Below are 72,089 nucleotides of genomic sequence, written 5' to 3'. Positions count from 1 at the left end.
CTTCAAATGGGGTGTTTTCTACAATAAATTTAGGATCTTTCGGCGTCTTCAGGGTTAACTAGATTTTTGGATTGTTTATTGGGATCTCTAGGCGTCTTTAGTAGAATCCATGAAAAAATTTGGCTTTTTTACACAAATACCACCTTAACATAAATTAATTACTTGTTAAGCACTGTTTAAGAATATTTTACGGATCTAGCAAATTTTTAAATACTTTCTATAAATTTAATCATATTTTGTTAGTATTTTTTTAATTATTTTTTTATTTTTTTATTTTATTTAATTATTTTATTTTTTTGCAGTTATAAAATGGAAAGTGGTCCTTGAATAATTATATTCGTATTTCTCGGCTTTTCAATTTTTCTCTCGGCTTTAAATACGCTCTCAACATGTAAACATTCACATCAATCTTCTAAACTAGAAGAATGTCGTCGCTTCAATATAGATATCCACGTGTAACTGCAAAAAAATAAAATAATTAAATAAAATAATAAAAAAATTAAATAATACAATAATTAAATAAAATACTAATAAAATATGATTAATTTTATAGAAAGTATTTAAAAATTTGCTTGATCTGTAAAATATTCTTAAACAGTGCCTAACAAGTAATTAATTTATGTTAAGGTGACATTTGTGTAAAAAGGCTAAATTTTTTCATAGATTTCAACTAAAGACGCCTAGAGATCCAAGCAAGAGTAAAAAAAATCTGGTTCACCCTAAAGACGCCGAGAGATCCCAAATCTATCGTAGAAAACACAAACAATCCAACACCCTGAAGACGCCAGGATATCCCACTAAAAAATTTGGTTAACCCTGAAGATGCCGAGAGATCTCAAATTTACTGTAAAAAACACCTCATTTGAGGAATTAATCGGATGAACACTTTAGTTTGGGAATTAAACATTCCCTGTAGCATTATATGAGAACTTTGTCCCTTTAAAATTGTGTAAAAAGAAAAGGATAGGGTACACACATGATGGATTGAGGGGGTCGATAAAGACAATTATTTCTTTTGAAAATTTAAAATTATCATATATTTTAGATATTTTATATGTATTTTTTTTATTGAAAATCCATTTTCGTCTCCTAGAAATTTTATTAGCCTTTTTCTGTAAGTTTATATTTGTCCCCTAACATAAAATTATATATCTATCTCTATAGTGAAATCCGATCTCTTCATATATTTTTATCCCCATATGTTTCGTCTTGTTTTGGGTGCCGAACCGGTCCTATTTTATTATGAATGTATATATGTTTAATATTTGTATAGTATCACTAGCCAAATCAAGAAAAAAAAATTAAAACTAAATCAAATAAAAGAAGTAGCTTATTACTTCAATTATTACTTCCTTGCTAAAAATAATTTTTTAAGTGATGTGATACATTTAACCAATTTATTATAAACTAAAAAGATGCATCCCATTTTTAAACTAAAAACACATTATTTAATTATAAAGTTTGAGTTCCTAAAAAAGTATTTAATTGAGTTAAACTTACAAAGTTGATATTATTTTATGATATTATAAAATTTGAATTTATAGAAAAGACTTAATATATATATATTTTTTATAAAATTCACAATTTATCGGAGATTAATGTGTATTTAAATGTCTTAAATTTAAAACTCGTTAAAAAAAGTATTATTCTATCTTAAAGTTTTAGATTCGAACAACCATGTCTGTAACATGTATGCACATTATTAATGATAAAAAAAATTATGAACAAATATTATCTTATAAAGTTATAATCATTTCATACTATTTTAAAAAAATATACTTAAACTCATAATATTTTTAGACGTTATAACAATTAAACTAAGATTCAATTGACATAATAAAACCTATTACTTCAAGGATTATATTTATAATATTTTTCTATTAAGATAAAGTGATTACAAAGTAGTATATGTTCTATTAAATACTCTCAATTATTTGGCAATGAATCCTCAATCACTCTGTTGCAATTGTTGGTGCTCAAATCCGTAACCTCTAGAAACAACAATAATTCATTTAACCACTAAAGTAAGTTGGTTCATATTTATATTTCTAGTATTAAATTCAACAAACAAAATTAAAAGAAATGTCACATGATCCATCTCCTTTTATACTTTCTTGTTTTCAAAAAAAAATCTATACATCTTAAAATAAATATTTACAACGTATTAATTTACCTAATGTGTAAGATAGTTAAGAAGTTTTTTTTATGTCGTGTTATTCTACAGTGCGACACCCTTAATATATAACTAAAAAAAGACGTTACCGGCTTTGTTATTATTTAAATAACAAAACCTGTAAAAAATTACCTAAAACATTATTATTTCTATCTAGAACATCAATGTTTTTTAACATTTCCGGTAAAGTGTCAAACAATAACAAAACCTGTAGAAAAAATAACAAAACCGATAGCACTTTATCGGTTTTGTTAACAAAACCGGTAAAACGTCCAATAACAAAAAAATCGGTAGAAATAATAATATTTTCGATAATTTTTTAACGATTTTATTATTTAAATAATAACAAAACTAATAGTGTCTTTTTTAGTCGTATATTAATAATGCTAATCATTTCCCTGTTCACATATCTGTTAAAGTTTCTGTATTTTTTTCCCTTTTTCTCAATCTGCCTTTCTTTTCATTTTCCAAAATCACCTCTATTTCCCTTTTCCATTGGCTCCTCCTTGTGTATTTTGAATTAATTATTAGTATATAATCTATTGATCGAATATCTAGATTATGTACTATATAAACGAATAGATTCTTTTAATTCAGTTTATTTTATTCACGAACATCAAAATTTAAATATCTATTTTTACATTAAATATCTAATATCTTGTCGAATTAGACTAACTAATTGTTGGTGATTACTCCTTTTTATAGCTTTATTATTGACAAAGTCAAAGCAATCACCTAATCCTTGTTATTTCATTTGTCAACTTCACTTTTTTCCCGTTGTTATTTCATTTTCACTTATGTGAATTAAATACGTGTTGCATTAATCAGGTATATTATTTTAATTAATATTAAATCTTAAAGGGTAAATTACCTATTTGACAATTGAGCTTTCATATTATTTTTATTTTACTCACCATACTTTCAAAATTTTCAATTTATTTACTCAATTTTATAAATTGAATTTTTTTATCACTATATTGTTAAATTTCTCGTTATGAAGTGTCTCACTTAAACTATTTTTAATCATTAAATTTCCTCTGTAAAAGAAGAAAATAATGCTCCAGCTCGGATTCCGGTGTGATCCTTAAGCACCGACCGCATGCCTTTAACCTTTCCACCATCTTCTCTTTCGCTTCTAAAACTTTCATCCTCCGCCTCCTTCAATACCCAAAATCTCTCCATCATTAGTTCTCAGCGCGAACTGGAAAGCAAGGAAATAACCCATAAATTTCGTCGTCCTCGCCTGAGAAAACCCCCCCTTCTGGCCATCCATAATCTACAACCGTCATCTTAAATTTCTGGTGTTATAAAATATAAACTATTAACCCACATTATCATTTATGAATCCGTGTTTGTATCCAAATCCAAAGTTCTAGCACCAACAATCTTAAAAACAAACAATTAAATGGAAATCTTTAAAATTCAATGCAAACCAATGCAGAATCAACAAAAAAGTCAGTAACCGAAAGCAATGGAATTTCACAAACTTATTGAAGATACTCATTTTTTCATTTAAATATTATTATAATTATTATTATAATTATTATTATTATAATTATAATTACTAATATTATTATTTATTACTAATATTATTATTAATTATTATTACAAACGGGCCAAATCCGGCCCAACCCAGTGGCCCAAATATGTAACCCTAAACCCATTTAGGGTTTGTATCTAAGTCCCAGCCGCCGCAGATCCTCAGCCGTTGGATCTAATATGATCCAACGGCCCTGATGCAGTCCAGCAAAAAAACCCTAGGGTTATGATACCCTAGGGACCACGCGGCGCCGCCTCTGCCTCCAGCCGCCCCACGTCGGCGTCTCAGTCAGCTGCCACGCTTCCATGAAGCCACCTTCAACTGAAGCCTCCAGAAGCACCTCGTTTCCGCCCCACGTTGAAACCCTATGGTGAGTCACCACCATAGTCCGGTGACTCACCTAGGGTCACCATTTGAGACCGGTCCGAAGAGGACATCGACGATGACTATAAAAGCCATCAAACATCTGCAAAGAAAACCATCGACAGCAAACGGAACAAAGAGAAGACAGCAAGCCAAACGACACCAACAAACAGCCATTTTAAGAAGAAAAATAACCAAGAGAAGAGTGAAAAGACTTACCAAAGCGGCGTCAGAAACCAAACGTCGTCAAACCGCCGTTTAATCAAAGGTAAAAAACCCTCGGTTTATTTTAGATCTAGGGTTATCAGAAGGTTATTATGAGAAACGAGGTTTGAATCTAGGATAAGGGAAAATCGGGCTTCGATTTGGGATAGATTTTGTAATTTCCGGCCACCGTGAACGGTGGCCGGCGGCGGCAATCGGCCGGAACACGGCTGTCGACAGGAAACCGGATTTCATCCGGTGAAGAGAGAAGCGAGAGAGAAACGCTTCTCTCATTTTTTAGAGAGACAGAGGGAGAGAAGAGATGATCTTAAGCTCTTAAATGAAGCATCACACATCCCAAAGATGTTCCTGAGATTCTGGAATCAAGAAGTATCTCTACAAGATGAGCATAAACAACCATTTCTTCAAGTTAGTGGAAGCCCGAAGCAACATACTGAACCAACTTGAAAGAACCTACTTTACCAGAACCAACCTATACCTTAAATCAGTCAATATTTTTGACACTTGCTATAGGACTATGATTTTTGAACGATTTAAAAGTGTAGTTGATTTATTTGATATTCATTAAACTCATTATTTATGATTTGATTCTAATGTGAACTTGAGAAGTGCATTACTTTGCAAAATTCTTTCATTCTTCGATAAAGAAAGGAGAAGAAAAAAACATTTTCAAACAGGACAGTCTCAAATGAGGAAGGTCCTTAAAGCAATTGTTGCTTATTCTACCTCTGTTGTAGAAAAAAAAAATGAACGAGGCCAGAATGATGAAACACTTCACATTTTTAAAGGCAAGTGGTCCAAAAAGTCAGAAAGTCTGGAAAATTGAACTTGTAACACTCTCTTATGACATTATTAACAGCTCATCAAGAAAGATTATCGTTTATCTCATGCTGAGGGCGATAAGCATCACCAGACAGATTATTTTCCCCAACCATCAATTCATGTTCTCTAGAAGATTACATCATAGAGCCATGAACAATTCACTACCTGCACTCTGGTGTTGGCTCAAGTCTTGATACATCATTACTACTTCTTCTATGCCGATCATTTTCTTTGTCAAGATGATATTCATTATGTCCTTCAGAAGATTGCTGAATTTGAATTTGAGGACTTATGGCACAGAACAAGACATTGGAACAGAATCTATCCTTATAGGCCTTTTTTACAGGATTCCAAAAATTGAAGATGACCAGTTTTACTGTTAACTAAACTATTCCATGATTCGAAAAGAGTGGGATATATTGAAACAGAAGAAGAAATAGTCATTGTAGCAATCATTGCAAGGAAATGCACCAACAAAAATCGTCTAGCTCATCCTGATGATGTTTATTTCTTCCAGTAAGGTTGTTACGCTGGATGCCACTGACAACAAGGTCGAATTCGACAAATCTACTCATCAATTGCTCCAACCGATCATCATTCAGTTATTGTACATCTGTTTTCAAAGCACTCATCAAGAACATACTTCTGGATACTCGAAGGTGGCTCATTGTCATAAGCTTCAAGAGCCTTACAGATCCTTTCTGTCAATTTGGCACTTCCTGTACATGTTTATAAACAGTTCAACTTTGTTCTTGGATCCCATGAAGGCCATCATTTCTTTGTCAATGGAAAAGCATCAGCACATGGAGGAAGAAGAATAAGAGAAAATCTGTTCTCAATTGGCAGAATTATGAATATAGCCCTTTTCAGTGTAGTAGCATGAAAATGCTTCGAATCTACAAATTCTGGCTCTACATCGAATAAGTACTGTGATATTCCAGTCCAAACATTAACTGGAGCAAGTGCCATGTGCTCATAGTAGAAATAAGAAGACTCAATAGCATCTTCTGGAAGTGTTCTTTGAGTTATCTGATCTGGTTTGGTATGAACCCCAAAACCAATCATTGGATTTAAAAGATGAATTTGCTCATAGTAGAAATAAGGAGACCCAATAGCATCTTCTGAAAGTGTTCTTTGAGTTATCTGATCTGATTCGGTAGGAACCCCAGAACCGATCATTGGAATTGAAAGATGAACTGCATGATCATCTTCATTAAGAAGCTTCTTTTCAAGCTTCCTCTGCTTCTTCCTTTTCCACAAATCATAGCCCAAGTTTCGCCTTTACTTGTAATTGGGATCATTGCATAATGGCTTCCTATCTTCTACCATAAGAAGTGCATCAGTAACCTTAGCCATTTGATCAGCACATATAAAATCTGTCAATTCTGCAATTGATGAATCTGAACCACATCTCTCCATGGTTATTGAAACCTCAACCTCTGAGAATCCCATTTTTGTCAAGTATAACAGTTTACTCTCCTCATCAGAATCAGAATTCATGATTTCCTCGATATCAGAAGAACTATCAATATCTGTGAAATCATCCTGAAAGATCGCTTCATAATCAGATGAGTTGTTATCAGGATCAACATGTTGCATGGGTGCGGATTTTTGATGAGCTTGTACCATTGTATATGTAGTCTTGCCATTGCATCAGATTACTGTTTGCATAAATTGGTTTCTCTCCCACAGAAAAGTATATTTCAAAGATGGCCTTCACTGAAAGATGATAAGCCACTGTGTCAGCCTGGAACGGATTAGCAAGCTATTTTTACTTCACTATCTGACTAAATCCCTCCAGATACAGAAAATGGACACCTCATTCAGAAGACACATATCTCAAACGTTTCTGTCAGAATGATTGAGTACTTCTTAAGTTTGTGACAACGTGAAGAGGATTCCTCTAGTTACTTGACAATACTGCTGTTTAGTGACACCATAATGAGAGCATTCAAGATAAACAAATTTGGGGCACGAATAAATCCACAAGTACCTACAACAGTGTATTGTCAAAATTAGACCTCGTGAGGATCATGATATTCAAGTCAAACAGACATTGAGAGTAAACCAGAAGCAGAATATTGGGGCATTTCGAAAGCCCATTTCAGACATAAATGTTTCATGTGGGACATTTTGAGGGCTCATTTCCACAAGAAATAAAATATTGAGGCATTTTAAAGGTTCCTTCAGACAGATCCATGTGGGGCATTTTGAAGGCTCAGATTAACAAGAAGCAAATGTTGGAGCATGCTGAAAGCCCATTTTCAATCGGAATCAGGAATGTTGATGCATTCTGGATGCTTGTATTAGCAAATGTTGGGGCATGTTGAAGGCCCATATCATCATGTGTCAAGATCATTGACTTGAACAAATATTTCCAATGAGACATAAATATATGAAGAATGAAAATGGTGAAACAGTGACAGTCTAGCTGACTATACATAATTGCTTCGTTCATCAGGCAGTTACATTATGATCATGTTGTTGAACAAATGTTTACTCAGCAAGTATGTTTTCAAATACCTAATCTTCTTAACCGTATGTCACATGATAGTATGTTCTTTGTTAAGCTATATTACGGTTGCATGAATAAATATGGTCCCCAGGTAGACTACTCGTTCCAAGGTTCAGTTCCTCAAGGATCTCAGTTGAATTTGGCCTTTTGTGTGTCGGTGATGATTGGAAATATTTCTTTGAGATTCCTAGCAGTTAGTTTCAACCATAATGTTGAGATTATGAAGCTGTTTTTCACATTAGTTTTTTGCTTACTTGATGACATTGAAAAGAGAGACTCGACTCTCCCTTATATTACTGTTATTCCCGTTGTTATTGGGATCATCATTACTAGCCAGGGTGAACTGAGTTTTCATCTATTTTGGTTTTATCATGGGTGTTTCATCCCCAGCGGCAAGAATTCCATGAACCTCTTCCTGTACATGGCCCCTATAGCTGATATGTTTCTAATTCATACAACGCTCATTACAGAAGAAAACGTGATCAGTATTATATTTGCCTTTGCTCGATATGAAAACGTGATCAGTTGGTATCTCCTATTCAATTCGACACTAGTACATTTTGTGAATTTGACCAACTTTTTGGTCATACTAATATCACACTTGAATCTCCACTGAGTTTTGCTCTCAAATGGTCTTATGACATCATTCAAAAGCTTTGAACACTAGGCAAAGAGCTTCAATGATTAAGAAATCTTGGCAGAAGCCACATAAAATGATGAATGTGTTGTCAAACGCTTTATGAACGTCTGAGCAAAAACCACAAGAAAGGATGAATGTGTTGTCAAATGTTTTACAAACATCTGAGCAGAAGCCACAGAAAATGATGAATGTGTTGTCAAACGCTTTATGAACGTCTGAGCAAAAACCACAAGAAATGATGAATGTGTTGTCAAATGTTTTACAAACATCTGAGCAGAAGCCACAGAAAAGGATGAATGTGTTGTCAAGTGTTTTACATCTCGACAGAAACCACAGGAAAAGATGAATGTATTGTCAAATGTTTTATGAACCAGTGATTATGGTGCTGAACCAATGTTGTGATCATATGGTTTCCATTTTTGATCCAAGATGAAGTCTGTCTTCTTCAACCCCAAGATTAGAAGTTGAGATATGATGAAGATTTCTTTCCACAGAAGTATAGCTGAAATTTTAACAACAAGAAACTATTGGAGCCAACTAAGATCAAACAATAGGTTGTTGTTAAACATCTTTACATGATATGTTTTGAGTTGCTTTGTTCGAGATCCAATTAGATGTGGAGACATGAAAGGAATTGGAATAAATCCTCCTTGTGATATGTTTCAAGAGTCAAATCAGAACAGACTCTACTCTCTTAATTAATCCCTGCTGAGTCAGGCATATCTACATCTACACTCTTCAAAGATGATAGATTCTCTTTTTAAAGATGACAGATTCTATTTTCAAAGATGAAAACTTTATGGGATTTCTACACAAGTCCAAACAAATAAAGTTGGTTTTATCCAAGACAAAATGGGGCATTAAGGTCATAATTCTGACTACGACAAGAGTTCCACAAATAAAACTATCCTTCTGAGACTTTCATGAAGCAAAGAAGACATAAAGATACAAGTTGATCAGATGGTTCTTCAGAAATGCAAGCTTGATAGCATAAATTGCTACAATGATATCCAAAGGTGACCCTGACAATAAATGATGAAGTGGAGGAAAACCAAGTTCACCATTTTGAAGTCAAATGAAGATTGTATCAACATTCATGCATCATATTTAGGCATTTGCAAAAATATGTGCATTTTCATTCATTTTATCCAGGTTGAATTTTGACAGGAATTTCAAAGATTTTAGCAAAGATTTAAATCCATCATTCAATGGATCAACAGTACCAGTTCGAGTTCATAATGAGAAGAACTCATCTGAAGAAGGAAGAAGAAGTTCATAATGAGAAGAATTTGTTCAACCTTTTGTTTAAATTCATCACTTGATGGATCAGCTTTTCCAGAAAAAGTTCATAATGAGAAGAACTCATCTGAAGAAGGAAGAAGAAGTTCATAATGAGAAGAATTTGTTCAACCTTTTGTTTAAATTCATCACTTGATGGATCAGCTTTTCCAGAAAAAGTTCATAATGAGAAGAACTCATCTGAAGAAGGAAGAAGAAGTTCATAATGAGAAGAATTTGTTCAACCTTTTGTTTAAATTCATCATTTGATGGATCAACATTGCCAGGAAGAGTTCATAATGAGAAGAACTCGTCATCTGAAGAAGGAAGAAGAAGTTCATAATGAGAAGAATTTGTTCAACCTTTTGTTTAAATTCATCATTTGATGGATCAACATTGCCAGGAAGAGTTCATAATGAGAAGAACTCGTCATTTGAAGAAGGAAGAAGAAGTTCATAATGAGAAGAATTTGTTCAACCTTTTGTTTAAATTCATCATTTGATGGATCAACATTGCGAGGAAGAGTTCATAATGAGAAGAACTCGTCATTTGAAGAAGGAAGAAGAAGTTCATAATGAGAAGAATTTGTTCAACCTTTTGTTTAAATTCATCATTTGATGGATCAACATTGCCAGGAAGAGTTCATAATGAGAAGAACTCGTCATTTGAAGAAGGAAGAAGAAGTTCATAATGAGAAGAATTTGTTCAACCTTTTGTTTAAATTCATCATTGATGGATCAACATTGCCAGGAAGAGTTCATAATGAGAAGAACTCGTCATTTGAAGAAGGAAGAAGAAGTTCATAATGAGAAGAATTTGTTCAACCTTTTGTTTAAATTCATCATTTGATGGATCAACATTGCGAGGAAGAGTTCATAATGAGAAGAACTCGTCATTTGAAGAAGGAAGAAGAAGTTCATAATGAGAAGAATTTGTTCAACCTTTTGTTTAAATTCATCATTTGATGGATCAACATTGCCAGGAAGAGTTCATAATGAGAAGAACTCGTCATTTGAAGAAGGAAGAAGAAGTTCATAATGAGAAGAATTTGTTCAACCTTTTGTTTAAATTCATCATTTGATGGATCAACATTGCCAGGAAGAGTTCATAATGAGAAGAACTCGTCATCTGAAGAAAAAAGAAGAAGTTCATAATGAGAAGAGCTTATTCAACCTTTTGAATGACTCTATAACAGAAGGAAATAGGTCAACATCATACCCAGCGGAAAGTTCATAATGAGAAGAACTCATCTGAAGAAAGAGAAGAACTTATTCAACATTTCCATATTAACCAAGTGAAGTCAAATGAAAAACTTATTATCTTTTCGTCTTTGCTCTATTCTTGTTAACACAAGAAAAAAGCAAAGAGGGGCAGCTGAAGATACTCATTTTTCATTTAAAATATTATAATTATTATTATAATTATTATTATTATAATTATAATTACTAATATTATTATTTATTACTAATATTATTATTAATTATTATTACAAACGGGCCAAATCCGGCCCAACCCAATGGCCCAAATATGTAACCCTAAACCCATTTAGGGTTTGTATCTAAGTCCCAGCCGCCGCAGATCCTCAGCCGTTGGATCTAATATGATCCAACGGCCCTGATGCAGTCCAGCAAAAAACCCTAGGGTTATGATACCCTAGGGACCACGCGGCGCCGCCTCTGCTCCAGCCGCCCCACGTCGGCGTCTCAGTCAGCTGCCACGCTTCCATGAAGCCACCTTCAACTGAAGCCTCCAGAAGCACCTCGTTTCCGCCCCACGTTGAAACCCTATGGTGAGTCACCACCATAGTCCGGTGACTCACCTAGGGTCACCATTTGAGACCGGTCCGAAGAGGACATCGACGATGACTATAAAAGCCATCAAACATCTGCAAAGAAAACCATCGACAGCAAACGGAACAAAGAGAAGACAGCAAGCCAAATGACACCAACAAACAGCCATTTTAAGAAGAAAAATAACCAAGAGAAGAGTGAAAAGACTTACCAAAGCGGCGTCAGAAACCAAACGTCGTCAAACCGCCGTTTAATCAAAGGTAAAAAACCCTCGGTTTATTTTAGATCTAGGGTTATCAGAAGGTTATTATGAGAAACGAGGTTTGAATCTAGGATAAGGGAAAATCGGGCTTCGATTTGGGATAGATTTTGTAATTTCTGGCCACCGTTCACGGTGGCCGGCGGCGGCAATCGGCCGGAACACGGCTGTCGACAGGAAACCGGATTTCATCCGGTGAAGAGAGAAGCGAGAGAGAAACGCTTCTCTCGTTTTTTAGAGAGACAGAGGGAAATAAGCAAATGAAGATGCTGGCCCTACGGGCCAGCCATTTGGTTTTTTATATACCCCACCATACGACGCCGTTTAGGGGGAGGGGTACTTGTGTAATTTCCATTAAGGTCAAACCCTTTCCGCAGCCATCCGAGTTTTGTAATTATTCATTTTAGTCACTGAAACTAACTTCTGAATGTTGTAATTCAGTCTTCGAATTTCAATTTTATTTATTTTAGTCCTTTATATTAAAATAATATATATAGGGTAAATAACAGATTTAATCCCTTAATTTTAATAAATAATATTTTAATCCCTAGTTTATATTTTTAATTTATCTTATTATAATATCCTCATTTTAGATAATTTTATTTTAGTCATTAAATAAATAAAATAAAGAAATAGCATGTTTTAATCCCTAATATTTCTATTAATTATGAATTAGATTTTAATTTTATTTTCACTATAATTTAGTCATTTATTTTATATGTTTTCATTTATTTTATTGTTTTTAAAATATATGTTTTAGTGGTATTTTTATTTTATTTGTTTATATTTTTAAATATTTTTATATATTCATAAATATATATAATAAATAGTAATTAAATTTTTAAATATTTATTTTAAATGAATTATTTTAATATTTAGCTTTCAATATCAAAGAAAATGACAGTCTTAATACAACTGGATGTCCTGTTCTGGTATTTTAAAATTAAACAATATTATTTAAATTAATATTTATCAATATCAAAGAAAAGAGCTGTCTTAAGGCACCTAGAAGTTCTTTTCTGATATTTTTAAATAAATAAAAATTTTTTTTATATAATTTTGAAATAATAGGATTATAAATTAAACATATTTTTGAATTTTTAAATTTTAATAATAGAGACAATTTATAATTAAAAAGTACCAATTCTGGGCGTTGTAGGGGTGCTAATCCTTCCCTAAACGTAACCGACCACGAATCCCTTTTTATTTATTAAAAAGAATGAATTTTTGGTTATAAACGCAGATCAAGTCATATTTTAATTGATGTTTTCTTAAAACTCTTTTAAAAAAATAATTTTTAGGTATTCGACCTACCTAACCCAAAAGGCCGATGGCGACTCTCAAATTATTTTCAAAAACTATTTATTTACATCAATTTTCCCGCCAAATTTAATATTTCGTGGACGAAAACCGGTTACGGCACTTATTAGCTTCCATATGAATCAAACAAAAAAAGAAGAAAGAAATAGAGAATACGGATGTCGTAAATTAAACAAACAAGCCATAGAAATGTCAAATTGAAGGCCATTTTCAGATGCTTTATCCATTCTATTATCTTCCAAGAAAAGACAAATCAACAAATCTGGATGAAAAAGAAAAACAGAAAAAGCTTAGAATTTCTCTCCCCCGTTTCGTTTTGTTTCTGGATCATCAAAATTTATTTTGTTTGGGACTATTTTCAGTTATGAAATAAAGTAGTGAACAAGTATAATCTACCACCATCCCCAATTTTCTATGGTCATTTCCATTGCCGGCATTGGTCTCACCTGGTCGCCTGTTGGAGAAGGAGAGTTGTTGCCCAAGACCCAAAAATATGTTATTTAGAGGCTACTGAAAGATCGAAATGATGAAATGATTCTGGTAAAAAAAATAATTGGTCGTCGCTGTCGACCAATGGTGGCCGGTGCGGTGGAATGGTGGCTAGATTTTAGAAAAAGGGAGAGAAGATGAGAGGTATAGAAAAAGAAGGAAATAATGAAAAAGAAAAATGATTTTAAATGAGTTTTAAAATACGTCGTTTTGACGTGAAATTAAATTTTTTAAAACGATGTTGTTTTGATTTATGTGTCATGTTATAATCTCGTGAGAAATTTAACGGCAGGGTGATAAAAAAATTTAATCTATAAAATTAAGTGAGCATATTGAAAATTTAGAAAATAGGATTAGTAAAATAAGAATAGTATGAAAGTTCAGTTATCAAATAGGTAATTTACCCAATCTTAAATTTAATGCCGAATAATTTCTCTGCCCTCTTTTGTAAAAAAAAAACTCAGTTTTTCAATTTATATAGAAGTATTTATGAGAATCAATCATACAAACAATATCTAATAAAATAAAGTTATTATCAATATTCTAAAAATTATACTTAATCGTATTGGTCTGATCACTAATGGATAATAGTTAAATAAAACATTGAAATTATAAATAAAGATTTTAATTTAATCATGAAATAGTTTTTAATCAATTTTTATTATGATTTATGAGTTTTTAATCATTGTGGACGAAGAGAGTTGGCAAACAGAGCTAATCGAGTGAATTTGTTTCAGAATACACAAGCATCACCTTGAATGGGATATTGTTTTAACAACAAAGTTTCTTGATTCGTGCTGAGGTGAGGGGTGTTTTAATCAAAACTCACTTCAGATGAATAGCCCCGATATCAAAATAAAGGAACAATATCATTAATAACAAAGTTAGCTGGTATTTCGTTGGGAATATTATCCTAAGAACATGAAAACAAAACAACTAACCTGGCACCACTTACAGTAAGAAACAAACATCTACACTAGAAAGCCTAAAAAAATAAACATCATTATCTAGAAAATGACCGGCACACACGACTACATTAACCAACACAAACAAATACAGGACTGCCATATCAACGCGGTGCAGTCGAATCATACTGTAGATATCCAGGCTTGGGTTATACTGTTTTTCCATACCCAGCAGCTGCACTACCTGGTGCTGCTGCTGCTGCGGCATAACCCCCAGACTGGGGAACAGACTGATCATAGGTAGGTTGAGCTGCTGTTGTTTGAGCATAAGTGGCCTGGCCACTGGTCGGCTGTTCACCATATGTTGCGGCAGGGGCACCACCATAACCAGAATCTTGGGCCCCTTGATATCCATAACCTGCATTGTTTGGAGCTTGTTGCTGTTCGGAGTAACCTTGTTGTGATGGTGGGTATTGACCATACCCACCAGTACTTGGTTGAGCATATGCGGTTGGCTGACTGTAACCAGCAACAGGCTGGCTACCTTGCTGCAGATAAGCCTGGCCAATAACAGGTGGAGGCTGACTGTATCCATCACTAGGTGGTGCAGAGCCATAAGGAGGATAGCTTTGCTGTGTGGGCCCGCTTGATGCATATGGGTATTGCTGCTGTGGAGGCACATTCGGACCATATGACTGCGCAGTTGGACCTTGATATGGTACTTCTCCGGGTTGATTAGTTGGAGGATCATATGATTGAGGTCCTTGTGATTGCATGGCGTATGATGATGGCTTGCCATATTGCTGCTGAGGGGCATACCCAGGTTGAGGACCTGGCTGAGTATACCCATATCCTCCATAAGGATGCTGGACTGGGGTATGATTTTCATACTTTTCTTCATATCCATGTCCATAGCCATGCTGGGGAGCAGCTTGAGAATAGGGTGGTGGATGTGCATAATCTCCCGGACCACGAGGCTGTCCATAATTATAATTTGACTGAGATGGAGCAGGAGCAGGCCCAGATCCATGCCCAGGGATTGAAGTCAAATGTGGATTAGACACCCCTCCTTGCCTACCGTAGTAATCATAACCTCCACTCTGTGAAGGTCCCTGCATATTATGAGGCCTCTGCTCCCAACTAGGACCAAAGTTGCTCCTTGGGGCCATTTGGTGAGAAGGGTAGCCACCATAAGGAGGTTGATAATGAGAGTTCTGAGATGGATATGGTCCTCGTTGCTGATAATCATATGACCCTATTTGAGAAGGATGGCCACGGGGACCCCACTGAGGTGGACCACCGGTTCCCCGAGGTCGATAGCCCTGCTGACTGAAACCACCAGAATGAGGTGATGGCCTGACATTCTATACATTAAACAAAATAGCAAGTTAGATAAGAAGGAATTTCATTCACCAAATTTGGGGGAAAAAAAAAGGTAGAAAGCAAGTCCCCATATCATGTTTAACCATGTTAAACCAACCAAACAGGTTACAAGGTCACCTCTTGGTTAAAACAGGAAGCATGTACTAAACAGCAACAATGATGAGAGCAATACTATGTAAAACATAAATGAGAAATAAGCAGAGGTGTCTGCCAAACCACATCTTGAATCAAACTTTTTTGGAAGCAAGGCAATAAATATGATCACCTATTTGACATACTAAATCTCTAAACAGACAAATCTCACCAACCTGTACTGCACTCCATAACAAACGGCCAAAAGATCAGAGCTACCAATTATCAAAGACTACAGAGAAGAGATTAAATGTTAATTAATAATTAAGGACTAGGATGAGGCTTGATGAGTTGGCCAAGATTAATTTGAATTCCATATCTTTCAGGCATCTTGAACTACAACAACGATATGTTATGACTTTAACATAAAGATCATGTCATCCAAGTGATGTAGCATGATGATGTAAAATGTAACACCACGTCAATTCTTTTTTGACCTTATAGCAATAAACTTTAGTACAACTCTACACATTAGAGGACAAAGTATCATATTTTCAGCATGGTATCAAACAACATTCAAGATGATACTGATCCAACATACATTTCAGACATGATGACTTCACCAGGGTACTTCTTCCAACACATCTCAAGCATAGAACATGGAGGCCTCTCATGCAGTCTCACTACATATTATTTTTAATTTTCAAGTCTCAAAGCAATCTTACCAACTATTAACATCTTGCAATGTGAGTTTAATGCCAGATACCTCTCTTCACTGGATGAAAGGGAATAGTGGTTGTCTATTGCTACACCAAGAAAGCAATGCTGACCCCATGGAAAAGGTACCCAATCTGCAGATTTCAAAGCCAACGAGTTCGAAATTGGCACCTCCAACATAAATAAAGCATGGCAACCGGCATCTTGGATTGAATACATTATCATCCTAATAGCACTTAAGTGATGTTGGCAATGGATAATTCACTCTCTTTGTTCAGGAAAAAAAAAACTCACTCCCAGTAATGAAGTCCTCATCAAGTCGGATGACAATGTCTCATAGAAGAAAATGCAGTTCACTATAACTGATTGGTTGCTTTGGCAAATCCATTTAAGGAGATAGATTTATACCAACTCAATAAAATATGAGACTTGTTTCGATATTTGCTAAAAGGAAAACCATCTACACACCAATGGTGAAGATAATAATTTCAACAAATCAGGTTACAGGGTTTCCAAATGTCCTATTCGGAAATATTTAAGAAAATTAACTCACATGATAGCCAAATAGATACATGACAACATTCTAGCCCTGCTTCAGGATTTAAAACTTCGGTACCAATGTATGTAATCCTCCGCTAAATCCTATGTCATAAAGGGCATATTTTATCTGGGAAGAGAAGGGGGGGGGGGAACCCCCACACATCCAATTCCACAAGTATGTTCTTGAAACAATGTCATTTAATTGGAATACACGTGATCCTATCAAATGTTTCTGGCACATGCTGAGAATGACATATTAAGTTACAACCACAACAACCAAACCTCCAAATAACCACCTTTGCAACTCCAGTAATTCCCATATATTAAATCTACAAGGAAAACATGCAAGAAATATCCAATCTACTCAAAAAGTAACATCTTGCTCATGGCGTACTGACATGTAATAACCAGCCTCAGCCATACCTTAAATGTTTAGATGTTTTTCAGCCATCAGCGCAAAAATATAATTAATATTGGATGAAACAAAGCAAAATTAAACAAATGATTGGATTGAGAGATCAAAGGTAACAAATATTTATAGTAATTCCCACTTCCCTAATTCATGTATGCCAAATCTACCAGGAAAGTATGCAAGAGAAATTCAGAGCTACACAAACAATAATATATTACTCATGAAATGTTTTGACTAGCCTCAGACACATCTTAAATGTTTTCATGCCATCTGAACAAATATATAATTAAAATTGAAACGGAACACGGCACATGAATGGATTGAGAGAACAAATATCACACAAATTTATACAAGTTCATTGTAGGTAATTCAACAACTGAACCACTTTTTCAAAGTAGATACTTCAGCTCCAGTGACAAAAAATTAAACACACACACACAGAGGGTGCAGTTAAAATACTACTAGAAAATAAATTATAAAGAAAAATATGCAAGGAAAAAAAAGGCAAACCTGATTCATAACATCTTTTATCATTTCTCTGGCAATTTCAATTTGCTTCTTATCCCCAGTTACCCTCACTGTCCTTTCTTTTGATCCATCCCCTTCTGGGAGATGTTGTGGTATCAACTAAAAAGATATCAAATTGTCAGATTGGCAGGACCAGTTTTGCATACCTTTAACCCTTACTGGGACATATAAATATCAAGTACCTGAATTTGAGATTAAACCAACCTGAAACAGGTAAGGTAACATACACCATTTTGAAGACTAAGGCATCTTTTAACAGGTGTGATAATGTGCGAGCACCTATATGCCAGTGCTTCCAGGTAAACATACAGTAAAACAAAGAAAAATGAAAACCTTCTCATTTGGAACTTGTATCTCAATTTGATCAGCAGCACCAGCAGCCTGTGTGGTAGCAAGGCCCCTGGCTACTAGGGAAGGAGAACCCCCAGCTTCAGCCTGAAACAAATACAAACATCAAATTAATACAAGAAACAAAGGGTAAAAATTTGGGCAGTAGAAAGGGGGGAGGACAGGGTAAATGATGAACGCATGGAGCTAGATATGAATAAACAAATTTCAGAAACAGTGTACAACCTCTGCTATGACAGCACTTATAAGATTCTCAGCTTTTTTTATGCTACTTAAAGTTCCAATTATTTCCAAAGGTCTTGTAGGTGCATCCCGATCAGCATCTGCATCCCTCATAATTTGAATTTTTGCACCCGAGTTGTATTGCAAGTACCTTATAGTATCCCCTGCCTTGCCAATGAGAACACCAACCTGCACAAGCATATGATAAATAAAAATCACAACACAAACTTCCAAAACAAACTCAAGTTGAGCCTTTTTCATTAAATCACGAGCACTGAAGCAATGATCATTAGTGTGGTGGCACTGTAATAAACAGGAAGTAACATTGTCTGGAAAACAAAATGTTTTGTAATAATGAAGAGGTCGTAAGGCATTGTTTGGATAACAAAAAAATGGTATAGTTCACCAAACATTGAACAAAAAATGCAGAATACACATTTTATGAAGTTTAGAGCTTAGACACATAATGATTCCTTTCAAATGATGAGATTTAACAGATGACATTGAGCTTCAGAGAGCAAGGGAACAAAGAGATATCCTAGCATTGATGGAAAAGTTGACATCAGATAGTTTTCTTTATATGACATGATAAACGGATTATAGTACAAAAGGGTTTGTTAATGTTTGTTTAAAGAAACTACAACCAAATTAACCTAGTTTACACCCAGTAAAACAATTCACAATGAGACAGCTTAAAAAATTTAGTCAGCATACCTTAGCATTAGGAACCTCCATTTTGCGAGTAATAGTTGAACCATCATCAACCTCCTGCTGGGGCAACTCATCAGGTTGCTCAGTATCCTCTTTAGTGGGTTCTTGACCATTATTTGCATCAAAACGCTCAACGTTACCTAAATCAGCATCAGCAGTTTCAAGATTATCTGTAGACTGCTGACCTGTTTCCTCTGTAGTTCCTTCAACTTGCTCGGGTTGTACAGTATCATGAGCCTCCTTTGGAAAAGTGTCATCATCCTCTGCTTGCTTGTTAACCTCAGTTTGCGCAGGAGCCTCCTCTTCCTCCTTTGCAGGCTCATCCAATTCCTCAGCCTGGAACCCATTCTCACAGGCTGTTATGTTAAGCATAAGAATCATAGAATTAGAACAGTTAGATATGTCAAGCAACAATGAGATAAACTAGTTCTAAACCATATTTTGTTTTTGTGATTGATTTAGCTATTTCTTTTTGCTTTCTGCACAAAATTGAAGAAAAAAAATAAAGGTGATTAATACCACATTTTCTATTGTTAAAAATTAACATCAAACTTTCCAAACTTCACATAATGCATTTCTACATTTCAATCATAGGCTCCAAACATTGGCTCTTACTTTTAAAACAAGTAAAGGCAAATAACAGAAAAAATAAGTATAAAAATAAATAACAACTAAACGCAGATTAATTTTCTCACTTCATATTCACCTGTCACATAAAATCTCAAATCTTAAACATCTTTAATTTTCTAAAACAAAAATCATAGAAAACAGCAAGGAAACTCTAGAGCTGTCGTTTTAATCCCATAAATACATTACTAAAATTGAATATAAAATCAAATGAGAAGTAAAGAACAGAGAACATTTTCATTACCCAAGGCACCGGTATTATCTTCGTATAACCTAGGGCGTTTGGCGTCGTACGAATCAGATGGTGTCACATCGTTATCTTCGGCATCAGGGTCTACAGGAGAGCCAGGAGGCATGTCGACAGGGGGATCTTGGGGTTCGAGATCCTCAAGTTTCCGTTTATGATCGGAAGGGGCGGGGCTGGGTGCAGCGGCTACGGCATCTTCCTCCGCCATCAAAATGTACGAAAAAGGATAGCTAATCTAGGGTTTTGAGAAGAAAGGACAAATTGCAAAGCAATGAGAGGAAGAAAGTGCTGGATGAGGATCGAAGAAGTGATGAAAAATCGAGCTCGTTGGCTGTAACTGTAAGTATTAGGGTTTAAGGCTGATTTATATTGAAAAAAATATCACAATTCACAATTTCTTTTTTCCCTTATTTTGGGGAATGTCTCAGGAAAGGCCCTCGTATTTTTCAAAAAAAATCAATATGGCCATCTTTTTTTTTTCATTTAATGTGGTCCTCTAAATCAGAAAAAAAAATTAATATGATCCTTATACTAACAATTTTTTACCGTTAACCAATAGTTCTGTTATTTTTTGCTAACGTAGCACGTTAAGCATGCAAAAATTTTATTTTTTCTCTTAATTTGACCTTCCAACTCAAGAAAATACTTCAATCTGACCCTCTTATTTTTTCTTCTATTTTGGTCATTAAACTTTAAAAATTTTCAATTTAAACACTTAACTTTTGAATTGCTCATGTTTTAATCATCATGATTTATTTATTAATATTTATGTATGATGTGATATTTTTTTCTTTCAACCAAAGATTTTCTTTTTTTTTCTTTCATTATCAGATTCAATGAACCCACATTGAACTTGTAAAAAATTTGAGTTAGGACCTAATTGCATCGACTTTTCTAAGCCATTATTAAGTACAATAAAGTATCACTCAAAAACAATTAAGTACAATAAAGTAGTAAAGAGATTCAATACGTTGAAAACATCAGAATTAAAAATAATCAACTTTTTCTAGAAAATAATGAAAACACATACATATTGTCTTCAAGTATCGGCATTTTGGTTCTTACATGAACTGACATTGACGGATGATAACCCTATTGTATCAGGACTCTTTAGCTGATCAAGTTGCTTCTTACCAAGTCGAAGCAAATACTCAACATAGAGGAAATTTTTGCGATCTACTTGATTGGAATTCCGACGGAACTCAGCCGAGACAATCGATTCAATCTGTCGTTGATCTTCAGCAGGCTTCGAACGAGCTGCTCGTAAAAATCCTCTGTATAGACTAAGTACTTGCTTTTGCATCCCAGAAAGCTTTTGCCCTTTGGATGCATCCATTTCAGCTGATCAATTATATTAGGCACTTGAATAAATAAAAAAAAAATTATATCAGGCACTGGATGTCACTAAAAGCGGCTCCCAATGTATTTTAAACGGTACTCAAACCCAACTGGAATTGTTCTACTAAAATCAGCAGGACTAGGCAAGCATACCCACAGAAAGAATTAACACCAATCCCCATTCATAAATGAACTGATTCGCTGAACATATAAAACAATATACAGAGAGGCTGAACAAAAAATTTCACATTCAATAACACGGCAATGAAACAAATAAATGGACACATAAACAAGCTAGAGCATCAAATCATAGCAGAGAATATCAATCAGAAAATAAAACATCCACCAGGAGTCCCAAATCACATTATAGATGAACCACCAGCATCAGTAATGATGGTTTTATGTTACTCAGATGTGGGTGTGAGTATCAAATATGGGTATAAATAGGTTATTTTTTGGAGAATCATTGGAAATAATATCTCCGTACCCATGTGTTGGGCATGGGTACTTTCCGAAATGAAGACTAGGACGAATGTAGCGATGGTTGTTGTTTCAAGTCAACAGGCTTGAGTACCTTGAATACTTGAGGTAAAAAAATATACTATCGCTTCTTTATCTTAACGAGAACACAGCACCAATACATTATTTTATCAAGTTATAGAAATCCAATAGGCTTGGATTCTGCATACATTCTAAATCAATCAGTTGTTACAGATTACAAGAAGGGGAAGAATAAGCAAAGCAACCAAGTTGACAAAGCAAACAGTGTCCAACTACAACTCTACAAGGATTAAACGAGCTGATTGGCAAATTCACGTGACAATTGTTAAGGTTCATTGCATGAGTAGCTTGTTTTATAAATAAAGAAAAAAATGCGTATAAAAATAACCTCAGCATCCACTTGCAAATCTAGGTTCTAATATGGAAGCCAATTCCATTTTTTCATGAATAGCTCACATATTCCTAGTGCTTAGTTGTATTATTGTACTCACTGTTTCATTTCATCCGGGAAACATTTGTTATGAAATTCATGCATGAATCTTTAAAAAAAGCAAAAGAAAAAACAATAACCCAAACAAAGACTTTTATCGAACATCTTGTGTGTGCTTCTGAAATGGCCCAAACTAGCACCATGCTTCAGACATGATCCGCGAGATAATCAGATAAACAGAGTATAGCCGATTATATGAAGTTTCTATTTAAAGAGAAGAAGCTGGTTTTGCTTAATAATTGGTGGAGATTCTAAAAAATTCACAGATCAAGAATGGAACTAACATTGTTGTTTCATGATGATAGTGATTGATTTTGTTTGCAGATGGAATTCAGAAAATTGCATCGAAACTGAATACCTGGATTCGAGGATAGCTGAAAAACAAGTCTTGATAATTACCAATTGCGGCAATAGGAAAGCGTATATGCTCCTATCCCTCACTTTCCTGCCCTTTTAATTAATACAACAAAACACATATGAAACTTTTCTGCGCATTCAAAACCTTCTTACCCGATGAGGCCATTGCGGAGTTTAGTTTTTTTTTTATATATCGAATTGCCGGAGTTTAAATTTTATTCTAATCCATTTAAAAATAATAATTTTTATTTAATATATTTAAATATGTATTAATTACAATTTATAATCAAATTTGATATTTGACTAGAATTTGACGTATTGTGTCCAACCCTATAGAATTAAATTCCTTTTAGTTCAAGTTCGAGTTGGATATTTTTTTTTTGTAAAAGTAGATTAAATTAGATTCAGGTTTAAGGTGAAAATATTCATCTATGCAGAAAATAATAATATAATTTATTCTATCGTTGTTTGGACGAGTTTACTACAAAATTCGATATTGTTATTTGTTAGTTACATTGCAATAATTACAGGAACTACGCTCCATCTATCCTTCATACAACAATTCCCTACTACAAATTAACTTACAAAGGGTACAGAGCTGACTGCCTCAAGCAAACTTAAAGCCATTGCTAATGATTTACTCCAAAAATAAAAAAGGATGGCACATTCACTACAAGGTGATATTCAACGCTTTGATGTATGTGCTTGATTTGCAGTCGCCAGTTTTACAATTTTCAACTATACTGTCATCAACTAAGTGTACCAAAATCGATTCCTGAATGCTTATTCGATATCTTTTACGGCATCCTGCACCATCACAATCCAGGGAGCGGATATCAAATAATTAATTCCAATGGAGAAAGAACATGATTCATTTTCAATGCCTACAATACGCGATGCGATTTTGGGACGACCACTAATCCTAACCTGCCCCATACCTCTTGGAATTGGAAGTCATCCAATGATATTTGGACTGATGATATGAACATGGGCAATACAAAGGTCAATGGTCTGAGAAGGTAGCCGAATGACATTACCTTTGCAAGCTGTGTCATGTAAGCAGCGGCTACAGCAGTGACCAAGTTCGAGTCCAAGTGTCAATATACCATTTCCCCCACCAATCCCAAACTCTGAATCCTCTTGCTGGAAATTTCCCAAATGGAGAGAAAAATAATTCATTTGATAAAACATAACTCAGTCAATTGCATGATAACTGACCATAACAACAAAAACATGCACTTAAACACCACAGACTGAATAATTTAAGACTCAAAGGGCCTAAAATGGGTGTAGGGATGAAAACCCAAATAGGTTTTGACTCGAATAATCAGTACAGTAACTGAAATCATTAGGTAGCAAAAAGATTTCTAGTTCCTTCTTATAGTAAACTCCTAGTAAGATATTTGTCATCTGTGTAACCATTCAAACAGAAATATGAGCCAGAACTAAAATGAAGATCTCGAATTCATTATACAGTAGACAAGAAGTTGATACTTCAAAAACAATGTAGGAAAGAACCATAATATGCTAGGAAGAAGCAAGAGTTTAGTTTTTCGATATGAAAATATGAAGTTTGAATGACTGAAATTTGATCATGTAGGTCACTTCCAAAGGAATAACAATGAAAACTTACAATAATTGCCCGACCGAATGCACCGGCACTGACATAAGCTCATGTTCCTGAAAGCATCCCCAACCAACTGCATGACGATTATTGGCTCAGTTTGGAGAAAAAAGTGGATAGCAAGTAGACTTTTAGCAAACTTCTATTCCCAGATTTACAGGCAATAAGTTTTCTACCAAACATCAAGTTGGTTTTAAATCATAATCTAGCCTTTAGATCATAGAAAGCCGTAGGCTAAACAATTGTTCATTAGGCCCCCTTCTTATCTCAGAATTGACTGTTGGAAAAGTCAATTAAGGTGGGTTGAAAAAAAAACAAAAGGGGAGCACCATTTTTCAGCAAAGTGCCCCAATTTTAAATTAAAATATTTTTTGGGTTAATTACATTTTAGCCATTGCATACTTTAAGGTATTTACAAGATTAGTCCTAAAACTTCAATTATAAATACCCTAGCTCATTTAGTTTCAAAATCATCCCAAAATCTTCCAGTTCTCTCTCAAGTGTGTTTTGTAAACACCTGTAATTTTTTCTTTTTAGTAAAAGATCTGCAGCAGTCCGGAGACGTAAGCACAATTGGCTGAACTCCGTTATCAATTTTTCGGGTATTATTTTTCGGCTTTTATTTTGTATTCTCACTAATCTGGCTATAGGAAAATTACTTGTTACTCGTTTATTTCCCAACAACTGGTAATCAGAGCTTTTGGGTTGTGAATTTTATCAATTTTTTGCGAAGTTACTATTCATTACTATTCACGTGAATAGTAAATTTCGTGAATAGTGAAATTTTGTCGACGATACGAATTTATCGACGGAGGTGTTATAATACACGGTGGTTCGCACAAATTGTCAGAAACGATCCGAAGAAGCCAGATTCGAGTGGGAGCGATGGCTGCAGACGAAAGGAAGGTGAAAATTGAAAAGTTCGATGGTGCAGACTTTGGCTTTTGGAAGATGCAGATCGAAGATTTTCTGTATCAGAAAAATCTATATCAACCCCTCTCAGGAAAGCAACCAGAGGGCATAAAGAATGAAGACTGTGCTCTTCTCGACTGATAAGCCCTTGGAGTTATCCGATTGACGTTGTCCCGAAATGTTGCTTTCAACATAGCAAAGGAAAAGACCACGGCGGGTCTTATGGCGACTATCTCCAGTATGTATGAGGAAGCCATCGGCCTCAAACAAAGTTCATTTGATGAGACGATTATTCAATTTGCGGATGACGGAAGGGGCATCAGTGGCTCAATACCTGAATGAACTCAACACAATCACAACCCAGTTGAGTTTCGTGGAAATTGAATTCGATGATGAAGTTCGAGCTTTAATTCTCTTATCATCTCTACCAGACAGTTGGAATGCTACTGTTACAGCAGTTAGCAGCTCGTCGGGAAATAGTGAATTGAAATTCGACAATGTTCGGGATCTGGTACTGAGCGAAGAAATTCGACGGAGAGAATCGGGTGAAGCATCAACCTCCTCAGCCTTGCACACGGAGTCCAGAGGGAGAACTTCAGAAAGAAATTCAAATCGTGGCAGATCGAAATCCAGAAGGGGCAAATCAAGAACAGGAAAAAAAAGATTTTACCTGTTATAATTGTGGCAAGAAGGGTCACTTTAAAAGAGATTATCGAGCACTGAAGAAAGATGCCGGTGCACAAGAATTTACCAACATGACAGAGGAGACAGGTGATGCCATGATTCTAAGCGTCAACACTCCGATTGAATCATGAATCTTGGATTCAGGGGCATCTTTCCACTCCACCCCATGCCGAGAAATCATGGAGAACTATGTCAGTAGTGATTTTGGGAAGGTTCATCTAGCCGATGATGAAACCTTGAAGATCGTCGGAAAAGGAGACATCCGATTAAAGTTGCCAAACCAGACCACTTGGACGCTGAAAGGTGTGAGACATATTCCTGGTCTCAAAAAGAAATTTGATTTCTGTTGGACAGCTTGATGGAGAAGGATATAACACAACTTTTTCAGACTGTGAATGGAAGATTACCAAAGGAGCGCTCGTCATTGCTCGTGGTAAGAAAACTGGTACTCTCTATGTAACCTCAAATTTAGAGAATATCATTGCAGCCGCAGATGCTGATGGAAAATTAAACCTATGGCACCAAAGGCTTGACCATATGAGCGAGAAAGGGATGAAGACGCTTTTGTCAAAAGGGAAGCTGCCGGATCTAAAGAATGTAGATGTCGGACTATGCGAGGATTGCATCTTTGGCAAACAAAAGAAAGTCAGCTTTGCAAAGATTGGTAAGACACCCAAGGATGAAATGTTAGAGTTGGTTCATACTGATGTATAGAGACCATCTCCAATTCCATCTCTTGCAGGCTCACTATATTATGTCACCTTCATCGATGATTCTACAAGGAATGTGTGGGTTTATTTTTTGAAGAATAAATTAGAAGTCTTTGCTACCTTCAGAAAATGGAAGGCCATGGTGGAAAATGAGACTGGTCTGAAAGTCAAGCGGTTGAGGTATGACAATGGAGGAGAGTATAGAAATAGGAGATTCAGAGACTTCTGCGCAAACAATGGGATCAAGATGGAGACAACAATTCCTATGACACCGCAGTAGAATGGCGTAGCAGAGCGCATGAACAGAACTCTGAATAAACGTGCCAGAAGCATGAGGATACATGCCGGATTGCCCAAATTTCTATGGACTGAAGCTATCAACACTGCAGCTTACTTGATCAATTGTGGGCCCTCAGTTCCTTTGGATGGCAGAATACCAGAGGAAGTTTGGAGCAAGAAATAAATAAACCTTTCACACTTAAGAGTGTTTGGTTGTATTTTTTATGTACGTATAGACTCTGCTGAAAGAAGTAAACTTGATGCTAAGTCCAACAAAAGTGCCTTTGTTCGGTTACCGGTTTTGGGACTATAAAAATCGGAAGATCATCAGAAGCAGAGATGTCATTTTCAATGAGAATGTGATGTACAAAGACAGATCAACTGTAGAATCAAGCAACTCCAATACCAAAGCTGAAATAAAGGAATTTGCTGAGTTCGAGGAGATTTCTGGAAATGATGTTCAGATCAGTCCTGAAGCAGTTCAATAAGAACCATGCACACCGGAACTAAGACACTCCTCCAGAATTCCTAAACCAACCCAACGGTATTCTCCTTCTTTGCACTACTTGTTGCTGACTGACAATTGTGAACCATAGTGCTATGATGAAGCAATGCAAGTGGAGGATTCAGTTAAGTGAGAGTCTTCCATGAAAGATGAGATGGACTCTCTTATATCAAATCAGACGTGGGAATTAGTTGAATTACCACCATGCAAGAAAGCGCTTCACAACAAGTGGATTTACAGGATCAAAGAAGAGCACGATGGGAGCAAACGTTAAAAAGCGAGATTGGTTGTCAAAGGTTTTCAGCAAAAAGAAGGTATTGACTACAATGAAATTTTCTCTCCAGTCGTGAAACTGTCTACTATCAGACTGGTGTTGAAAATTGTAGCTGCAGAGAATTTACATCTTGAGCAGTTAGATGTAAAGACACTTTTCCTTCATGGTGATTTGGAGGAAGAAATCTATATGAGGCAGCCAGAAGGCTTCTGTTGAACTATGTTTCGATATAACAATTTAAGGCAAAATGGTTTTTGGACTTGAATTGAATTTACAAAATGTATTTGGACTTAATTGAATTTATTCAAAATTTACAAAAATAATTCAAAGTTCTTTTAATTTAAAATTGAGCACAAAAATGTTTTTGTGAATAGTATGTAAAAGGGGAACCGATTCCCCCCAAGGGGGTACCGATTCCCTCACTATTCATCAGCCCAACGGTCATAATATTTGAATATTATGAAGGGGTATCGATTCCCTATGAAGGGGTACCGATTCCCCCCATTTTGGGCAGCCTATTTTTGCAGAAAAATCATTCCCAAACGGCTCCAAAACATCCCCAACGGCTAGATATGACTTCAAACACATTCCAAGCTATAAATACAAGCTAAGGACACTTGAAGAAGTAAGAGAACAACTATCAAAGTAATCAAACACAAGAGAAGAGTTTTTCATTCTTATTTCATATTTCTCTTGTAAATATTTTGTTCTTTTTTATTGTTTACATCTTTTATCCTTTTGTAAAGGGGAAAGGTTCTAGCTTAGCCCGTGTAAAAGCTAGGGAAAGGTTCTAGTTTAGCCCAGAAAAACTAGGGAGTTGTAAGGTTATCTCTTTGTCCTCAAAAGAAAGAACAAATTAGTGAATTTGTTGGAAAATCCTTGGTGAGGAGCTAAGGTAGTGGACGTAGACTTTGATTGAGAAAGTCGAACCACTATAAATCGCTGTGCAATTCTCTATCTTTCAATCTCCTTACTCCCTAAACACAAAATCGTTCCGACCCCTCTTTGCAAATCGTTCCGGTTGTCGTTTCGAGCTTCCAAAAATCCTAACAGCGTCATAGAGGCAGGCAAGAAAAACCTAGTATGCAGGTTGAAGAAGAGCTTGTATGGTTTAAAACAAGCTCCTAGATAATGGTACAAGAAGTCGATAGCTTCATGAGTAGCAGTGGTTTTACCAGATGCCAAGCAGATCATTGTTGCTACATCAAGAGGTTCGACAATAGCTTCATTATTTTATTGTTGTACGTTGATGACATGCTCGTTGCAGGCTCAGACATGCAAGAGATTATAAACTTGAAGCAAAAATTGTCGAAGCAGTTTGCAATGAAAGATCTGGGTGCAGCAAAGCAGATTCTTGGGATGAGGATCAAGAAAGACACAAAGTCGGGGACTTTGATGTTATCACAGGCTGAGTACATCAACAAAGTACTCTCTAGGTTCAACATGCAAGATGCTAAACCAGCAAGTACACCTTTAGGTGTTCATTTTAGACTCTCCAAAGAACAGTCACCAAAGACGGAGGAAGAACGTGCAGACATGGTGAAGGTGTCGTATGCCTCAACAATTGAAAGTCTGATGTATGCCATAGTTTGTACCAGACCAGATATTGCTCATGCAGTGGGAGCTGTTAGTAGGTGCATGAATAATCCGGGGCAAAGTACACTGGGAAGCTGTCAAATGGATCCTCAGATATCTGCGGGGTACTACAAACAAAACACTTTGTTTCAAAGGTGGAGATACGATACTGACAGGCTATGTAGATGCTGACTTAGCCGGAAATATTGACATCAGAAGGAGCACTACAGGGTATGTCTATACTCTAGGAGGTACTGCAGTGAGTTGGGTTTCTCAACTACAGAAGATAGTTGCTCTCTCCACCACTGAAGCAGAATATGTCGCTGTTACGGAAGCCAGCAAGGAGATGGTTTGGTTCCAAAGTTTCTTGGAAGAGTTAGGCAAGAAACAAGAAAACAATGTCTTGTATTGTGATAGTCAAAGTGCTATCCATCTAGCAAAAAATCCATCTAGCAAAAAAATCCGTCTTTTCATTCCAGGACGAAGCACATACAATTACGATATCATTTTATCCGGGTCTCTTCTGGAAGATGGGATTTTGAAACTTGAAAAGATTAGTGGAGCTCAAAATCCGACAGACATGTTGACAAAGACGGTAACTACAGACAAACTGAAGTTGTGTTCAGCTTCAGTTGGCATATTAGAGTAACAAGACCAGAAATGTTGCTGCATCGATCAAGGTGTGAAGACATATTAAAATCAGTCTTCAAGTGGGAGATTGTTGGAAAAGTCAATTAAGGTGGGTTGGAAAAAAAACAAAAGGGGAGCACCGTTTTTCAGCAAAGGGGGCACCGAATTCGGAGCCCCAATTTTAAATTAAAATATTTTTTGGGTTAATTACATTTTAGCCATTGCATACTTTAGGGTATTTACAAAATTAGTCCTAAAACTTCAACTATAAATACCCTAGCTCATTTAGTTTCAAAATCATCCTAAAATCTTCCAATTCTCTCTCAAGTGTGTTTTATAAACACCTGTAATTTTTTCTCTTTAGTAAAAGATCTGCAGCAGTACGAAGACGTAAGCACAATTGGCTTAACTCTGTTATCAATTTTTCGGGTATTATTTTTCCGCTTTTATTTTGTATTCTCACTAATCTGGCTATAGGGAAATTACTTGTTACTCGTTTATTTCCCAACATTGACTTGAGTATGAAGGACCTCTTTCCAAAACTCCATCCAATTTTGGCCAACATCTTGTAAAGCTCTTAGAAATTTGATTATTAATGATAGTGCAAATATGACAAACTTTGGTCATTCCAAAGAAATAAATGATTTCTAAACTGAAAACTAAAAATCTTTTCAGGATCATTATAATTTATATGGGAAAATGCGATGCAGTTGACAATCATACCAGCAGAAACCTATATTCTGCAACATAAAATTAAGTAAAATAGCGAGAGGAACCGGATTTTAAAACTGTAGTTGCTGCCTAAAAACATTTAGAACAATCAGTCCTATCCCTTCTTTTTCACACTTAATAAATATTAATTTTCTTTAATAACAAAAACTTACAAAAGATTTGCAAGTTAAACATAGATGAAAAATTAATGAATAAAGAAGAAGCAAACCTTCCCAACACATATGGCACAAACTACACAGATGTTAATCCATAGAGGTAATTCCCAAGTGAAAATGGGAGCAAAGGGCTCAATCAAAGGAGGGTCACCACTCTGAAGCCATTTTCTCCAATTGCTTTGTCAATCGCAAGGAACTTTTTATTCCCTTCAACCAGGTTTAGAATACGCTTACGAGCAAAGTATCTAGCAATCAGAAAGGCAATACTTGCAGCAACCTAAAAGATTAAAAGAAGATTAACACAGATTTGAGTGCACTCACATTCTCTTTTCTCTTCTATTTGGAAGAGAACAAACTTACTGTTCCACTGATAGAGACTATAATGGTGCCAATGACAGAGCCGAAAAGAAGACCAGCAGACATAGTCAATGGAATGGGAGGAATAGCAAGGACCTACAACATAGCGGTCTTAAGCATTTGGATAGAAAGTTCAGATTGAAATCTCTGCAACGACAAAGAAAAGACCGACGAGAGGACAAAGAAAAAGAGATTTATAATGGCATAAAATTGCAAATTTTCTGGAGACAATATAAATTACAAGCCAGAGAAGAGGGAAAAAAACACCTAAATTCTCAACTCTATTACCTCTGATGAGAAATGTACACTCATCATTAGCTTGCATAAAACTCTAGAAAACAAAGTAACTCAATGTTGTCCTCGAATACAACCAAATTAAAAAAATGCTTACTTCCAATCCTGCATAAACTGCTACAAACAGAGCATATCCAGCAGGTCCATAACCTGTTTATCGAAGAAACATCCACCAGTAAAATTCTAGAGCATGTTCATTAGATAAAAGAAAGCAAGCAAGCTAAATCAAAAATCAATAGAAGGCCTAATAGACTGAAGCAAACTAAATTCGCAAATTCAACTAATTATTAAAAAAAATCAGTTCCTCCAATCTACAAAAGCAATACCAAATACAGATAAATTGCGAAAAGGGCCTGGATTTCACGAAGACATATACCTTCAATAAGAGTGGAGAACTGGTTCGGAAAAGAATTGATCTGGTCCTTGTAGATATACCCTACAATTCCAAATCCACCAAAGACACCCACGAGTAGAACTCCAGCCAAAAGGGTACCTTTAAGTGCAGTGTCCCCTTCAATTTCTCCATTACCAACCCCATCCCTTTGATTTTCTCGTCACCATCGCTTTTGGGGTTGAGGAACCACATCAGACTCTGAGGAGCATTGGGTGGACTCTTTTGAAGGGACTGCTGTTTCTTCGGTTGTCTGAGGGAAGAACAGGGCTTGAATAAGTGGAAACGCTTGTTGGGTCTAAAGCAGCTATAGAGAAAAGAATTGGAAGACGAGGAAGAAGGAGGAGGGAAATAACTAGAAGAAATGCACGGAGGTCTCAGGGTGAGGAGGGCGCGCATTTTAATGAGTGAGTGTCGGATAACGAGGTCAACACAGCACAAACACAAAACACAAGTAGGCTCGCTAATGCATCCAGCTGAAGTCTGAAGCTGGTTTTGTTGAGGACCAGTGAAAAACATCTAGTACTTCAGGGTTGTGGCTCGGAAATTGTCTGCCTCACATCATGCCACGTCTTTCTATTAATTCCAAAAATGATCGAGCTAGAAGAAGATAAATTCCCCCCGTCGCCTTTCTCTCATTATTGTTGTTTTCTTCAATTATTTTTTTCAGTTATTAACTGTATGTTTGTAAACATAAAATAATTGTTTGATGGGAATAGGACGAGAAAGTTGTAATATATGAAAGGATAAATTAGATCATTCCTCACTAAATTATACACTCTCACTTATTTTACTCATCATATTTTTAATTTTTCTAATTTACTCATTAAATTTGTGAATTGTTTCTGTTTTGATCACTTTGAATTATTTTATTATTATTTTTGTATGAGATGATATTTTTATTAATATTTAATATAAAATAATTTAAAATACAACATAAAAAACATAAGGTGGTCGAACATCACCGCCAGTTGTCGTCAACTACCGTAGATAGTGGTCATTCGATCTTAAATTTCATGAGTCGTTTCGACATCGTGAGTTCAAATCCGACTTCTATTTTATTAGATCTTGCTCCAATGCCCACGAATTAGAGATTGAAAGTGAGAAAGTTGAAACGTTTCAGTCGAGATTCATAGGTTTTTAGACATTTTCTGGTGAAACAACCACCAGATTCAAACTCTGGACCGACCAATGAAATTTGGGACCGAACGACCACCATCTACGACAATCGACGGTGGCATCCGACCACCTTATATTTTTTTATATTAAATAATAATAAAAATGTCATGTAATACCAAAATAATAATAAAATAATTCAGAGTGAAACATGAACAATTCGAAAGTTCAATGATTAAATTAGAAAAATAAAAGTACGGTGAGAAAAATAAGAGATATAATATAATTCAGTAAAGAATAATGTAATTTATCCTAAATGAAATAGTTATTTAATAATTGGCTTATGGAAGCTAATGGTTAGTCTAGTTGTGAAGGGTATTCATTACTCAAATAATAGGATTTGCCACAGTAATCTACTTTAATCAGGTTTGATTTATAATTTGGTTGAAAATTATTCTTTTAATTTCTTAGTAATAATATCAAAATTTACATTTGTCAATTGCATAAACTATAGCTATTTGCTTCAACTCGAATTAGAAATCAACGGAATCGTGTTACACGAAGGCTGAATACTCATCCAACGTCTCCTTTGCATGGTTTTTCAACTACCTCACGTCACGACGACACAAATCTATCGATCATTTTCAGTTCGAAAGCTATGAAAGAAAGAAAAAAATTCAGCTTTTCAAAAAAGAAGAAGCGTGCCTTAAATTGGAGCATTGTTGAGGCATCAATATCCTTGAGAAGGCGCACCAAGATATGAAGCAAGCCGCAGAGTGTCACCGAATACTCCTCCAGCGGTTACTTGGGCACCAGCACCTGGACCCCGGACTATGAGCGGCCTTGTAGTTGTGAATGCTATTATGTTATCAGAACCGGAGAGTTGAGCAAATGGGTGATTTTTACTGTATCTTCGGGGCTCCACAAGCCCCTTCTCACGAATGGCATCCACCACTCCATATCTCAGGACCTACAAAAACAAATAATTGGATTTGATCATAGGGTCCTTCAAAATCCTAATTGTTTCATCTTTTTCCCTCACCTTCTTCATTCTGTACATTTAAATGGTCGTTGTAGTATTATCTTACAGCTTGTAGAAACAGGGGAAAAGAAAAAAAACAAACTCATTTCCTCTGATTCCTCAGCGTCCTGTCTCTCGGTAGCTAAATCTTTGTCAAACTGAGGGAATTGCTTCATAAAATCTTCAACAGATGAAGTAGCCTGCCGAGGCAAACAGACCATCTACGAGTATCACGTTAATCGGTTCTTTCTTCAGTATATTATTTCTGAAACAGAGGAAAATTAATCCTTACTCTTAGTGGCTTCGGAACCAGACTTTCAGCAGGTATATCAGAAAGCTTCAGTTTCAAGCCGGATTCTCGGGCAAGAGTTATCACCTACAGAATGAAAATCAATCAATGGCCATAAACTGTAAATTGTTAGCAGAGATCATATATCCACATCACTTCCATCGGTTCCAATTAGAAAGATGATTTATGTCTTCTATTGTAAATTGCATGATTAAATAAATTATATAGAATATAGATATTCTATTCAAAAATTTGACAACCATTCGAAACATGGAAAACAAGGAAGAACCTAATGGGGCAATTGGGCCATCGTCTGCTCTAAAAATTTTAAATTCATACATATTTTAGATTCTTTTGTATTTTTATTAAAAAACATTTTTGTCTCCCAATATTTTATAATTTATTTATTTTCTTAAAATTTTATAAGTTCGTCCCTCCAACGTGAAATTTTGCTTTTGACCCTAATGACATATGAGATTTAGCTTTAAAGATTCAGGGGATTGAAGCGATCAAAAGGAGAACAACCGATCAGTGAAAAACTAACGACGGGTTGGTGGACATTCTACGACAACCGACTACGGTAATTAGTCTTTGAAAATATGAATTTAAGGATTTATTTCTTAGACTAGAGAGAAATTTGATTTTTTTTTATTTTACACGCGTATTAATTACATACAACTTTATTTGAATTAAATATAAATAAAATTTTGAAATAAATATAATTAATAAAATAAATCATTATTTAAAAATTTTAAACTTTAAAGTGTAAATATCGGATCCGCCACTGAAAGTTACCCATAAGCTAATCTCATCCGTTAAACCCATTGTTTATTTTCAGGTGGGTTAAAATACTAATTTTATCAAAATTAATGTTTAGTTGTTCATTTTGTATACGTGTACTCTTCAAGTTGACACTTGTCCTCTTTCACTCCTAATTCGTCCTCTCTCAAAAGTATACATTTCAATTCCGAAAAAGTTGTCTGTTTTCATCCCCATCCGTTTCTAGGACGTGTCAAAACTCTAATGGTTCATCAATGTAAACAGTCAACATCTTCACTTTGACTAAACAGTTGACAGTTTCCAAGCATGCCACGTCAACGCTCACAACTTGCATTGTCTTCCTCTGCTCAACACTCTAAGCACCCTGCCTTATCCTCTTTGGTATTTGTATTTTTATTCCTTTCCCTCATAAGTCATATACTTCAGAATCCAAATTCAATTGGGGATTAGGATTTGTTGGGTGCTTTCTGTATTTGGTGTTTTGTTTGCCCAAAACTAGAAACAGGATCAATCAAAATACCTGTCATGGAAGGAGAACTACCAGATTGGGAGGTGCTCCACAGCTCGGACTCTGAGTCTAATTCTATCTTGGTTAACTCGGCCGAGTTGGTGAATCTTGAGAGCATCGAAGATGATACTGAAGGGATGATAAGGTCTGATTACTTTTCTCTTGATAATCAAAGTATGTATGCAAAGGAGGGGGTGTGAGTGAAGAAGCCTCTATCGAGTCAGATAATCCGAGTTGGATTGATCCCAAGCCGGTGGCTCATTATAGGAGGAATAATTCGGGTGTTTTTTGGTCCGATTCCGGAAGTGATCGGTCAGATGATCGTAAAGTAAGTGATTTGGTTGTGAAAAAAGACTTGGAGTTCGCTGAGAACGAGAAAGCCCCAGATTTTTTCCAAGGGATTGGAAAAGTGGAAGGTAGGACTGACGAATTGAGTACATTTAAGCCCGATGTTACTATATTTAGTGAATTCGATAGAACAAAGGAGTTGGGTTTTGGTGATTTTGGCGATATTCAAGATCAAGGTAAGGATTTGGACAAGTTCTGGTCTGATTCTGGTGGAGATGGTTTGGTTTCGATGAAGTTTGAGGATATTGAGAAAGTTGCTGGCTTTGATTTTAGTGGCTGTATGGAAAAGGGAGCTGAGTTGGAGAATTCTGGTGAGGTCGATCATGGGAATAGCTCAACATTGGAGTCGGAAGTAGGAGACGGTAATACAATTGCTAATGAAGGTTCTACTATTGACGAAATGAAGTTGTGTGCGAGATCAGTTAATGAGGGAGACAAGAAGAAGGTAGCATGGTGGAAAGATCCTTTCGAGCTCTTGAGATACTGTGTTCTCAGGGTTAGCCCTGCTTGGTCCTTCTCTGTAGCGGCGGCTGTGATGGGTTTTGTTTTATTAGGACGCAGATTGTATAAGATGAAGCGGAAGAGCAGTAGCTTGCAGCTAAAGGTTACCATGGATGATAAGGTCAGTTGCTGCTTGCGTTTTTTCTGTTATTTTTGTCAATATTATTGATCTTTTTCAGTATTTGGAAATTGAATTATGAATTGTGTCTCAGATTTAGATCACCATAAGTTGGCGTTTGTTCTTGCTGTTTTATGATTTAGATCCATTTGCTCTAGGGTTGACGTTGCAATTGAATTTCATTCTCCTTTGTACATGAATCTTTATGATCTTTCTCGTTTTTGTTGCATTATCTCTTTGAACTTCTCCATGACTAGTTGAGATCCTTTATTTGATTGATTTGTCAGCCTTTTTTTTTCCTGCATCCTCACTAATTTCTAACTTTGGAAATATTTGATTATTGGATGCTGTCCTGAGTGAAACTTGCATTTTATTGATTATTAGTTCCTTACCTAAGCCCTGAAATTCTCTTATTTTTTTTTTGCCCGTGACTCCACTTGGTTCATTGTAAGTAACCTTTGAAAAGAAATAATGTTACAGCCGTGAGTTTGGGACTGAACCACAGGGGATGAATGGAAATCAATCAAGCACATCAAAGGGAGTCTGAACCTTAAAAACTCATGAGAGAGACCAAAATCTCATTTTAGGGCTTTGATTGAAGTTGCGCGTTGTTTTATTCGATTCGTCTCTTTAAATAGAGTTGCTTATTAAGGTAATTAATTAAATACAATAAAATAAGGAAAGTCATATCAATCTAAATAAGGTTCTACCGAAAATAACTTCTAAATAAAGTACTTCCAAAAACTTCTTACGGTTTTTAGGGTTCTATCAAACGACTGCAACTAAGCTTCCCAACAAATATTCTTTGGGGTGGACAGCTTTGTCTTCTATATTCATTTCCTCCTCTGTTTTGTTCTCTCTGTCACTAACACAATTTTTAACTAAATGATGAACGAAAAACACATATATAATAGAAACCCAAATCAAGATTAGGGAGGGAGGGAGTTCTCTCTGAATGTTTGTGTGGATTCCAGTCTGGAATGCCATATTTGGTCACCTAATAAATGTTAAGATCCTTCTTTTTTGCAAGGTTCGGGAGTTTGGCCTTTAGATATTGGCTTAGCATTTTGTCTAGCTTCTTCATGTAAGCACAAGATAACCCTAACATTTTGAACTTTGGGTCTCTTTGACTGCCTCTTGCACATATGTTGTCATACAACTTGCCCTAATAGATGGTAGCCTTTAATATACTTGCAAACTCCCAAGTCTCAACAGCATTAAAGCATGGAAGTTAACACTTCCATTCTTCCATCAATCCTCAACTACATCTACAACCTAAGATAAGAAAAACAAACAAAGCCAAATGAAAAATGTGACATGTCCCTACAGAAAATGACAGACCAAGCAAAACCATTACTGCGTTCCTTAGGTGTTAAGAGAAAATAGTAGGAGGCTGTAATCTTGGTCGTTCCATACTTTTCCATCCATTTTTATTTTTCAGAGACACTAAACTTCTTTATGTTTTTGTTCTCTTCCATTGTTCCATTTGTCTTGTGGACTTAGAGGTGGTTGGCATTTGGATATAATGGAGGATGAAATTGGAGTAATACTTATTTTTAGTTTTAGATCAGAGATAATTTGTTCATCCTTCTTAGAATCTTGTTTATCCTTTTACAATCAAAATCTTAGCCCCAATTATTTTCAAGCATAAAGTTTTTCATGAATTTGGGTTCTTGTTCTAATTCTTTTTTGGATAAATCAATGAATTTCATTACCCAAAGAACAAGTCCAGTAACAAGTACAGAACCTGCTACAAAAACAGCAGAGTTCTGGTTACAAGATCATTTAACTTACAAAAAGAATTAGGAACAAGAAATATCCCAGAGTTTACAAAGGGAAGAATTAACACTATCATTTCTATTTATATTCCTATCCCTCAATTGAAGTCGAACCACATCCTTAATGGCAAGGAACAGCTCTTGAACATTTCTTGAGTGGCCTTGAAAAAGCTTCTTATTTCTTTCTTCCCAGAGGAAGTAGATAAGGGCATTAAGGGAAAGCTTCATATCGAAGTGAGCAGTGATTTTCCTTTCCAAGTAGAGCTTGCCCACACAAATAAAGCATCCCAAGAGCTGATAGAAAACTGCAGACCACAGTGGGAGAAAACAGTTTTCCATAGTTGGTCTGCCATAGGACAATGGAGGAACAAGTGCTCAGCATAGGCATTGGCAGTCATTGATAAGACCAATTCGGTGTAGCCTCGCCTTTGTAGGAAGTCTATCCAATAAAGCCATCCAAGTAATCAAACTGTGTTTAGGAATGTGAAGAGGAAACCAGATTATTTTCTGCCATGTTCTAATTCTTTGTTTGCATCATTTGTTCCTAATTCTTGTTTGCTGCATTTGAGATACAGTGAACCTAGTGATTCATGTGCTTTTAACAAAATAATAATGCCTTTTGTTTTTATGTTGGGAATGCGTGCACATGCAGACACATAAGGAGAGATCGATTATATTTGTGTAAACTTTGACATAAATTCATAAACATTTTATATGATTCGTATTTGTTTAATATATATTGAAAACAACAGTATTTTCGATCGACACGGTAACGATGTTGCCATGTTGGATCAATTTGAAACTTAATGTGCACAATGAGTTCAATCATATTGGTAAATTAAATGAATGGTTTATTAAAATAGTTATTGTGTAAAAGTTTTGGAAGGTGGTAAAATTAATTTAAGTTCTACACTAGTGAAAATGGCTTAGTTGACTGCTGGTACACATCTAACGTTATGTTCTTTCCTTGAGTTTTACTTGCAGAAGGTGTCTCAGTTCATGACTCGTGCATCTCACCTCAACGAGGCATTTCAGTTGTAAGACGTGTCCCAATTATACGACCTTCAATGCCTACTTCCACTGGGGTGAATCCATGGCCTGTGATGAGTTTGAGATGAAGGTGATACTGTAAAAATAGAAAAGAAAGAAAAGAATGGAAAGACCAAGGAGTGTTCCCAGAAGGTAAGCCATTGTATTGTGTTCGCTTTGTTATGTTGATGTAAGGATGATTATTTTCAGTTATGTATGTTATGGGTTCCGATTTCCGAATTAATCAATATGTAAAACTTCAGATTGTAATTTGTTTCATTACCCTTTATGTTGTAAAACCTTGACCAAATATCATATTATAAAAGTAAATCTTTCTATTTCTGGTTCATTAGTAGGAATTAATCGGTTATAGTCTGCATTAATCAGGTAAATTTTAAAGGTCAAATATGTTATTATATTGGTTATCAAATATGTTATTATATTGATTATTAAACGATCACATAATCATTTCATTAGAATAATAACATAATGACCACATAAACGAAATAAGCATGACCACTCAAAGCTTAACTACTTGGTAGATATAGTTCATAAAAAAAAAGTAAAAACATAAATACCAACTTAACGACCTTTAAGCAATCTTATTACTGCCACAATCCACTGCTGAAATTGAAAATAACATCCATATAACTTTTAATTATTGATTAAACCCTTCACAGGAATCACCGCGTTCTTAATGAGATTAAGAGCTTCTTCAAAATCATTCTCACGGAAGTCTGGAATAATGGTGTCATCAACTGATAAGACCATACTTATCTTCTTCGCATAGCTAATTATATGAACTGTTAGCGCCTGCAAAATAATCAATCTCATTAATTTTAATTATATATATATATATATATATATATATATATATATATATATATAAAGAGGGTAACTTACCAAAGGCTGAACATACAAAGATGGAGCGATGAAGGCAACTTGATTGCCAAAAATGCTGATTTGGTCCTGAGGTCCAGCCACAATCGAGAACCACATAGTTGTTAATGGGAAACTGGCCAGCTGCCATTAATGTACAATCATCAATATATTTCCTTGTCAATACACTTTTTTAGTGTGGGTGTGATTTTCCTTTGTATTAAAGATTTTTTTATTACACATACGTAAAAGGGTAATGGATAATGAACAGTATCTTACTTTGCTAGGATAAAACTTTCCAAGAACCTTCGCCATAAACAGTCTGAATTTGGCTTCCAGAGAAGCCTTTTTCCTATCCATTGTTGCTTTGACATCTTTAACGTAATCCAATGGGTTATCCTTGAATCCAATTTTTAAAGGCAAGTTTACACAACCGATCTTGTTCCCCCACTCCGCTTTGCTATTCTTCTTCACCATTTCTTCCAAGGCTTGTAAATTACTTGCAATGAGATTCAATAAAAATAAATGAAAAGAAAACTACTACTGGATAAGTAATTACATAAACCCCTGGAGATGATTTCATGTTGATGAACAGAGTTGCTGTAAGACGAATACTGTTGGGAAGGTTGCTTTCCCCTTCTCTTGCTTCTCCATCATCACTCTTAGCTTTGCCTGTCACATTCATTAATTATGAATATCAAGTTAAAATAAGTACACAATTTTATAGAAAAGAGAACAGTTTTACTGTACTCGTCTAGTTTGTGTTATTTTGCAACCTTGATTACCATATTTTCGGTTGAGATATGTTGACAAGCCTGCCTGACTGATTGCAACCATCACGTCGTTCACCGTCTGCAATGGAAACACATTTTAGCTCTCCATGAAGAATTTGCAAAGGAAGTGTGTTTTTCTTGTTAACCAAAAGAGAAAAAGGGGGAAACGGTGGACTAACCGTGTTGGTTGCATTCTTCACCGATTTAACATCATCCAAAGAGAAAGTTTGACGCATAATTCTCCCAGAAGTAAAAGCAACACTACTTGAAGGTGCTTTGAGGAGTGTTTGTGTGTCTTTCAACAACTACGTTGTTGCCACACTCATGCATATATCAACCAGAGTGTTCCACGTTAACAACAAAAGAGACCAACATCTCCAAAACCATCCTGTACCGCTGGATCTCGATTTCTTCATCACCGGAAAGCTCGGGAAAGCATCGGAGCAAGAGATTAGCAGTGACATGAGAGACGTTCCATCGCCAAGGGAATGATGAACTCGAATAACCAGTGTGGATTCAGCATCAGAGGTTTTTAGGTTTAAAATATGGAAATCCCACATGGGAATGGAGTTGCTAATCTGTGTCTTGCTAAGGTTGGAAACGTAATCTTCAACAAACAAATCGGGGGAGGCCATATCATGATCGACCATGGGGACCTTAACATGTTTATCAATGTCTACCTTTGTTTTCACCCATTTTATTTCTCCACCATCTGCTACCTGCTGGATTCATTTTTTTTTCAAATTAATGCAGAAAAGTGTGTGAAAGAAATAGGTTGAAGTTGTAATGAGTTTACCTGCACACCAGAGAAGCGAGGATGCTTAACAACAGTCTCCACCAAGTTGGCTTTGAAAGTGTGTAGGTGATGGGGCTCTTAAGCCCCACAATGAGAATAACGTAAATATTGGATTCATGCTCATGGAACATACGAGCTATGGGGCTCAATGGCTCCTCTTCCTCTTCCTCTTCAGTTTAGAGCATTTGAGTTCATTTAACCTTATATAGAAATATTAGATGCTTTATAATCGTCGTGCGAGTAAGATGAATTAAACAAAATCATCATGTCCTCCGAACAATTGTATTCTTAAAATTTTCAAAGAAAAATCATGATGTCTTCCCGACGACTTTTTCATTGTATTTTTTTTTCATCTATGTTAGTTGTCGGAAAGAGTCTTCTTCCTCCAAAATCGCCGGGAAGAGTCAACTACTTACCCTCCCGAGCAATGTTTAGCTGCCGGAATTTCTCGTGGACACAATTTATTATTAGGATTGTTTAATAAAAGAGTTATTTATTAGGTTAAGGTTTAGGGATTTTTATTATTAGAGTTAATGTATTCCAAGTTACATTAATTAGGGATGATTAGTTTTATGATGGCTTAAACTAAAAAAATCCCTAAACCATACTCTCTCTTTTTCTTTAAGCTTTTAAACTATTTTTTTAATCAAAATAACTCCTTAATAAGTACTTAAACTATTTTTTTTATCAAAACATGTCCTTAAACTATGTCTCTTTTTACTTCAAGCCCCTAAGTTATTTTTGGTCAAAACAAGTATCTAATTTTGTGTGACATGTCAACATCTTATTGACCGAAAAACATTTTTCTAAGTGAAAAAACTAACAAGACTTAAAATGATTAAATATTTTGTATGACATGGTTTTATTTAGTAAATAGTTTAGGGGTCGAAAAATGATTAAACATTTTAGTGAGATTGAAGGATGAAGTCAAAAATTTGATATTTTTTCTAATAGCTGTATTTATTAAATATTTTATTATTTATTATTTTTAATAAATGTTACATCAATATAAAGTCACGTCAGTAATATTGATTGACGTGAATAGTATTGGCATCGACAAAAGCAGAAGACTAATTATTATGTTAATCAAAACATACTTTGATGGTTAAATTGATATGAAAAAATTATAAGATCTAAAATGATAAATTTGATCTATTACAGGAGCAAAAGTAATCTACCTTTTTTATTATTAGGGTTTAGGTACTATAAGTTGGGTTAATTAAGGTTAGGGTTCATTATTTTCGGGGTTTAGAAGTTTAATGAATTAGGTTTAAGATTTAAAATAATAATTTGCATTAGATGGGTTACGACTAGATCTGACCTGATCGAGTCAGTTTTTTTTTAAAATTTCAGGTTTGGATCGAGTTAGGTTGGATTTTTTAAGTCATGAAGTCGGGTCGTGTTCAGGTGGAGGGTGAACAAACTCCGACCCGACCCAAGGATAATAATGTAATTTATTTAAAAAATTATTATTATTTTTATTTTAATCTTTAATTTATACCGAGTCGGATTGAGTCAGATTTATACTCTAAAAAATCAGGTCGGGTTGGAGTCGAGTGAAGGATATATATTTTTTGGGTTTGGTCAGGTCGGATGTAGGATATAGAATTTTCGGATCGGGTTCGGATGGAGCGTGTATATTTTCGGGTCGGGTCGAGTTGACCAAAAACTCGACCCTAACCTGACCCGTTGCCATCCCCATCTGAGTAACATATATTATCATTGATCGATACAATGTTGATGTAAACGTGCACGATAATGATATGGATTTGTATGTTTTTGACTTGACAGACGATCTTATTTGAATATTTTAGATATTTCGATCGCTAAATTAGTAGTTTTATAGAGTAATGAAAATGAATGATCATTTTTAAATTTATCATAAAAGGTATACTATTAATCTAACAAAATCATGAAATTTATATGTTTATCATATATTTTGTGATGTTTTACACATCATATTAAAATTTCATCATGAATCAATAAATTTATTGTAATGACTTTTATAATATATATAAAAAGTAATATTGCATTTTTATTAATATATGATTATTATTTTAAGTTTCATTAAAATATGGTTACTATTTTATTCTATTTATCACCTCACTACTCACTAGTTGAAACATCAAACATTGACATCCATTTTTTTCACACACAATGACATACAAAAATAACATAATAATACTCAAATTGGATCGACATACAAAATATTTTCCAATACAAAGTGAATTGAAACGAAGAACACTGTTCACTCTAAAAGCAAATACACTTAACATAGAACGTACAAGCTGCTCCCGATATCTCACATACACAACTATAGCATGAACAACATAGAATGTTTTCACTTATTATAATTATCAAACAAATTAATTATATAAATGCATGAATGAAGTTACCTTAATGGTTAGAGGATTTTTTTTTGTTTTTAGAGGTTATGGGTTCGAGGGTCAACGGCTGCAACATGATGATTAAATGTTCATAGTCAAATAATTGAGAGTATTTAAAACAAATATTAATCACCTCTTAATAAATTTTTTAATTATATACATAGTTTCATAATCCTGGAAATAGTATAAACCACCAGCTGGAATCGTCACCACACGAGCAGGAAGATTTTATTGGTGATTTAAGATACAATATCCCTTTATGACGATAACTACATGCACAATTAGATTTTAAAAGAACTAAGTGTACTAAAACCTTCGCCCAACTTGCGATCCAAAGAAAATAAAATTTGATAATCTTTCAACATGTGAGATTTTATTCAAATTAACTTTAAGCTCAAACAATAGTAGGTAACCTCAATAATTCATTCTCATAGCTTTCTAAAATAATTGTAGACTAACGTCCACCAATGTCAGGTGTGTGATACGATTCGATCCGTATTGGTTAAGGCGAAACCTTAGAACTTGAAGGGACAACTAAAAAAAAATTCTATCCCTTGTAATTATAAATTAACTTGAAAACTTAAAATTCAATCAAATTTTCTCTACAAGATCAAAAATTTTCCAATAATTTTTAAAATTATTATTAGTTTGGTATCTAGAATAAATCGTTTAGATAATTATCGAGATTTACAAAGAACCTCGATTAACTTAGAAGAATCTGATTAAGGATAAATCTAATAAAGGCACAATCAACACTTTTTGTCAATTACATTTTTCTCATTTATATTGATTAAAAAAAAGTTGAAAATATTAATGATGGTAATTGCCATAGTTCCTTCTTCTTAGGATGGTAATATTTGTCCGGATGGTAATATATCAGTAGTCTATATGACAATAATTGATTTAATAATTTCATTGCACGTTGATCATTCAACAAATACAACAGACTTCTAGCAAGAGTGAGGAATTTTTATCTTGTCTTTATTTGTTTTTTGTTCGAGACCATTGGACTCAAGTCATGTGTGCGCATCATTGATAGATATGTTTGTGCCTTACCTTTTAAATTTCGCGTGTTTACTTTCAAGGTTCAAAATTTAAATGATATGATCCATTGTAGATCTAGCTTCTTATTGATATATACACATTCATCTTAAAATTCGATTTTTCTAAAAAAATTACAAATTTTTTTAGGTATCCTAAGAATCATTCATTCGACTATAATCCCTCAACATAATTGTTGACGATTCTATTACTAACTAATTTGTTATATGATATATAGTCGGATCTAACCATTTAACTTATCAATAGCTATCAACCTAGGACTAAACAAAGACAAAAGAAAGGATATGAAATCCCACACCCAATTATCATCATTTCATTCAACCTTTTTTCGTACCGTCAATTGTTGGAAAAAATCGATAATTTTATAACTTTAAATGAGAAATTGATTCAAACGTTGTTGAGGAAAATGTAGAACCAATTATTGGTTTGTATATGTGCAGACGTGCACAATATGAATAACGTTAATGTTCGAACCAGTCAGACTCTTTGGGGGCGCTTGTGGATATTTTAACACAAATGTAAAATATTTTTCAAGGTTACTTTAATCAAAACAATAATTTTGGGAATTGTTTAATTACTAGATTCTCATTAATGCTTCATTAGGTCAAAAATTTCCAATTGTTCATAATATGAAATCCCTAAAAATATCGTATAAACATACTAGGTTAAACTCATTAAAAAACTCAAAAACAATTAAAAAATAATTTTCTTTTCTTCTCCTCTAGTTTTTTTTAGTGATAGACGAAGACAAGGAATAGTTCGTGATCTCGGCCGTTGTGCTACTGTGCGCTAATCATCTCGTTGTTCTATCGTGTGAGACAAACGACCAAAGATCTCGAGCACTAAGGAGTGACCAAAAATCTGTCTTAAGAAAACTACGTAGTTGCATGCCTCTCATTTTCATTCCAATCGTGTATTTATTTTACACTCATTTCAATTATTAATAAAATATTTTTTCATGTTATTAATCGTTTTTTATTGATTGATGTACACGAACTTTGCAATGAGATCCAGTGGCAGATCTAGAAATTAAAAAATAGGGGTCCAAAATTTTAATACCCTATTCTAAAAAAATTTGGGTATGAAAAATTTCTTATTTTTTTTTCTATTCCTATTAACAAATTAAACTAAATTTAACATTTTTCTCAAAATAATGGGTGTGCAATGGCTCCCCTATGGAGCCATGTACATGCGCCCCTAATGAGATCCTATCGTGGAATTAAATGGTGTTTATTGCAACTTGTGTGAATCAATTATTTAAATAAGATTTTATTTTTATTTTAACGTCTCAGATTATTATATTTCTAACACTCTTAAGACAAATTCTATCTTCTACATTTCTGAAAAATCTGAGACAATTCGAAAATCTTAGAAAAATCGTGAAAAGCAAATAAATTCGTTTTCGAGATTTATCCAGTCTTTTTAACGAGTTTGCTTAATTATCGGTAAAGTAACATTGGTTATTGATTTTGAAACGTTGATTTTGTTCGATAATACAATAAAAAATAAACGAGATTGATTTGAATCTTCATAATGATACATGAGCTTTTTGCAAATTGTTTTGCCGGCTCACGTAGGAAACAACTTCTGTAAATAAACAAATGCATGGTGATTAGCGCATGATGATTTACCTTTTGCAAATAAAGAATTAAAGTGATTCTTATTATGTTATAGTATTATTGGGGAATATCATTATGATAAGATTTTGCCTATAAAAGCACATATTATTCATGATATTATTATTATGGTATTATTATCATATAACATTTGACCTTTTAATATAAAAGATTAAATATGGCATGAATAAAGAATATCTTTGATATTGAATGATTGTGTTTTGGAAACACTATAAATTTTATTATAGTACTAATAATTTCTTTTGAGAAATTTTTTAGATACAAGTTAATTTTGACTTTAATCAAAGGCTTTAATTATTGGATTGCGAAAATTAAAATCAAAAGATTAATTTCTTTCGACCATTGGATTACAAAAATTAAAATTATAGGATTAGTTCCTTTTGATTATTGGAATCTGAAAAATTAAAATCAAATGATTAGTTCATTGTGATTATTGGGTTGCTAAAATTGAAGGATTAATTTCTTTTGATTTTTGTTGGTTAAACAAAATCGGGTTGCTATGGTATATCTTTTTCGGGTTTTAGTGCTATGAATCTCATCGTTTAACAGAATATAGAAACTTAAAAAAGGGAAATAAATCATTAAAATCTTAAATGATTCTAACATTGTAAGGAAAAAAATAGTTGGATTTATTTCCTTGAGAATCTTAAATGATTCTAACTTTGCAATAAAAATAAATAGTTGAATTTATTTTCTTGAGAATCGTCGAATAATTCTAACTTCGTAAGGAAAATAAATTGTCGAATTTATTTTTAGGAATCATGGATGATTTTATCTTTTAAAAAGAAATAAATTGTTAAATATATTTCTCGGGAATCTTGAATAAAGAAATAAATTGTTGAAATTTTTTTCTTATGAATCTTTAATGATTATATCTTTTAAAAGGAAATAAATCGTAGAATTCATTGTTCTTCCAGGGTATTTACTCTTTAATACCACAAATTCTTATCCATATATCATTTTCGGAATCATCGCTGAATAGATCTTCCAATGTCTTTATTTCATTTCCACGCTTCCACAATATCATACAATGCTGGCGTACTTGATTATTTTGTTCATAACCCATTGGAATTGTACACTATGTAAAGTCATCAGAGTTTCCAGACTTATCCAAATCACTTACTAAATCCTCAGTCATTGAGGTTACCTAGTTCATTTAGCAGTCATGTCCACTCTAGTTACTTCAGGATTTTCCAGGGTAATTCAAACGTTCCTGAATTTCAGATACATGTTGTACTTTTGTTCCATTCAATTTGGTCTTCGTGGTTGATTTGTCGAACAAACGTCCAATTCTTAGTACTGAATGCGATCTAGAATTAAGCTAAACTGAACACTTCCAAAATTTATCATCGAGCCAAACTTGAGAAGATGAACACGCATTCAAGTAATATCTATGCCATCCAGGTATTGACATAGCTTTAGGGTTGATCTACTCACTTAAATTGTGTTCCATTACTTTTAAAGGTAGTCCAACACCTATGCTTATTTGGATTCCTTAATTAATCCAAAACATTTACTTAGTTTAGGCCATAAGGTTATTTTGGTAATTTTGGTGTTCAGTTTTATTCCAATCATTACAGAGCTCAAGGGTATCCCATCATTCCTGAGCTTGGTGGTATCCTTGGGTCATTTCTATTACAGGGGTATTTTGGTCATTTTATAGATTCAATGTATTTTAATCTTTTTCTTCCGTCCGATCTTACTATTAAATTTAATCTTATCATTTATTTCAGTCATTTCGAACAATTCTGACAGCAGAATACCCCCGATAAATGATTCTTCAGGTATTTACTCATTACTCGAATATTTTCGGGTCAAGTGCCTTCTCAAATTTTACAAACGGAATATCATGAATTTTTCTGTACAAAGACAGGATCTTAACAATTAAATTCGTACTTAATCGAGTTAAGTACAAATTCTCAAAGTACTTTCTCATTTAGGGACAACTCAGACTATTTTATCTCTCAAGGGTATTTTTGTAATTTCTTAACCAAATAATTTCGATATTAGCTCTTAACGAATATAACTATAATTTAAAGATCCTATGGTTAATTGTTTTCCCCAACATTCTCTGATCTTGAAATAATTCCTTAACAGACTTCTAGTATATTGCTCAAACCCTCTTGGGGTTAAAAACCGGTTATCCAAAATATCCAAGTAAAACTAACATTTCTTATGCACATCAGTAGTTTTATCAGATCAATATGCCTTTTCAGAGTTATTAACCAACTTCCAGGGACAATTCTTGGTATCCTACAATATAAAGGTATTTTCGTAATTTTACCCTATCAGAATATTCTCATAATTTCCCATCCAAATACCTTTGATGAAATAATTTATATGATACAGATCTAAACTGATTCCTTTATCACTAAACACAGAACTTGTAATTTTAATTATAACAATTCCCCAGTTTCTTATCAAAGTCATTTGAACCATAATCAGTTACTGAACCTTTTTACCGTATTCAGATCGAGTGTAGAAATTAATCAACTCCAAAAAAGTGACCAACATTACCTTATTCATGCATTTACCAATATCAACAAATTCCAATAAGCATAAAGAGGTAGTAAAGTATTACCTCAATTTTCGTGCAATACTGATCGACCATTAAATTCCATTCGAACGCCCTCGATCTTGAAATTATCTTCCAATATTTCCTCGGATCCATACCAACAGAAATTACATAAAAAATGGAGCTTAATTATGAAAAACGGATCGAATCGGAAGATAAATCAGTGAAAAACAGCTTACCGAGTTCGAATTTGGTGAAACAGACTTTAGATTCGGATTCAGGACGTCGAAAGCATAAAATATGACTTTTTGAAAATTTGGAATTTTCGATCAAAATTAAAGTCAACGGGTTTGACTGGCTATTTCGAGGCCTTCGGGTCCGAATTTCGAAAAAGGGACTACATAATCGGATTTGGAACGTTGAAAAACGTCATGATAGGTATACTCGGTCAAAGTCAAAGGTCATTTAATGCCCGGCCAAAGCCAGTCAAAGTTTTGGTCAACTGTGGTCAACGCCAGTCAACGGTCCACGGTCAACGGTCGACCATTTTACACAAATATCACCCTAACAGAAATTAATTACCAAATTAGCCACATTCTACAAATATTTACTAAACTAACACCCAAATTTTACACAAATAGCACCCAAACATAAATTAATTACTAAATTATCACCTAGACTATGCCCACTCTCGGGGGATGGCGCTTGCGGCGCGTGAACAATAACTCGGTGTCGATAAATTCCCGGAAAAATTCCTAAAAATTATTTTAAGCGATTTTAAGGCACTTACAAAGCTCGGTTCACAATTTTGAATGGCGAAGAGCTCGATTTCGAAACGTCGAAAACTTTTATGGTTTCACCCCTCCACACGCCGGCAACGACGGAGAAACGGAGAACACCAGTGGATTCGGAACGATGCAAGGAACACAATGGTGCGGGAGATGTCATAAACGGATGACCGGATCGTCGTGAATCGACGAAAAACCAAATGAAATCGAGTTATTACCGATGATACTTCCGACTGAAATTAACGACGAACGGTGACAATTCACGATAAAAGGTTTAAGGGGTTTTGTTCCTCGGTCGACAACAAACATGTTGGTGGTTTCGGTTCGTCGATCAGAGGTCGAACGACGCGTAGATCGGAGTTGAAATGAGGGTTGTTAGAGAGGGAAAACTGGAAATTTTCCTTTATGGTGAACCTGCGTACGGGGGTTTATAATTCATGATATATAAAAAATGGGTAAACCAAGAGTTTAGTCACTGAATTTCTTGCACTTCTTAAAACGGTCTGCCAACTTTGAAATTTTACAATTTAATCCATCGTTTCTTTCAAAATACCAATTAAATCTACCACTTTATAATTTCTTAAATTTATCCCCTAAATTGGGGTGTTACAATTCTCCCATCCTTAAAAGAATTTCGTCCTCGAAATTCATTCATGTCACATAATTACATAAATGAAACTTCCATCAGTTCTTTCATATCTTTCATATAACTCTTATAGAAATATGGATCATCCACTAATTCTTAACTAGTTGAGTATACATTCTTATCAGAACTCTCCCTCATTTCAATAAAATAATCATAACAGATTTATCCTTGTTGAATCAATTTAACCTTAGTTACGAGAATAGGCTCATAGAGCGGTAGCATATCCCAATTTCATTTTTGGAGTCGGGTCAGCATTTCTCGGATATTTAACTCTCACATGGCTCGTGAGGTACTTTACATCATTTAGATAGATGTTACTGGTATTTATTTTTGTACAAGTATAGCCTTAACGGATAGAAACTTTGGTTTACTCATTACAGATAGGGACTCAGCCCTGAAGTTCCAGCTCAGAGAGGTACGATTGCAGTCTAGGGACATGTACTGATCAGATATATTTTGACATTAGACCGGCCGATCTATCTTGAAAAATTTTGACTCAAACCATAGCTTTGATACCACTAAATGTAACCCCCTCAGACCAATGTGGTTAACCCGATCAGATCTAGAGTGTCACATTAGGGCCACCGGAGTGACCCAATGTAAAAATAGCGGAAAATTTAAAACTTTTTTTTTATCAAAACATATAAATTCATAAAATCATTAATCGATATGTAGAATTAAAACAGATTTTCAGACTCACATATAAAACAAAATACAATTACATGCCCCCTAATCACATGTACCGTACTCTACAAATAGCACCGAAAGGACTCCCTTACTGATGACGATAGTTGCACTGGTACAATTCTTTTAACCTGAAAAGATGAGTAACAGAGTGAGCTTTGAAAAGTTCAGTAATAGAGAACTACCAGATGATGCTGAAGAATGTGCAGATACATATAAACATACATTTCCTTATTGGTTCAGATATCTACAGATTTTTTAGGCTGAGCTAAGGTCCATTGATATCGCAGGTAGTAACATATAATATTCATTTCAGATGGAAATATTTCGGATGTCTAGGTTCAGGAGATCAGAATAGGTTTTCTAGTGTGTTCCCGTAAAACCAATAAAAAGATACAGATCTTTTAATACATATATATATACCCCCATCTGTTCACATCATAAATATGTAGGTTCCCCAGAACCATACACCCAACCGCACATGCCATTTAGACCCTGAGCACAAAGCCGAGGAGTCTGCAGATAATATTCCTCCAACAATAAACCCCCATATAAAGCATTTCTCCGTCGATAAACGGAGATATCAAAAATCAATACATAATTCAGATCAGATATCATAACATAATCCATGTTAGGAATCAGAACAGATTTCAAATCAGATATCAAAATAGAATTCAAATCAGATAAAATATTCATATAAGTAGGGAACACACTAGAGTTTCCAGATATTATTTAGAGATACAAGATAATCTTATCGGCTAGAGAAACAGAAATCTTCAGTTTACCGATAGAATGTCGGGAATTAGAATCACTATTAAAAGAGTTTGTTAACTGACAAAATCATCAGTTATTCATAATATGTTTATAATGATCATCTTATTCGGACATTTATCGGAAGCTCTACGTAATCAGAAGGGTATTCAAAATCCTTTATATATGAGTTACTTATATTTTTATACATGACCAGAGTGATTTGAGCTGATAAGGAATAACGAAGATTCAGGACCTTTACAATCTATGTCGATTGATCAGATTATCGAACAACTCTTAGATGAATAGTTCCAGAACTAATGCTTGTCAATGGTTCAATTCATTGTTCTTCCAGGGTATTTACTCTTTAATACCACAAATTCTTGTCCATAGATCATTTTCGGAATCATAGTTGAATAGATCTTTCAATGTCTTTATTTCATTTCCACGCTTCCACAATATCATGTAATGTTCGCGTACTTGATTATTTTATTCATAACCCATTGAAATTGTACACTATGTAAACTCATCAGAGTTTTCAGACTTATCCAAATCACTTAATAAATCCTCAGTCATTGAGGTTACCTAGTTCATTTAGCAGTCATGTCCATTCCAGTTACTTCGGGATTTTCCAGAGTAATTCAAACGTTCATGAATTTCAGATACATGTTGTACTTTTGTTCCATTCAATTTGGTATTCGTGGTTGATTTGTCGAACAAACGTCCAATTCTTAGTACTGAATGCGATCTAGAGTTGAGCTAAGTTGAACACTTCCAAAATTTATCATTGAGCCAAACTTGAGAAGTTGAACACGCATTCAAGTAATATCTATGCCATCCAAGTATTGACATAGCTTTAGGGTTGATCTACTCACTTAAATTGTTCCATTACTTTTAAAGGTAGTCCAACACCTATGCTTATTTGGATTCCTTAATTAATCCAAAACATTTACTTAGTTTAGGCCATAAGGTTATTTTGGTGTTCAGTTTTATTCCAATCATTACAGAGCTCAAGGATATCCCATCATTCCTGAGCTTAGTTGTTTTGATTATTTACTTGTAATGAGAGAGATTTATGATAAGATGGTATACTCAACTGGTTAAGGATTAGTGGAGGATTCGTATTTCTATAAGAGCTACATGAAAGATATATATATATAAAAAGAACTGATGGAAGTTTCATTTATGCAATTATGTGATATGAATGAATTTCGAGGATGAAATTCTTTTAAGGATGGGAGAATTGTAACACCCCAATTTAGGGGCTAAAATTAAAAAAAAATATAAATTGGTGAGTTTAGTTGGTATTTTTGGATGAAATCGGGGATTAAATTGCAAAATTTCAAAGTTGGAAGACCGTTTTAAGAAGTACAGGAAGTTCAATGACTAAACTCTTGGTTTACCCATTTTTTATATAGGATGAATTATAAATTTCTTCTCCCCGTGCGCAGGTTCTCATTTTTTCCAGTTTTGTCTTCTCCAACTACCCTCATTTCAACTCCGATATACTCGCCGTCCGACCTCCGATCGACGAGCCGAAACCACCATCGTGTTCGTTGTCAACCGAAGAACAAAACCCCTCCAACCTTTCGTCGTGAATCATCTCCGTTCGTCATTAATTTCTGTCGAAAGTATCGTCGGTAATAACTCGGTTTTAGTTGGTTTTTCATCGATTCACGACGATCGGGTCATCTGTTTACGACACCTCCCGCACCATCGTGTTCGTTGCATCGTTCCGAGTTCGCCGGTGTCATCCTTGGTCTCCGTCGACGGTGGCGCATGAGGAGGTGAAGCGGTCAAAGTTTCTGATTTGTTGAAATCGAGCTCTCCGCCGTTCAAAATTGTGAACCGAGCTTTGTAAGTATCTTGAAATCGCTCAAAATAATTTTTAATAATTTTTCCGTGATTTTTAGGCAGTCGGAAAGGGCCCCACGCGCCCCCACGCGTCGCCACTGTGCGTGGGGATGGTCCAAATGACCGGTTTGACCAGTTTTGGTGCATAGTTGACCGATTTGACCGGTCATAACCCGACCCGACCCGACCCGTTTACCCGACCCGTTGACCGTTGACTGGCGTTGACCACTGTTGACCAAAACTTTGATTGGTTTTGACCGGGTATTAAACGACATTTGACTTCGACCAAGTATACCTATCCTGACATTTTTCGACATTCCAAATCCGATTCCACTATCCGTTTTTCGAAATTCAAACCCGAAGGCCTCGAAATTGCCGGTCAAACCCGTAGACTTTGAATTTGACCGAAAATTCTAAATTTCCAAAAAGTCATATTTTATGCTTTCGACGTCTTGAATCCGAATCCGAAGTCCGTTTCACCAAATTCGAACCCGGTAAGCCGTCTTTCACTGATTTATCACCCGATTCTATCCGTTTATCGCAATTAAGCTCCGTTTCTGATATAATTTATGTTGATATGTATCTGAGGAATTATTGGAAGTTGAATTGAAGATCAAAGGCATTCGAATGAAATTTTTATGGTCGATCAGTATTGCACGGAAATTGAGGTAATACTTTACTACCTCTTTATGCTTTTTGGAACATGTGAATATTGGTAAATGCATGATTAAGAAAATGTTGGTCTCATTTGTGTAGTTAATTAGTATCTACACTCGATATGAATGTGGTAGAAATTCAGTATCTGAATACGGATTGAATGATTAATATAAGAGATTGAAAGATTGTTAGAATTAAATTAAAAGTTTGTGATTAGTGATAAAGAAATCAGAAATGGATTTGTAAATTATATTTTATATCATCAAAGGTTAAATGTTAAAGGTACTTGGATGGGAAATTATGAGAATACTTTGGTAGGGTAAAAATATGAAATTACCCTTATATTGGAAAATGATAAGAATTGTCCCTAGAAGTGGATTAATAAATTTGAAAAGACATATTGATATGATAAATATATTGATGTGCATAAGAAATGTTAGTTGTACTTAGAAGTTATGGATAACCGGTTTTTAACCCCAAGAGGGCTTATGCAAGATACTAGAAGTCTGTTCAGGGAATTATTTCAAGATCAGAGAATGTTCAAGAAAGCAATTAATCATAGGATCTCTAAATTATATTATTTTCGTTAAGAGATAATATCGAAATTATCTGGTTAAGAAATTACAAAAATGCCCTTGAGAGATAAAATAGTCTGAGTTGACCCTGAATGAGAAAGTACTTTGAGGATTTGTACTTAACTCGATTAACTACGAATTTAATTATTAAGATCCTATCTTTGTACAGAAAAATTCATGATATTCCGTTTGTAAAATCTGAGAAGGGACTTGACCCGAAAATATTCGAGTAATGAGTAAATATCTAAAGAATAATTTATCGGGGGTATTCTACTGTCAGAATTGTTCGAAAGGACTGAAGGAAATGATAAGATTGAATTAAATAATAAGACCGAATAGAGGAAAAAGATTGAAATACCGTGGATCTGTAAAATGACCAAAATACCCCTGTAATGGAAATGACCCAAGAATATCACCAAGCTCAGGAATGATGGGATATCCTTGAGCTCTGTTATGATTGGAATAAAACTAAAAACCAAAATGACCAAAATACCCTTATGGTCTATATTAAGTAAATGTCTTGGATTAATTAAGGAATCCAAGTAAGCATAGGTATTGGACTACCTTTAAAGGTAATGGAAAATAATTTAAGTGAGTAGATCAACCCTAAAGCTATGTCAATACCTGAATGGCATAGATATTACTGGAACATGTGTTCGTATTCTCAAGTTTGGCTCGATGATAAATTTTGGAAGTATTCAGCTCAGCTCAGCTTTAGATCGTATTCAGTACTAAGAATTGGACGTTTGTTCGACAAATCATCCACGAATACTAAATTGAATGAAATGGAAGTACAACATGTATTTGAAATTCAGGAACATTTGAATTACTCTGGAAAATCCTGAAGTAACTGGAATGGAGATCACTGCTAAATAAAATAGGTAACCTCAATGACTGTGGATTTAGTAAGTGATTTGGATAAGTCTGGAAACTCTGATGAGTTTACGTAGTGTAGAATTACAATGGGTTATGAACAAATTAATCAAGTACGTCAGCATTTCATGATATTGTGGAAGTGTGGAAATGAAATAAAGACATTGGAAGATTTATTCAACGATGATTCCGAAAATGGTCTATGGACAAGAATTGTGGTATTAAAGAGTAAATACACTGGAAGAACAATGAATTGACCAATCGACATGCATTAGTTCTGGGAACTATTCATCTAAGAGTTGTCTGATAATCCGATCAAGTCACATTCTGAATAACTGATGATTCTGTCAGTCATTGAACTCTTTCAATAGTGATTCTGAATTCTGATATTCTATCGGTATACTGAAGATCCGTATTCCTCTACTTGTTAAGATTATCCAATATATTTGAATACTATCTGTAAATTCTGGTGTGTTCCCTACTCACATGAATATTTTATCTGATTTTCGATTTGAATTCTGATCTGATACTTGACATGGATTCTGATCTGATATCTGACATAGATTCTGATCTGATACTTGACTTGGATTCTGATATGATTCTTGACCTGGAGTTTGATATGATACTTGACCTGATTTATGTTTTGATTTTTGATATATCCGTTTACAGACGGACATATTTACTTGGGGGGTAATGTTGGAGGAAGTATACTTGTAGGCTTCTCGGCTGTGTGCTCAGGGCCTTATTTACCGGTTCCTCGGCTGTGTGCTCAGGGCCTACTGGACTTGATGATGGGTGTATGGTTCTGGGGAACCTACACAATTTGGACTTGTTGGATGGGGGTATATATATATATATATTTATATGTTTTAAAAGATCTGTATCTTTTTACTGGTTTTATGGGAACACACTAGAAAACCTATTCTGATCTCCCGAACTCAGTCATCCGAAATATTTCTCTGAACTGAAATCTCATTGTCCGTTACCACCTGAAATATCAGTAGGATCTCTGCTCAGCATAAAAATCTGTAATGTTCGGAAAAAATAAGGAAATATATATTTATTTGTATCTGCATGTTCATCAGCATCATCTGGTAGTTCTGTATTACTGAGCTTTCCAAAGCTCACTCTATTACTCACATTTTCAGGTTAAAAGAATTGTACCAGTGCATCTATCGACTTCAGTAAGGGAGTTCGTCCGGTGTCGTTGCAGAGTATGGTACATGTGATTAGGGGGCATGTAATTGTATTTTGATTTATATACGAGTTTGGAAATCTGTTTTATTTTTAAATAGTGAAAACTGATTTTATAAGTTTACATGTTCTGATAAAAAGTTTTAAATTTTCCGCTATTTTTACAGTGGGTTGCTCCGGTGGCCCTAATGTGACTTTCCGGATCGGATCGGGTTACCCGCATCGGTCTGTGGGGGTTACAATGAGAATATTCTCATAATTTCCCATCCAAATACCTTTGATGAAATAAATTATATGATACAGATCTAAACCGATTCCTTTATCACTAAACCCATAACTTGTAATTTTAATTCTAACAATTCCCCAGTTTCTTATAAAAGTCATCTGAACCATAATCAGTTACTGAACCTTTTTACTATATTCAGATCGAGTGTAGAAATTAATCAACTCCACAAAAGTGACCAACATTATCTTATTCATGCATTTACTAATATCAACATATTCTAATAAACATAAAGAGGTAGTAAAGTATTACCTCGATTTCCGTGCAATACTGATCGACCATTAAATTCCATTCGAACGCCCTCAATCTTGAAATCATCTTCCAATATTTCCTCGGATCCATACCAAGAGAAATTACATAAAAAATAGATCTTAATTCTGAAAAACGGATCGAATCAGATGATAAATCAGTGAAAAACAACTTACCGGGTTCGAATTTGGTGAAACAGAATTCGGATTCGGATTCAGGACGTCGAAAGCATAAAATATGACTTTTCGAAAATTTGAAACTTTCGGTCAAAATTAAAGTCAACGGGTGGCAATTTCAAGGCCTTCGGGTCTGAATTTCGAAAAAGGGACTGCGGAATCGGGTTTGGAACGCGAAAAACGTCAAGATAGGTATACTCGGTCAAAGTCAAAGGTCGTTTAATGCCCGGTCAAAGCCGGTCAAAGTTCTGGTCAACTGTGGTCAACGATCCACGGTAAACAGTCGATCATTTTACACAAATATCACCCTAACAGAAATTAATTACCAAATTAGCCATATTTTGCAAATATTTACTAAACTAACACCCGAATTTTACACAAATAGCACCCAAACATAAATTAATTACTAAATTATCACCTAGACGATGCCCACTCTCGGGGGATGGCGCGTGCGGCGCGTGAACAATACCCGAATTCTATAAATTCCTAGAAAAATTCCTAAAAATTATTTTAAGCGATTTTAAGGCACTTACAAAGCTCGATTCACAATTTTGAACGACGGAGAGCTCGATTTCGAAACGTCGAAAACTTTGACGGTCTCACTCCTCCTCATGCTGGCAACGACGGAGAAACGGAGAACACCGGTGGACTCGGAACGATATAAGGAACACGATAGTGCGGGAGGTATCATAAACGGATGAACGGATCGTCGCGAATCGACGAAAAATCAACTGAAATCGAGTTATTACCAACGATATTTCCGACTAAAATTAATGACGAACGACGACGATTCATAACAAAATGTTTGAGGGGTTTTGTTCCTCGGTCGACAACGAATACGATGGTGGTTTCGGTTCGTCGATCGGAGGTTAGACGGCGAGTAGATCAGAGTTGAAAGGAGGATTGTTGGAGAGGGAAAACTGGAAATTTTTCTTTATGTTGAACCTGCGTACGGGGTTTATAATTCATCTCATATATAAAATGGGTAAACCAAGAGTTTAGTCACTGAACTTCCTGCACTTCTTAAAACGGTCTGCCAACTTTGAAATTTTATAGTTTAATCCACTGTTTCTTTCAAAATACCAATTAAATCTATCACTTTATAATTTCATAAATTTAACCCTTAAATTGGGGTGTTACATGTGTCGTAGAACAACCAACAACTCCTATAACTTGGTTTATGAAGTTGAGATGTGTGGCCCGTGGATCCTCTGATCAGCAGAGCCTTTGAATTGGTTAATGGATGGCCTGCGTGTCGGTTGCAATTGGTTAAACAAGCAATATATTAAACGTATGCCTGAGCCACAAACATACCCATCGATGATGCATCACACATCAAATTGTGTCCAACAAATAATAAAATCACGTCAAATGTTTTCACGACGAAAATTCAACGCTTGCTAGAAATATGGTGTGTTCTTTGAATGATCAACGTTTAATGAATTTAGGGTCATTTTTCGAAAAATATTTTCGGTAAAACGAATTACATTTTTTAAAAATATTTTCTGGAAACGTTTTACGATGTTTGAAATATATTGTTTAAACCCTTTTTCACTAATGGATGAATTTTTTAAAAATTATTTATTACAAATATTAAATACAATAAATAATATTATTTATCATAAAATTTAATATTATTATTTTAAAATATTAAAATAATTTATTTATTATTAAAATATTATTTTTATATTTTTTATTAATAAAAAGTAAAAATATTGATATATTTTATTGAAATAAAAATATTATAAATTATATTAATTATTTATTAAAGTAATAGTATTATATTATATTTTAAAAATATTAATTAGTATATTTTAAATATCTTTATTAAAATATTATTAGATTATTATATTAATATTAAATATATAAATAATATTATTCATTATTAATAATTTAATAATATTATTTCTATGAAATTAATAAATAATATAAATGTTATTAATAATTTATTATATATTATTAAATAACAATATAATATCTTATATTATTATAATATAATTGATTATTTTATTATAATAATAAAAATATTATATTATATTATTATAAATATTAATAAATATATTTTAAATATTTTAATAATTAATATTTTGATTAAAATGATATTAAAATATTTTATTAATATTAAATTCATAAAATAAAAATTATTTTGAGTATTTATTCTTTGAAGTGAAAAGTTCGAAAAATGACTTATGAAAAATCAGACCGTAAGTCATTTTCTAGAAAACACAAAGGAAATTCTGTTGACCAGGAAAATGTTTTACATTGACCAACCAATTTTCCTCCAACCAAACACTAGAAAATGAGAAAAACGTTTTACGTAAAACAAACAGACCCTTAAAAGAAAAATAAATTGAATAAATTAAAAGTAACAAATTTTAAAACACCACTCGGGTCTCTGATAATTTTGAAAAAAATGTAAATAAATCATTCTTTACAAAATTTTAAGAAAATATATAAAATATAAAAATTAAAATTTTATAAAAATATAAAAAAAAAATTAATTTTAATTTTTTAAAACTTGATAAATTTAAAGTCTTAAAAGACAAATTATCAAATCAATTTATCATATTACAATATCTTGTTTTTTGTTATTTTGTTTAAAGGAATTTTCAAATATATAATTTAAAATTTCTTTCTCTACCTTGTAATTTAGTTATATTGTCAATAAAATTTAATTTATACTATTTTTATAAATTTATTTCTATTTAATTAAAAAATTAAATTGAAGTAATAAATAAAACCCTCCGACTCAAGTAACGCAACTTTTTAAGTCAATTCAATCATACCCTTACTCCATAACGTTGGGCATCAAGCAGGCCACAAGATTCGGAAAAATCTTATAGACACGCCTTAATTGCCATTCGCATTTACTATTTTTATGTTCCCAAAGTCCCACCCACCCCTTAATTGCCATAATGGCTTTTATTATTTTTATGCTCCCACCCCCATCCCCTCATTTTCTGTCAGTAAGGGAGAGTCATCATATTGAATTTGAATATTAACTTCTGTTCATCGCTTAATTGTTATTTCCTCAAAGATGGCTTCAAATTCACATGCAGTATGCCTTCCATTCCCGGTACAAGGCCATATTAACCCCATGATGCAACTGGCTAAGCTCTTGCACTCAAGAGGCTTCCATATAAACTTTGTCAACACCGAGTTCAACCATAGACGATTGATCCGGTCTAGAGGGGTAGAAGCCGTTAAAGGTCTGCCGAATTTCCAATTCGAAACCATCCCCGATGGGCTGCCACCTTCTGATGCCAATGCAACTCAGCCTGTTCCACCACTATGTGATTCCACACGAAGAAATTGTTTCACACCATTCTTGGAACTACTCTCTAAGTTGAATTCCTCACCCCAAGTGCCGCCTGTTACTTGCATACTTTCTGATGCAATCATGACTTGTGGAACCAAAGCTGCTCAACTCATTGGGTTGCCTTATGTTCAACTCTGGACTTCTTCAACTGTTAGCTTTATGGGACTTCTTCAGTGCAAAGAACTTGTTCAAACAGGCGTTGTTCCATTCAAAGGTTAAAAATACAAATTATTTTAAGTTTTCCATTTAGTTTTTCACTTAATCACCTGTTTATCTTATGTTATTATTCCTTGCAGATGAACACTTTATTAGCGATGGGACACTTGAGATGCCGATTGATATCCCCGGTATGCCTAATATGCGCCTCAAGGATATGCCGAGAATAATAAGAACCACCGACCCCAAAGACATCATGTTGAATTTCTGCTTGGAAGTATCACAAGAATGCTTAGAATTTTCTTCAATAATTTTCAACACATTCGATGGGTTGGACAAAGAAGTGCTACAAATTCTTGCAGACAAAACCCCAAATATTTATGCAATTGGTCCACTTGCCTCGCTCTGTAGGAACATTAACATACCCGAAATCCAGCACAACTCGCTAAATTCAAGCCTATGGAAGGAAGATGCAAGCTACATCGAATGGCTTAACACAATGGAGCCCAACTCAGTTTTGTATGTGAATTATGGGAGTGTAACAGTGATGTCAAACCATCATCTAAAAGAATTTGCTTGGGGACTTGCAAACAGTAAGTACCCGTTTTTATGGATAGTGAGACTCGATGTCGTAAGGGGTGAATCGGCTGTTTTGCCTAAAGAATTCACGGAGGAAATAAAGGGAAGGGGCTTCATCACAAGCTGGTGTCCCCAACAGCAAGTGTTGTCCCACCCAGCGGTTGGACTTTTTTTATCACATTGCGGATGGAATTCTGTATTGGAAGCTGTTTCGGAAGGGGTGCCTTTAATTTTCTGGCCTTTCTCCGCAGATCAACAGACGAATTGTCGATATGCATGTTACACATGGGGCATTGCCATGGAAATCAACCCAGACGTAAAGCGTGACGAAGTGGAGAGTCTTGTTAGAGAGATGATGGAAGGAGATGATGGGCAAAGGATAAGGCAAAAGTCCTTGGAATGGAAGAAGAAAGCTAAAGCTGCCATTAATAATGGAGGATCTTCCCTTATAAACTTTGATCGAATGATCGAGGAGACCCTCGGTCGTGCTTGAGCCGTAAAATTAGCATACGTTGTTTGAAGTAAAATTGGGATTTCCGTCACTATAATATAGCCTATTTGAGATTTAGTTTAATGTATTTTTAACATAATTTCAGTCCTGTTTAATGATTTGAATGTGTTATACTATGTGAATGTGAATTAAATTATAAATTAAATTATATGAATTAAAATATCAAATTAAATAAAAAATTCATAAAAAACCATAAATTTGTTATGAATGCTTTTTTTTTTTACAATAATTTGTTATGAATGTTTGCTTATGCATATGTGAATGTGTTTTATGGTTAGAAAATTATGTATTAAATAAATATGACTTTGAACTATTTTATTATTAGTATTTTAATATCCATTAGAATTAGAGTTCTATATAACATATACTTCTTATACATATAAATATAGAGTTTAGTAAAAAATATTATACATAATTCATATTGAGTTAATAATACAAAATTTCTCTCTTTATTTTCGTATCTCATCTTCTTATTACTCTTATTGTTTCGTTCTTTTTATTTAGTATCATAGGGGAATCTGTTTGCACTTTTATTTGTAGAAATATTTATAGATGGCCATTTACCGCCTCATATAAATCGTACACTTTTGGTGCTTTTACCAAAAGTTCCTACCCCTGAAGGTTTGCACGAGTTTCGTCCTATTAGCCTATGCACAGTTTTATACAAGGCTGTTACTAAACTCATTGTGAATCTGTTAAAGCCTTTGCTTTCTACATGGGTCTCTAATACTCAAAATAGCTTTGTTATGGGTCGTTGTATCACAAACAATATCATTATCACCCATGATATGCTCCATTTGATGCGGAGGAAGACTGATAAACGGGGATGGATGACTATTAAAATTGATTTGGAAAAGGCTTATGATAGATTGAAATTAAATTTCATCAATGATACTCTGATGGATATTAGTATTCTTGTTGATCTTCGAAACCTTATTATGCATTGTATATCTACTATTTAAACGCAGGTTCTTTGGAATGAGTCTATGACGGAAGCTTTTTATCCTTCGCGAGGGATTAGACAAGGGGATATGTTATCTCTGTATATTTTTGTTCTTTGTATGGAGAGAGTAGCTCAAGCAATCCATGTTGCAATTGATGAGGGTCGATGGAAGCCTTTTCGTTCTGGTAAACATTGTCATGGTATTTCTCACTTATTCTTTACGGATGATATGATTCTTTTTGCAGAGGCTTCTGTAGAGCAATTTGATGTTATTCATACTGTCCTTGATCGTTTCTGTACCGTGTCTAGGCATAAAGTTAGTATGGAGAAGACCACAATTTTTTTCTCGAAGAATGTTCCTTTGAGTTTTCAGGATACTATCAGTAATTCTTTTGGGTTTACCTTGGCTGATGATCTTGGCAAGTACTTGGGGGTTCCGTTACTACACTCTTGTGTTACTAATGCGTCTTATCGTTACCTCGTACAAATGGTGCAAAAGAAGTTGGCTGTTTGGAATTCAAAGACTCCGTCTCTTGCTGGGCTTATCACGCCTGCTAAATCGGTTCATGCAACTATTCCTACTTATACGATGCAAACGACGATCCTTCCAAGAAGATTTGTTTAGAGATGGAAAGCTTGATTAGAGCTTTTTTCGGGGCAGAGGGTCTGGTAATGGGAGAATTCTAGGTTCGATGGAATAACGTGTGTCAACCGATGGATTTTGGTGTCTAGGCTTCATGAATTTAGAGGTGTAAAATGAGGCATTTATTATGAAAATTGCTTTTACTCTGGTTACTCGTAAGAATGGTTTGTGGTTTCGGTTTCTTCGGCGGAAGTATAAATGGTATAATGAGATTCCAATGAACATTCATATCAACAATTGTTCTAGACTTTGTAAGGGCTCAGTATTGTGTGGAAAGACGTTTGTAGCAACCTTATTCGAATGGTGGGACACAATTGTTAGATCAAAATCAAATTTGTGGGTACATATGTATAATGTACAATGTTATCATAAAGTATGACACAAAATTCAGTGATTAATATTGTTACATGTGTTATATGTATTAAAGTGTTATGGAATCAAAATGTAGATAACATAAGTTGTATTTATAATTTGATAAGGGACATAATTATAAACATTTAAAAGATTAACCTAATATTCAATCTATATAAAGAGGCAGTGATCCCTAAGAAATAGGCACTACAAGAAAATATATTTTTAATGACACACGAACGATGATACACGCTAATTTATGACTTGCAAAACATGTGTGTTATAAAAAAATGTCATGTTTTTTAAAATCTGAACGATTTATGACTTACAATAATATGTGTCATATTTAATAGTCATAATCCAACAAAATTACAAAAACACGAAGTATAGTTTTAATTGTGTGTCATCTTTAGGAGTCGTATTCTAATTTCCCCCCTTATTTTCATCCTTTTCCGCTTGATCTTCCCCCCTCGTTAACAAAAGTTCACGCCGCATGTGTTTCCCTCATTTTTCTCTTTTTTCCCTTTTTGTCTTTGTAACCTCCCACTGGTTTGGCCATTCACCTCAAAAATCAAGGGTTTCCACATGTATTCCTCGTTCTCTATTCCACCATTCAATTTGGGTTTCCACAGTTATTGGTGTTATAGATGTAGAAGTAAAGAGAAGGGTTATGAGATACAAGTGAAAGAGGGTTTTTGTGATGAGGTTAGGCATTACTTCTGAATTTTCTGTGATGATGATAGCATGTTTTTTCTAGGAATGTTTTTCTCCTTTTTTCAGAAAACATCTCACATTAGTGTTATTTTCATCTGTGCGCAGTTGGATGAGTTGAGACAAATATACGAGGAATTGCAAGAATTTCTGGAAGAGGCGCTTGTTAGTGTATAAAGAATTTACATTATGAATTAAAAATACCATTTGTGGTTCCTACATGTATATTAACATAAATTAGCATCCTCACAGGTTTCATTGTTAGAGCTTGAACAAGTTCCTCATTTATGCAAAGAGAAGTTTGCCCCTTGAATTGTTTATATTCATCAAATAGGTGGGTCCGTGTCTCTTCGCATATCCATGTGTCAAATCAATTCCTGTGATACTAAACATAATCTTACTCTACTGCAAGTACATCTTAATTAACATTTAGCATGATAATTTTTGTTTGTCTGTCGTTGGATACTTGATGTGTTTTTTTTGAAGAGAAACCTGATGATATTGCACAAGCGAGAATTGAAGATCTTGAATTTGCAGTAAGTTGATGCATGCATTAGATGGCTAGCTAAATTAGTAATTATCTAATGTTAGATTTTCAAGGCTAATTAAGTTGATATTTTCATCATATTTAAATGGTTGTGATTGTTATTCCCACTTTTATTGCATCTATTGGAGAATATGCTATGGAAACTCAGTTCTCTGATACTGATGGAGAAACAAAAAGATTCTTTTATCGTACTCCAAAGACACGAGAATTAGATAACCTTCTTGGAGACATTTATCATAAAGTTCTAGGTATGCTTTGTAATTCATTTATAAGTTGTTAAGTCCAGTTGTGTTATATATTTACAAGTTTCATTTATCAAAAAAAAAAAAATATTTACAAGTTTCATCGAGTAACCCATCTCAACAAGCTGTATACCATCCCATGCTGCTCCTAGCAAGTGAAAGGTCATGTTAGTTAACAGGGTAACGTGATTTTAGTGAATTTCTTTGTAACATTAATTCTTAAATTCATTAACGAAGATATGGAGAGGGCAATTATCAGAGACTTGGTCTCACACGTATTAACGTTCTCAACACATTATACAAGGCTGTGAACTTTGTGTCTGAACTTGATTGGTAAGAATCATAAAAGGTTCTCTTTATCTCTATTTTTCTCTCTTCTCTAAACATAAACGTCTCCGAGGTAGTTGTGTTACTAACAATAATATCTTCATATTGATGTTAGCCTGTTGTCATTGGCAATGGTTGCTCGCCAGAACAATTATGTGAGGCCTACTTTAACCATGGAGACCATTCTTGATATACAAAATGGAAGGAAGGAACCATCTACTTACAATTTTACAATTCTTTCTTAAAAAAACTATCAAGAGAATTATTATTAAAAGTGACATCATTTTTTCTCTAATAAGAAATAACAACTCCTACTGGTCTACAGGCATATTTTGCAGGAAATGACAGTAGATACATTTATCCCTATTGACACAAAGATTCTTGATGAAGGTAAGTTGAGTCATGTAAAAATATCAGGAAAATGCGTCTCATCCAGAAAAGCATGTTCTGAATATTTCATTGTGAAGTTCTTCCCGCCCTCCAAATTATAAGGTTATGTTATTTTCAGGAAGGATTCATATCATCATTGGTCCTAATTATTCAGGGAAAAGCATCTATATAAAGCAGGTGAGTCTGGTGTACTTTTCTAGTGGAAACATATTTGTAAAAGGCATATGATTCTGTGCGTGCATTTGCCAAGTTTTGATGGATTTATGTAATTGTACCTATTTGAAATACTAAATTCATGATACTTTTGAGATAAATACTTTAGTAGCCTACATAATCATCCATTTATTGTACTTACAAATTTATGGTTTTCCTAGGTGGCTTTAATTGTTTTCCTTTCTCATATTGGAAGTTTTATACATGGTGATGTTGCAACAGTTGGATTAACTGATAGGTAACTTCTGCTTGTTGCTAAATTCATTCTTAAAATTATGTATCTCTGTTAGTATTTTATCTTGTATGTTAGTCAACCGTGTTTCCCATTTTCATAGGATATTCTGTGTGATGGGAGGCAAGCTTATGACTGCAGAACAATCCACTTTTATGATAGATCTACATCAAGTGGGAATGAGCTAAGGTACACTGATTGATAGTGCAATTTTGGATACTTGCGTATAACTGATTTTTTTTATTGGATATTTGAGGATTTGGATAGTGCAATTTTAATTGACTAGATTCGGAGTGGATGCATATATTAACATCTGATATCCACTATCCGAATCTGCTTTACTTTTGTAACTGATTCTGAATAAAATATCCGAATCAGTAATTCCTTTACTTTTTACTTTTGTCATACTAAATTTAGAGATTTGAGGGACTCATATATTTGGTCTAATTCAGATAATAACATTCAAATATAATACAAATAATAAATAGATTTGGATTTTAAAGTAGCTTTGTAAATTTGAATTAGAGTGCTACAAAAATTTCAGCTTTTGTCATCTCTTATTTTGAAAAGAGTTTTGGGTCGTTTAGGAAATTTCCACTTTTTAATGTTGATGGTGATAATTTCACAGGCAGACAACTTCACGGTCTTTATGTTTTGGTGGATGAATTTGGTAAAAGAACCCTGACAGACGATTGGTGTCTACTCTTTAACCTCATAGCACATATATGTAATTTCTGGTTATGCAGTACCACAAATATATTCATCGAGTTATTGTATCCTTTTGAATTTAGATGGCATTGGTCTTCTTGGTGGGACCATAAAGCAATTTGTCAACTTAGATGTTCCACCAAAGGTTTGCTGATATGTTCTTCCTCCCAAAAAAATATCAGCTATTGTTATAATCTGATGGGTAGATCGAATCTACTATGTCAATAAGTAAAAAACGTTTTGCTATGATGTTGTTTACCCCCACTTATTCCATTTCAGACACATGTTTTGATATTTTGATTTGAGGTTTGATATTGAAAATATGGAAAAACTTGGAAAAGTAATATGTTCATAGCGAAATCCATATCGAAATTCACCCTTGGTAACATATGTGTACTCTCATCTGGAGCTAAGTACTAAAACTCCACAGTTTTTTGCTCAGCTTGTTTAATTACTTGGCTTTAGCATTCACCACTGTTAATTTCCAAGCTCAGGAAGGCATATTTGTTGTTTGGATGCTGATTTAATTGAAACATAATATTTATGGTGGTTATATGAAGTTATGAAAGAATTTAAGCGAAATTGAGTAACGTATTGAATGATTGGCTGTGTGTTTACTATAATAGTTATCAATAAACTATTGGGGGAATGCGATATTTGTATTTTGCAGGTTCTGGCGTGCACTCACTTGACCGAGTTACTTAATGAAAGTTGCTTACCAAAGGTACACATTATTGTATTCTCACAATTAATGGCATGTTCATCTAGAGATGAATAAGGGAAAACACATGCACACGAATACACTCATTGACCTTTTAACTTATTGATCTTACACTCTTCCCCTTCTACAACCATTTTCAGTCTGAGAAAATAAACTTTTACACCATGAGCGTGCTACGACCATAGGAGAACTCTACAAATGTTGAAGACATTATCTTTCTATACCGGTACAGTTCTGTTGCATTTACATCAAAAGTTATTGGCATCACAGTAATGTGTTAAAATCTTCCAATGATGACTATAACTTCATAGCATTCATCTCTGATACACGGAAAAAGATACACAATAGGGGTACATCATGGACACAATCATACTAGGATTTTAAAAAAATTAGGAGTATGACAGGACACAACTTTAACAAAAAATTATTTATATAACAATATACAATAAAAATGTAAAATTGATACTTATTAGTTTTAATTGATTTTTAAAACATTTAAAATTAATTTTTAATTTATTTTTAAAAATGTAAAATTGATACTTTTATTTTATTCTTTTAATATGTCCCTGTGTGTTCGATACATATTTTGCAATATCAGAGCTATATTTGTGTCCAACATTTGGATATTCCATGTCAAAGAGTGTCAGTGCATTCTGTTATGCCCTAAAAGGTGATGGTAGCCTAGGACCCTTATAAATTTCTTGCTAGTGTTTGTTTGATCTTAATTATTTCCAAAGACCGGTATAGTTTGTGTTAATATGCATCTTATACCGAGCCACCAGGATGTATCAAAACAACTTAAGATTTGCAATTCCTGGGCCACAACTATTGGTTTCAATGTACTTGTATATAGTTTAATTCAAAAATCAAGATAATAATGATATATGTTTTCTTGCAGGTTAGTTCTCGGAATGCAGCTCTCAGCTATGGTGATTTTCTTTCCTCTATTTTTTATTCTCTGTAACTTGGGGATTCATTTAGGAAATCTTTATTAAAAATCATATCAATTACTTCTTATATCCTGCAGGACTACATTGTGCACTACTAGCAGGTATGTTCAGAGTTTATAAGACTGAATTTGTTGCCATTTCATCACTATTTGCATAAAAATGATTAAAGCATTTAGGTAGTACAAGCCTGACCGGATCAGCCAATTCAATCAAGACCTAGTTGGTCTAACGATTCAACCATATAAGTTGAATACAAAATTAAGAGCCAATAAAAACTGTAAACCAAGAGCCTGAAAAACTAGTTAAAACTGGCAAAACCATACTTTCTTTTTATTAAGTTTGGGCTGTTAATGAAATGATTTTGTTCATTTTTTATTTTGTTCATTTTTGCTTTTGTTCATTTTAACGAAATGCTTTGTGTCAAACTAGTCAATTTGTGAACCCATCTACCAAATTTCCGTCTTCACCACCTGACCACATACGAACTGACTCCAACTAACCACTACCAATGAAGATGAAAGTATGAAATTTAGGATCTTTCTGAATTTCGATGATCATATATCTACACCTTTATTCTTTGTTCTTCTAAAGTCATTATAAGCAATTACCGTAACAATACGTGTAAAAAGAACACGATTATCAGGGTTTTTGTTTTATATTCTTTTGATTGTCCTGTAATTGTCTCTATAAGACCTACAAGTTATTTATATTACAAAGCGTTTTTATTTAGACTTAATATTCTTTGCTTGATGTAGGCCTTTCACAATATTGGCTAAAGGTCTTTTTGGTACTGCAAGATCAAGCCTGTTTCTCTCCACATACTGTACTTCTTCCTGGTGAGCTTCAGTGAACACATACACTTCATTTCTCTAGCTTAAAGAAATTTCCGGTTTTGATATGTAAGAGATGTCTATTTGGTACTTTGGCATCTATGCAAATGCTTCTTAATTGTAATTGAAATAGGATTCAAGTGCACAATGTCTTGGGCCTAAAAATCTTGGCCAAACCACTAACCTCGGTTTGACATTCCTCCAAATATAACCAGCCAAATAGTGTCCCAGTGCGATATGATTAACTCGATTCAGTTGTTCATGCCATATATTTTTTTATTTAAAGCATACACATCGTTGATTTTCGGATCATATAGTGCATAATGTTATTATTCGTGTTGATATTGTTGTGAACAAAGTTGGTACTTTTTATTATGCTATTGATTTGATGACTTTGCATAATGTTATTATGCTTCAAAGAATGCATATGTAAAATTGGTCATTTTAGTACTCTTTAATAGTTAATTATATACTTCACTTTAAATAAGTATAAATTATATACTTATTTCATATTTTTTACTTAGGTTGACAATGGGAAGGAAGAATACACGGATGATGACATTGATGATATTCGCAAAGAATGAGTATCTTATGTGGCAAACTTTATTATGCTGTGATATTTTGTATTGACATATGATTAATACAATATTTTTGATAACTTAATATGAATATATTGTATGCAAATGGATTGCTTATATATAATATGATACATAGATTTTACTTTATGAGGCATTAAATGTGATTTAGTTTGATTATTTGTCAATCTACAATATATATATATATAATTTACGAAATACAATCACGACACATGAACGTGTGTCTTTTTTTAATGACGCGTGCTTCAATGACACGCAATGTAAGTCATACATGCGTGTCATAAATTTATGACACACAAATGTGAGTCAAGCATATTTATGACGGGGGCTTCAATGACGCTCAATGTAAGTCATACATGTGTGTCATAAATTTATGACACACAAATGTGTGTCATCTTAATTTATGACGGTGGTTTCAATGACGCGCAATGAGTGTTATAAATGCACGTCATAAATGTGCGTTATAAATGTACGTCATAAATGCGTGTCATAGATTCATGACACACAGTTGCGCGTCATCTGAAATTCATGTCGGTGGCTTCAACTACTAGCAAATGTGTGTCATCCACACCCATAGATGATGCCCAATGCGTGTCATTAAAGGGGGTTTTTCTACTAGTGAGGTTAACTTGTATTAATCTTATCCTGTTAGAGAGTTTTTATGACAAGAGAAAATCTATCTTCTTGAAATATCATAACCAAATAAAGACTCAAATATTTCAACCTACCTGAATTCAGTTATGCTTCCACAAATCTATTATTTTATTATTAATGGTTTGATATAATTAGATCCTGGTTAATTATCATATTTATTATGATTTGGTTTTAACAAGTGGTATCATCGCCTCATCTGTTGAATCATTGAGAATAAATTAATTCCAAGGTTATGATTTATTAAATTAAATGTTTTTAATAAAATT

General features: G+C 34.3%; 3 protein-coding genes and 4 pseudogenes across 5 annotated transcripts; 3 read left to right on the top strand and 4 right to left on the bottom strand.

The window, feature by feature from the left end:
• Positions 1 to 14,468: 14,468 nt before the first annotated feature.
• LOC120128972 lies at positions 14,469 to 20,448 on the bottom strand (annotated as a pseudogene).
• A 689-nt stretch (positions 20,449 to 21,137) lies between these two features.
• LOC120128974 (succinate dehydrogenase assembly factor 1, mitochondrial-like) lies at positions 21,138 to 22,919 on the bottom strand. 2 transcript variants are annotated; one of them, XM_039146579.1, is made up of 2 exons: positions 22,814 to 22,919; positions 21,138 to 21,487 (listed from the first exon to the last, which is right to left on the bottom strand). In XM_039146579.1, the coding sequence occupies exon 2, from the start codon at positions 21,460 to 21,462 to the stop codon at positions 21,166 to 21,168; it is 297 nt and encodes a 98-aa protein (XP_039002510.1). In that variant the 5' UTR covers positions 21,463 to 21,487; positions 22,814 to 22,919; the 3' UTR covers positions 21,138 to 21,165. The 2 variants fall into 2 exon arrangements, with proteins under 2 accessions (XP_039002510.1, XP_039002511.1); XM_039146580.1 differs by lacking the exon at positions 22,814 to 22,919 and adding an exon at positions 21,507 to 21,591 and having other exon boundaries at positions 21,138 to 21,474.
• A 355-nt stretch (positions 22,920 to 23,274) lies between these two features.
• Positions 23,275 to 32,471, bottom strand: LOC120128973 (annotated as a pseudogene).
• Positions 32,472 to 35,491: 3,020 nt separating this feature from the next.
• On the top strand, positions 35,492 to 39,547 carry LOC120129036. Of its 2 annotated transcripts, none has more exons than XM_039146638.1 (2): positions 35,492 to 36,618; positions 39,366 to 39,547. In XM_039146638.1, the coding sequence occupies exons 1-2, from the start codon at positions 36,226 to 36,228 to the stop codon at positions 39,432 to 39,434; spliced, it is 462 nt and encodes a 153-aa protein (XP_039002569.1). In that variant the 5' UTR covers positions 35,492 to 36,225; the 3' UTR covers positions 39,435 to 39,547. The 2 variants fall into 2 exon arrangements, with proteins under 2 accessions (XP_039002569.1, XP_039002570.1); XM_039146639.1 differs by having other exon boundaries at positions 35,653 to 36,618; positions 39,378 to 39,547.
• On the bottom strand, positions 39,458 to 42,046 carry LOC120128695 (annotated as a pseudogene).
• A 19,168-nt stretch (positions 42,047 to 61,214) lies between these two features.
• Positions 61,215 to 62,884, top strand: LOC120128813 (linamarin synthase 2-like). Its single transcript, XM_039146439.1, has 2 exons — positions 61,215 to 61,733; positions 61,816 to 62,884. Exons 1-2 carry the CDS (start codon positions 61,238 to 61,240, stop codon positions 62,745 to 62,747), a joined length of 1,428 nt encoding a protein of 475 aa, XP_039002370.1. The 5' UTR covers positions 61,215 to 61,237; the 3' UTR covers positions 62,748 to 62,884.
• A 3,010-nt stretch (positions 62,885 to 65,894) lies between these two features.
• LOC120128694 lies at positions 65,895 to 70,593 on the top strand (annotated as a pseudogene).
• Positions 70,594 to 72,089: the final 1,496 nt, after the last annotated feature.

Source organism: Hibiscus syriacus, unplaced genomic scaffold (genome assembly GCF_006381635.1).
Source record: "Hibiscus syriacus cultivar Baekdansim isolate YM2019G1 unplaced genomic scaffold, ASM638163v2 tig00110482_pilon, whole genome shotgun sequence".
Lineage (NCBI taxonomy): Eukaryota > Viridiplantae > Streptophyta > Magnoliopsida > Malvales > Malvaceae > Hibiscus > Hibiscus syriacus.
The sequence above is the reverse complement of the archived record's forward strand: the minus strand, read 5'-3'. Positions and strand labels throughout refer to the sequence as shown.

Excerpts from the sequence above, each read along its gene's own strand:
- LOC120128974 (XM_039146579.1), bottom strand. The coding sequence starts at position 21,462 with ATGGATGCATCCAAAGGGCAAAAGCTTTCTGGGATGCAAAAGCAAGTA.
- LOC120129036 (XM_039146638.1), top strand. The coding sequence starts at position 36,226 with ATGAAGTTTGAGGATATTGAGAAAGTTGCTGGCTTTGATTTTAGTGGC. Across the intron at positions 36,619-39,365 it reads AGGTTACCATGGATGATAAG|TTTTACTTGCAGAAGGTGTC; the intron begins GTCAGTTGCTGC and ends TCTTTCCTTGAG.
- LOC120128813 (XM_039146439.1), top strand. The coding sequence starts at position 61,238 with ATGGCTTCAAATTCACATGCAGTATGCCTTCCATTCCCGGTACAAGGC. Across the intron at positions 61,734-61,815 it reads AGGCGTTGTTCCATTCAAAG|ATGAACACTTTATTAGCGAT; the intron begins GTTAAAAATACA and ends TATTCCTTGCAG.